General features: G+C 35.6%; 1 long non-coding RNA gene and 2 pseudogenes across 1 annotated transcript; 1 reads left to right on the forward strand and 2 right to left on the reverse strand.

The window, feature by feature from the left end:
- The first annotated feature begins 3,997 nt into the window (after positions 1-3,997).
- On the forward strand, positions 3,998-53,121 carry LOC121410804 (annotated as a pseudogene).
- On the reverse strand, positions 44,259-49,446 carry LOC121410814. Its single transcript, XR_005969379.1, has 4 exons — positions 49,184-49,446; positions 46,764-47,136; positions 45,348-45,447; positions 44,259-44,651 (listed from the first exon to the last, which is right to left on the reverse strand). It is a non-coding gene; the product is annotated as an uncharacterized LOC121410814 (long non-coding RNA).
- A 484-nt stretch (positions 53,122-53,605) lies between the features above and the next one.
- On the reverse strand, positions 53,606-57,560 carry LOC121430211 (annotated as a pseudogene).
- Positions 57,561-58,443: the final 883 nt, after the last annotated feature.

The raw sequence follows: 58,443 nt of genomic DNA on the forward strand, positions 1-58,443 counted from the left end.
GAGAAATCTGCTCCAAAGCGTCGCATATTTTTCGTTACGCCGCTCCGATCGCGTTGAATGATCGAGCTGCAATTTTGGTGAAAAGCGGCCGCAGAGCTCCCCGGCGGAGGCCGCGCTAGCTGCATCATGCACGCATGACCGTTCCGTAGGGATGCATACGCGCTCACACGCTGCATGGCGATCCGTTCCAAGGACCCCCGTTTTCACAAACATTTGTCGTTCCGAAGACCGTTCCGAGGACCCTCCTTCTTACGATAAGCCCACTCCAAGGCCCCCTTTTTTTGTCTCGCCCGCGGCACACCCCACCACTTTTTTGGTCGAGTGCCCCCCCCCCCCCGGGGGCCATAAGTCCCAGGAAAATATTGACAAGCAAAAAAAAACACGTCATCACTGGCCTATTCGGGATATTCCATTAAAAGATTTTTTGTGTCTCTCATAAGGGGGGGGGGGGTACGGGCTAGATTAGACTAAAAGCTTCGGTCTCTGTAAGTTTGGTTGTTCCGCTGAACTCCGTTGGCTCATCAATTGAGGAGATGGAAAAGTTTAAAAAAAATGAAAATTAAAAAAATGTTCTAAAACTCCTCGAAGCATACAGCTCAGCTGTCTAGGGTTGAATGCGCCCCCTCCCTGATTCCGCCATTGCTACTATTTTTGTTCAACATATTGTTATCCATCCAAATCGGATTAAAGTAAAAGATGCATGCATGCCAATATACTTTGATTATCCAAGCTAGACTATCTTGAGTAATTTCACAGTTTGTAAATAGCTAACTTGTCAGAAATATCAATTGATCACTGGGGGATGTCTATCATAGGCGGACCCAGGGGGCGGAGGGGCCCAAACCCATACAGTGGCGGCCGGAGCCAAATTAAAAAAAAAAGAGAGGCAGGGAAAGAAAAAGAAGGAAAAAGAGAGGAGAAAAAAAGAAGGGGAAATATATTAGGAGGAAGACGAGTGAATAAAATAAGATGAGGGAACGACTTGGAAAAAAATGTATCGATGTCATAATAAGAAAATTTCGCTCGCGCTTCGCGCTGCTATTTGCCTTTTAGGTGGTTGGGTGGTTTACATATCTTGCTCAATATGGAGCTTAAATCATCATATTTTGAAGTCAATTTTCAAAACATATTTCAGCTTGGAAATCGCTATACTTCTATGCTTCAAGCATATATTTGCTTATATAGTTTACCTCTGCATTTTACTCATTGTATTTACGTATGTCATTCTCTGCAGTCACTACATATATGATTGTCACTTGGTTATGTACTTTATGCTATATTATGATTATGTCTCAAGCATTGTCATTTTGTTTTGTATATTATTCCAATAAATGCAGACAATTCTGTTAAAAAACTTTCAGTATTTTGTTTGATTTACAAGTTGATTTTCAAAAAGTATGGTAAAAATTTCTGGTTTATCGTCTGGTAGCTGATATACCGTATCAATTATTCTTTGCTGATATCCCTATTTGGCATACCATACTTTTTATTTACATGGTCTAGTCAGATCACTGATCTCTCCCCTAACTGGATATGCGGGGAGGGTCCTTTGTTTGAAGCCCGCGAGTTCTATTGTCCGCCATACCAGTTCCCCCAAAAAGAACGCGATCGCTCATTATGCATTGTGAGCGATACGCTAGCTGTCTGCACACTGAAGCTCTTGCTTTTTATACAAAACTTCATATATTTAAGGTGCCAGAATTCGCAATTTTCTTGAAACCATGGTACTTTCCCAGTACATTTCGGAAACATAATTTTGAAGGGGTTGGTGTTTTTCTCACCTAAGGAAGAATGGATGAAATCTTTGACTTGTCTAGGGGTATTTTGGAGGTTTGCCAAATAACCTCTTGGGATCGATAGGGCGAGGATTTTCTAGGTTATGCAGGCTTATAACACTGGGCTTGAAACCCCCCTTTAATTTAAGTCCACCCATCCCCCCCCAAAAAAAAAAAATCAAACAAGTGTAACACCGAAAAATTCACCGCTCAAGTAAAACTTTAAAAATATAACTTTCATATTTTACTTCTGATTTTGATTGAATTTTGAGCATTATTGTGTGGTTTTTCTCTCTATTCAAATAATCGTTTCCGTGAGGTGGAACTCGCCCTTTAAAGGACAAGTCAACCCCAACAAAAACTTGATTTGAATAAAAAGAGAAAAATTCAAAAAGCAAAACACTGAAAATTTCATCAAAATCGGATGTAATATGAAAGTTATGCCATTTTAAAGTTTCGCTTCATTTCACTTAACAGTTATATGCACATCTCGGTTGGTATTCCATTATTTTAACATTTTGTGCTTCAGGCAAGGAGGTCCTATAATCGTCAAATTCGTAAAATTGAAATATTGTATAGTTCAAACTATAAAAAACAAAAGAAATAGTGAGTGAGTAATATCATCGACTCTCTCAATTTGAATGTAACTGACTTGTTCATATCACAATTTTTTTTTAAATAAGCGAAACTTTGAAATGTCATAACTTTCTTATTTTACATCCGATTTTAATGAAATTTTCAGCATTGTGCTTGTCTGATTTTTCTCTATATTGATTCAAATCAATATTTTTCTGAGTTGGACTTGACCTTCTCTCTCTCTCTCTCCTTCTGTCACATCGATCGACCCTCTTCAATTATCCTCTACCCAGTTTGTTCATATAGGCAGCGGAAGCGGGGGGAGTGGGGGGTCCTGTCCCCCTTTATTTTAGGTGGGGGATAGACCCCTAAAATTTATTTTGACTTTTTTTTGTTCTTTTTGCTTGTAATTTTTTTTCCTGCATCCCCCCTAAATTCAGGTGGACCCCCCTAAAATCATTGTGACGGTCAGCCCTAAAATTCTGGTTGATATCCTTTTTTTGATGCTTGTCAGATTATTTCTTTTGTTTTGCATCCCTCCCTAAATTTTGGGTTGATAACCTTTTTTTTGCTTGTCAGGTTATTTTTCTTGCGTCACCCCCTAAATTTCTGGTTGATAACCCCCCTTTTCTTTGCTCCACCGAGACATTTTTTTCTTTGAAGACATTCGGCATCTCAAAATAATTAAGTTCTGTGAAATTTCTGAAGTCTGTAAATCCGTCTCTGTAGCTTAATGTCTTTTTTACATACTTTTGTTTAAAAAATGAGTTCTTGGAAAAAATAATTCGATCTATTGTTGACAGAGAAATATCACATAAGCCCCCTAAAGTCCTAGTCCTACCGTACATGTACCTCTATAGCTTGTAAATTTTATTATCCTTTCACAAATAAAAGATAAAATAATTTTCAGAATACCTTGTAGATCCAGTCCTTTTCCCCAAAATCAGTCTATTTCGGTCAGGATCTATGCTTCGCCAATTTTTTTTTTAACTCTTCCGAAACGGCAGATTTTCAGTTTTAACTTAAGTCAAATTTCAGAATACAGGCTACACGGTCAGTATTTTCGTGTCTCGTGATATTCTTCTGTCCAAACATGACTGATTACTCATAAAACTTGGTGACATTTGTGAATATTAATAAACTGAATATTTATTTGAATCATGGTTTAAATTCATCACGCTTCCAGAGAAATCACAACAATCGATTACCCCCCCCCCCCCCCTGGAGTTTTAGAGTTTTGGAAACTTGCTCTGGTAATTTAGAATTACCACACATGTATTTGAGCACATGGGACTACATAAAGTCTACAACTATGCAGTTCACCAGCTTGTCTTATCTGTGAAAAGTAATCCCCTTTTCTCTGTTTCCACGGTCGTCACGATAAGTGCAATTATACGTGGCACAGGACGACATCTTAAACTTTGTATTAGGTATAAATTCACATTGAAAAGTGCTGTTATAAGAGTTGATCTGGTAAGTATAATTAAGATTGATACTATTGTCGTGAACCAGACTCTACTCCGATTTTGGCTTTTTTGGGGGAACTCGGCGTGCGGAGGTACCAACTTCCGGTGCTTCAACACGGAATAGGCCAATCAGCGTTATTGTTCCCATCCAGATAAGGGAGAGATCAGTGAGTCAGATGGGCGGTCTAACTGTTGACCGCACTTGAGTTCAGAACTTCAGGGATAGGCCCTACATCTTAATACTCTGAGGCCTAGTTAATTAAACCAAGGATACTGTAGCAATGAATGATACTACTACTTGTTACGCGGTTTTGAAGCTCAGAGACAGAATGTGGCTGAAGTTTTGCCTTTTGATCATGCTCTCTCTATCGCTAGTTTCGGCATCAAATTCCAAGGCATCCACTGAGTCTCAGTCTCGATCCAAGATCAAAGGCCTGGCGAAGTCTCACACTCACACATCCGCGGGACACAGCTCACGTCAGTTTCAAGGCAAGTTATCTGGGGCCGATTGCATGAAAGGGTCTTTGCAAGGCCAAGGACCGTCTTTCGTGTCGCCCATCTTTTATGATGCGCCATGTGAAACGCATTTTAAATAAATCATCTGCAAACATATTTCATTCGTCCGTCAAAATAAACAAAATATTTGTTTAAAAAATGATGTGATATATCATGAAATTGTATAAAATTTCATCTAAAAGCCAGCTAACGAATCTTATTCTTTATCATGAATTTCAGAAACACCCCGCTTATAGCGTATGATAAAAGATGGGCGACATGAAAGACGGTCCTTGGAAAGACCCTTTCGTGCAATCGGCCCCTGAGCAATCCTGCGGCATGGCACACAAGAAATCTAGATAATGTAGGATGGGTTTTTTTGTCATTTTCCTGCTTTGTTCATTTTCTTTAACTTGTGTTTTCTTCAGCTGTTGTATATTTTTGTTCCGTCTAAACTTGAGTTCATTTGCATTTCTTTTCAGCACTGCCAGAGCTACCAAGTCTCACGCATTATGGACTCTTGTTCATCCCCTCAAATCTCTGTCTCACGCAACTATCACAGCCTATCTCCATATACATTGTACACAATGTCTGTGATCTCACTCATATTCTCAGAAAATCTCACGCATAGCTGGTCTTTGAACTTGGCATCTCTGCACTGCCCTTGCAGTCTGAACTTAGGTTATTTGAGTTTGATTATATTCACTTTTTATTCATCCTAGTTCTAGTTTCTCCAGATTCGTTTCTTTTCCTCTGGTTCTCTTTTTTCATCTTCATTCCTTCTCTATTCAGGTGTTCCACTTATTTCATTCCTCACCTGAGTGACCTGACTCCTTAGTTTCTGATGCCATTATATTACATAATAACATCTTTTATCACCTTCATCTTATTCCTCATTGATTTATATAATATGAATTGGATTACTACATTTCAGTCGGGTTCTTCTATTTTCTTTAATTTCATTGGTTAGCTTTAAGATGTTTTAAATAATGTTTACTGTACTGTAGCAGCAATTTTAATGTCGGCCGAGGAAGGCCGAAGGTATAAATAGAGTATTTTAATAAATGCATGAGACACACAGATACAGATGCCCAGTCTCAGATACAAATACGTCACTACATTTGTCCGGCAGCCAAACCCTGATGGGGGGGGGGCAAGATGGCATTGGAATGTCATAGTTTATTTTTTAACTGATTTTGATTGGTGAGACCTTCTATTTGAAGAATCTATATGCTAGAGCTCTGTCAGCATTGAGAAATTTTAGATATACGCGAAAATCCTAAATGGCTGCTGGCGGCGATCTTGGATTTTCTGTTTATTCACTTTAGCATACCTAGAATTTAAAAACTTTGAATATAAAGGTTTTTATTTCATAAAAATATATTTAAGAAGAACTGGACCAAAATGAAGATTATTATTCTGTATTTGTCTGAAGTGCTCCAAAACGGGGTAAAAAAATAAAAGGACAAAAAAAACTGACTTACTTTGGCTTTTGCGCAACTCCCACTTCCCTGGTTTATCCGAGCATATAGCCATTGAGTCCCTGTAGCAGGTGACCAGACATCCTGTATTTCCTTCTTTCTCTTATTTCAATTTCATTTTAATTTTTTTTCATTTCCATCATTCTTTCTTTCCTTAAATAGACAAGACCAATATTGGGAGAATTTGAATTCAAGGAGCATTTGGGGGTAAAAGTTGGGAACCGGTCTATTTCACCTAATTTGAATGTGCTGAATCTGATAAGACCGGTTCCCAAGCCAATTTTAATAATAATAATAATAATAGGCATTTATATAGCGCCATCTATCTAGAAATATTCTATTCCGAGGCGCACAAGAAAAGAAAGAATGAGAAAGTTTGGATGAGTGTCAAAGTGCCAATAACTAATACTGTTAGAAAAGATAAGATTTCAGTTTGGATTTAAAGGTCTCCAGTGATTGTATAATTCTTAAATTTAATGGCAAATTATTCCAGAGAGAAAGTGCTGAGGCAGAGAAAGCTCATGCACCATATGCTACACGTGTCTTGGGAGTCTTAAGAAGTTGCTGGTGTGATGATCTCAGGCTTCTAGCTGGTGCATAAGGCGTGACAAGGTCTTGTAGATATTTTGGTGCCAAACCATTAAACACTTTCCAAGTGAGAAGAAATATTTTAAATTCTATACACTTTCGGATTGGCAACCAATGTAACTTTTGGAGAATTTTTCATGTCTTGACCACCTAATTTGCATAAACAAAATGGCTGCCAAATTGACCATTTAAAACCTATTTCTACAATGTTCTTTTATAATAGTCGCTTTCATCGACATGGATACTGCAAAATCCTGCATACCATTCGGGAAAATTTGTACCATTCGGGAAAATTTGTTATTTCTCTTTTTGGCTCATTAATTATGCAAATTTATGCATATTTTGATATATTATGCTATATTTTGATAATTACACCTAAAAAGTTTATTATTTGGGGTGCAAATAGCATTTGTATCATTATGATAATTGTTTGGCCCTTAAATATAATATTTAAGTCAATTTTTATATGTATTTTATCCTTCTTTGATATTTCTTTATGTTTCTGTATTTTTTGCCATTTGCTTTGACATGAGATCTTTAAAAAACTAATATCAATGGCAGACAAATATTAAGCTTCAATGATTGAATCATTTGATAATTTTCTTTTGCCACAAATGTTAATTGTACTCAGGAACAAATACACACACATGTATGCTCCCACACATACCTGTATATAGAAAGTAATATACTTACAAGGTATAGTAGATATGCCCAATATAAAAACACTTTGATGCCTATCCTATAATCATGCCAATTACCAAATTCAATGAACCGTACGAAAAGAACAGTTTAGGAGTTGGAAAACCTGTAATCATGCTGAAATTAAATTTCTTGAAAAAGAAATATCATAATGTTTTATAACAGATCTAATAATCAAATAAATGTACGACTTAAGCAGTGTAGTTTATCAATCTGATATAAGTATCAGTACATTGTTAACATCCTTGTATAGCAAAATTATATCATTTGATTCAGCTCCGTCAGAATTACAATCATGGCAGTTAACCAAAGAACAATTTGTTATTAATGCAAAGGGTCTGTATTACTGGATCACTTACTAATTTTTTGGTCATTACCGATTTATTAATTTATTTGGCAACGATACATTTTCCCCAAGTCAACCGTCAAAGTGATAACTGAAAACCACAGCGTCTATCCAATCCTTGCCTTGGAAGATTCTTTGACAAACGATACTGAATACAGAAGAGGAAATGATAAAAACATGGAGCTAAACACTGATTAGCTCCATGGTAAAAACATGGGCGAAATGAGGAGGCTTCCAGCCCAGTCACTGCCCAATGCAGAACAAATTTTCACACTGCGTCCTATGGTTAAAAAGTGCTAGGGATGCCTGATGAAGGTAAACCACGGGGTAAACCAGCATGTAGACAGTTGCAGAAGTCCACTCTAGACGTTATCCGGTCATGGATGATATTTTCTGCACCACCTCATGTAAGACAAGGTCTGATCTCAGCAATATTGTGGAGCTGGTAATATGCAGATTGGCAGACATCTGAGGTGCATTTTTCATGCTCATTGTTCTATCAAAGACTACGCCAAGAGTTCTAGCCTTGCATACTGGAGATAGCTTCCTCAACTATTAAGACTGGAGTTGTAGTCATAATAATTACGCGTATACATATGGAGATGACAGAACAAGATACTTCGCTTTTTATCGTTAAGCTCCAGGAAGTTGACCTTCATCCAAAATCGAATCCTCAATGGCAGCACCAACAACAGCAGCTGCACGAACCTCTGTATCTTTAACTTTTGGATCAAAATTGAGGTGTACAGCTGGATGACATCAGCATAGAAGCATATACCAAGAGCATGAAGCCACATTATAGAGCCAAGAGGAGTGATGTACAGCTTGAAGCGTAAGGGACCAAGGACAGACTCGCAAAGAACTCCTTAGCAAAGGGTAGTCACAGGATACTGCACACCAGTGATGAATACAGCTTCATACAGCTCTGTTGGCAAGGTAAGAGGAAAGCCATTGGAGTGCAGAATCATCAGTTCCAAAACAGACTGTCAGTCTTCCAAAAAGAATCACATGTTCAGTGGTATCAAAACCGGTTGACAAGTCAAACATAACTTAGGCAACTGTTTTCCTCATCGAAAGAGATATCCTGGCTCTACAATAGAAGAAAATTCTCGACCTAGACTTTCATGGTGATATATCAGACTCGCATGCCTATCAGAGCTTTGTAAGCTAACTGCATGCTGTCGAGTTTAATACCGATCAAAAGAAGTGGATTAATAATCACCTACAGGAACGCAAAACATGTCAGGTACCCACCATCCTCTGAAAGATATCTTCCTTATCAATTATAAATAGTCTATCTTATGAAGATATGAAGATGTGTGAATATTAGAAGTTTGATGAATGTCCAAAGCCAGGGACATTACATGATTCACTGCGGTATTAAAAAGGTGCACTCCGAGCATTTTAACACCTGAAACAAGATCTGGTCAGACAGCAGATTCTCTCTCAAGACAAAAGTTTATGTTTCTCTGTGGATCTGTGACATGAGAATCGGACATATCTCAAGAACACAAACACGATGACTTCGATACGAACTGCCTCCGCAGAATACTTGTACTAAATTGATTTGATTTCAACAATAAGAGATGACTTTTATAATATGAGGCTGCCCAATGAATGAAATATGGAACAACAAATCGAGCTGACATTGATCATTCAACACCACGAAGGTGAAGGTGTATATCAAGCTGGGGGAAGCTGGATGCCTCTAAGTTGGATGAAGCGACAAACCTTGATAGGACAGGTGCAGTACTGCATTGGAAAAGATATATTATGGAGATGCACAAGTAATCTGTTAATGAAGTCCAATGATCAAAATTTGTTATTGAAAGGATATGCAGAGACTTATTAGTTGTGGAACTTAAGGACATCACAGTCTGGCTTATAAAACATGGAAAACGGTCTAATTGATAGGTAAAATGAGATAATAGATTGTTTATATATGCGGATTCATTTCTGAGATTTTTTTTTAATTGGGACTATTTGACAAGCATAATGGAGAAACACACAGGACATCTCATTTCAGCAGACTGATTTCACTTCATTTTGCTAAAGAAAAACACATTAAATACATATACATGTATGTGTGATCAGATTCTGTCAGTAGGGGAACATAACTACTCCAAAGGATATTAAATGCAACTGATTGACTATTAGGAGTTGAGAATTACAGTACTGTTATGATCCAAATTTTATAATTCATCATCTGAAATGGTAAATATGAAATTGATTGATATCATAATTCAAGATACCATTTTATAATTAAAAAAAATAAGCAATTAATAGTGACACTTGCTTGAATACTAATCGGTTCTTGAAATTCGTTGGATCTCCACCAGTGTGCTTTTAAACGGGAAGGCACTCCCTGCATAAATTTACCTTATGCAGATGTGGGTGTGGGAGTGGGTGCATCTGTTTATGCCCATGGATATATACAAATAAAAAATGTAAAAAAGTGATTACATAATTAAATCATTGAAGCTGATTATTTTCTTCCAGTGATAATCAATACCTTGACAGATCCCATAACAAACATGTACAAAAAAGGTACGAAATACATGAGAAATAAAAAATCATTATTCAATGTGATATTATATTCTTAGGGTCGTACAATTATTTGTAATGATGCAAATGCTATTTGTACCAAAAATATTAACATTTGAGCTGAAATTATCAAATTATAGCATAATGATCCAAAATTTGCATAAATTTGCATAATTTATTAGCCACAAGCAAAAATAAATTTTCCAGAAAGGTACACGTATGTATGCAGGATTTTGCAGTATTTATGTCTGTGAAAGCAAATATAATTAAAGAACATTGTCGAAATAATATTCTGAATTGTCAATTTGGCAGCCATTTTGTTTATGCAAATTAGGTGGTCAAAACATGAGAAATTAGCTTGGGAACCGATCTTATCAGATTCAGCATATTTGAATTGTGTGAAATAGTCCGGTTTCCAACTTTTACCCCTAAATGCTTCTTAAAGTTTATACAGCGCGTATCAAAAAAAGTTTACACTTTGAAAAAGCCCTGGGAATTAAAAAATATACAACATGAGGGTCATTTTTTCACATGTAATCTTGGGTTTGGGTCTCATCTATCCAATGAAAGTAAAAGTTTTGTCGGAATGTTACACTTGAGTGAGCACTGTCCATTTTTGTAAAGCTCGCAGAAGTCTGTTTGCGCAGAAATGCCTGTTTTACGCTGTGTCAAGGGGGAAAGGGCGAAATCTAAGAGGCCGTTCTCATTACGCTTTCTAAAACTAGTTTACTGGAAACCGATTCAGGAAACCACTTTGGAAGATCGCTTTGCTAGCATTCTCACTTGATCACACGAAAGTGGTTTTCAAAATCACTTCACGTAAAGCGCTCTTGTTGCTATGGAAACGCTCTCAGTGGGGTGAGACATTTCGCGCGAAATTCGAAACCGCAGCATAGGCATTCTACACCTGTTGTGTGGAGTAGCGCGCTCAAAATGTGCGAAGATCGCTTCCCGAAGAACGGTTGTGTCCTCACTTACGCTAAAACCACTTTAACGAGGCAAAGCGATCTTGAAAACTACATCGCGAGGTGGTTTTCCAAACTGGTTTGGAAGATCGCTTCCAAGACCGCTTTGACCGTTCCCACTGAACTAGTTTCCAGTAAACTAGTGTTAGGAACGTAGTGAGAACAGCCTCAAACTCACCATGCGAAACATTTCTCATATGCTTCCCATGTACTTTTTATAGTCAATTGAAATAATACGGATACATTCAAGCATTTTGTAACAATTTACCACCCAAATTGAAATTTAAACACTTAGTAAGCACAATGTTTAACAAAAGTTTATATCAGACATCTCCAGCATTTTTTCACTAAGTTTTTATCATTGACAGTGGGTGTACATTTCATTTTTCATTTAATAACTGTTTCTCCACACTTTTCCCAAGCTAAAGGCGCTGTCACACCTTGGCGTTTTAGACAGCGTATGCCCGACGTATGAGGAATTTGGCGAATACGCTGGCGTACGTCGAATACGTTACGGGTAAGTTTTGCATACGTTAAGAGTACGCTAAAACACGCTGGTACGTATGAAGACGTGCTCGGACGACCACAAAACTTACTGAACGTGTTTATAACTTACAGGTACCGTATAATGGCGTATTGACAACGTTTATAGGAATTGGTATATAAAGGTGGGGTTCACAGGAGTTTTCTTCGGCATGGCGGTGGTGTTGATACGGTGATGTATCGTGCGGTTATGATTTGAATAGTCGAGCGGCAGCATTTTTTTAGGCTACGACACATGTTCGTCAGCGATACGCTGCCGCGCGCTATGCGTAAAGGTGGTGTCACACCTTGGCGTTTTAGACAGCGTATGCCCGACGTATCAAAATTTCTCTAAAACGTCGGCATACGCTGAACTTTGATTTTTTTTTTTCAACTCTGGGCGTATACTTAGCGTATTCATAACGAGTTGGACGTATACATAACGTATTAGTAACTTATATCGAACGCTTCGTTAACTTATAAGTAACGTATTCCAACGAATGCTTAGCGTATTGCTGGCGTCCACAACTTATGCCCTACGATAGCCTAACTTACGCATAGCGCGCGGCAGCGTATCGCTGACGAACACGTGTCATAGCCTATAAAAAGGCTGCCCTCGACTATTCAAATCATAACCGCACGATACATCACCGTATCAACACCACCGCCATGCCGAAGAAAACTCCTGTGAACCCCACCTTTATATACCAATTCCTATAAACGTTGTCAATACGCCATTATACGGTAGCTGTAAGTTATAAACACGTTCAGTAAGTTTTGTGATCGCGTAACTTGCCTACAACTTATGGCCCGCGTGTGCGGGACGTATGAGCCATACGCTGGCATACGTCGAAAAATTTTGTGCTTGCACAAAATTTTTCGACGACCTCGCCGTATGACGACGTATACCAGCGTGTTTTAGCGTACTCTTAACGTATGCAAAACTTACCCATAACGTATTCGACGTACGCCAGCGTATTCGCCAAATTCCTCATACGTCGGGCATACGCTGTCTAAAACGCCAAGGTGTGACAGCGCCTTAAGTTAGGCTATCGTAGGGCATAAGTTGTGTACGCCAGCAATACGCTAAGCATTCGTTGGAATACGTTACTTATAAGTTAACGAAGCGTTCGATATAAGTTACTAATACGTTATGTGTACGTCCAACTCGTTATGAATACGCTAAGTATACGCCCAGAGTTGAAAAAAAAAAACAACAAAGTCCAGCGTATGCCGACGTTTTAGAGAAATTTTGATACGTCGGGCATACGCTGTCTAAAACGCCAAGGTGTGACAGCGCCTTTAGCAATGACTAAAAAATAAAAATCAAGCTTAAGCCGGTCCATGTAAATCACAGCTTGGTGTAAAGCAAATATCGTCACGGTAGCCTCGGTGTGTGGGGAAATGGGGTGGGGCCAAATGTAGTCTTTGAAGTGTTTTGGGCAAGGAAACAAGTCAAAAAAGGTAAAAGATATCTTCAAATCAATTTTACTAGCTTTAATTCGCATGAGTATTTCAAAGTTCTGCGCAAATCATTTTTCACTAACTTTTTAAAAAGTAAGTGGTGCTCATTCAAGCGGAAATATTTTTCGATGGTTATATTGTCATTTGCTCAAATGGATCTGTACCAATGTTAAAAAGTGGAAAAAACTTCAGGATATTACAAATGTATAATTTTACAGGATTTTTTCAAAGTGTAAACTTTTTTTTGATACGCACTGTATAGGCCTTTTTTCCCAGAATTGGTCTAGTCTAAAACTTTTCTTTGACCTCCCTTCATCTCCTTTTTCTGTTTGTTTTTTCTCTTCTTCCATTATTTTGTTTTTTTTTTTCATTCTCTCCTCCTGTTTTCCTTCTTACTTTCTTTCAAAGAATTAAGGAAACATTTTTATTTCCTGAATTCATTCGTTTTTTTCTTCCTTTTTCTTTCCCTTTTTTCCTTTCTCTCTTTTCAAAAGTTTGTTCTGTCTTTCATCTTCCCTTCCTTTCTTTCCTTCTGTATTCATTTCAAAGAATGACGGAAACGTTTTTTAATTTTTATTTTTAATTCTTTCATCCGTTTAATTATTCTAACTTTATATTTTCCCCTTCATTTTCCCCTTCATGTTTTTCCTATCCTCTCAAATCATATTTTTTCTTTCATTTCTGTCTTTCCTTCATTCTTTCATTCACCCTCCCTCCCTTTTCTTGACTTTTGTTTTTCACAAGTCTATAAACACATATTGTGTAGCCTTCTTTGTTGATTAATAATACTAAGACCTGGGATGGTCGATTCGCTCGTGCAGTGTGCTTGGTCGATTGTCCCGTATTTCATTTTGTGAAGTCTGGTCACCCTGCCCTGTAGGGCCACAGATCAATACAACTTTGGTCTCTGTAATTGGTGAGTGGAGCCAACAGAGTTCAGTGGAACAACCTATAACCGAAACGGCGAAGCGTATGGTCTATCCATGTGTGGGATAGTGGCTAAAATAGGCATTTTAAAGTCTTTATGCTGACCTACATGTAGGACTGTTTGAGCCGCTGAGAGTAGCCTTGGAAACATGCCACATCCATACTAGATATTCAACTTGGCTGCCAGAAATTGTGAAGATGTTGCTAAGTTTAACTACATGTACATTGTTCACTCAAAATATAGCAAGAAAATTTTAGGCCAACTCCCCTGTTGGCTTTTTTGGCACATAACTTATGTACAGCACAAATCTAGTACCATTGCCTAGCCTATCAATGTATCAGGTTTCATTACAAGATTATGGAAGACGGCAAGTTGTTAGATGGTGGACTAGTGGAAGGTATTGGGGTTACTGAATCTATTTCGCAATCCCTGAAATTGCTGCTTATGTCCCACAGGGTAACTTAAAGTGGAAAAGAAAAACTGTCCCCATAACCATAAACAAGGAAAGTCTCAATTTATCAAGACAGGATTTGTCTTGGTTTATGAGGATATCTTTGTTTTCTGGGACAATTCAATTTTAGACCAGCACCTCTACTAATAAAAAAAAAACTTGACTTCAAGAAAAAAATTGTCATGAACTCATATCTTCTCTTAAATGAAGATATCATTTTTGTCTCACTTGTGAAGCAGAGTGATACCCCTTTCATAGTGCGCTTTTCCGCGGTGAACTTCGCCAGCGAAGGGGAAAGTGCCCAGTATGAAAGGTACACAAGAGAACTTTGCCGGCGGACTTACATGTATCCACCTCTAGAGAACTTCGCTGGAGAAACTGTTTCCCCGGTGAAGTTCGCCAGTGAAACATCCAGTATTAAAGGTGACCGGAGAACTTCTCCTCTTTAATGACGTCAGAGGTCTTTTTTTCTCCCTGAAATGAGATTTTGCAGGGTATTATTTCTGTGGCTAAATGTTGAAGGCCACGCTGTGTTAAATCTCTATGGAATAATTGAATCGCTCATAAAGCGTGGCCTTCAACATTTAGCCACCCTTGAACATACAATTTTTTTGTTCACTAACAATATCTATTATAAAAGCGCTAGTTTACATGCTGAAAATGCGCTTGAAATATTTATCAGAATACTTTGATTTTTTGTTTTGCTTCTAATATTTTTAGAATATGTTAATGTAACAGTGTTGTAGTTCCTTGACACTCGGCCTTGGCCTTGAACTTCCAAGCCTTGGCTTTGAGTTGCTAGCTAGCGCATTGGCCTTGGCCTTGAGGATTTTGAGCCTTGACTACAACACTGTAATGTAATATATTTTTTAACTTTGTAATCGGAAAGAAGCAATGTTTACAATTTTCTTTTCATTCGTTCTAATTCTGAATGCACATGCCGAGTGAGCTTATCAGCAAGGGGTATGAGACTATAGGCGCCACTTTTCCACCAGCGGCGTCAACACCAAATCTTAACCGACGGTCAAGTTTTGGAAATGACAACATAACTTAGACCTAGTTCATGAAACTTGGCCATAAGATTAATCAAGTATTACTGAACATCTTGAATGAGTTTAAGGTCACATGGCCAAGGTCAAAGGTCATGTAGGGTCAATGAACTTAGGCCATGTTGGGGATATCTGTTGAATTACCATCATAACTTTGAAAGTTTATGGATCTGATTCGTGAAATTTGGACATAAGAATAATTAAGTGTCACTGAAGTTGACCTTTTTTTAAGGTCTATGAACTTTGGCCAAGTTGGGGGTATCTGTTGAATTACCATCATAACTTTGAAAGTTTATGGATCTGATTTATGAAACTTGGATATAAGAGTAATCAAGTATCATTGATGTCTCATTTGAGTTTCAGGTCACTTGACCAAAGTCAAAGGTTGTTAACGGTTATTAAACTTTGGGTATTTTGGAGGTAATTATTAGATTGCTGTCATAACTTTCATAGTTTATAAAAAGTGGATATAATTTATAAAATGTGGATATAGGGGTTAAGCCTTAGGGGTAATCGAGTATCACTGACAAGTCTACGGTCGCATGATCAATGTCAAATGTCATTTAATGTCAATGAATGTAGTATTGTATTATATGAATGGTGTTTTTTGTAAATAGTTGTTTTATAGTAGTTTTCAAAGTCAGCACAGTAGAGGTAGCATCTAATGTTTAATATTAAAGGTCAAGCCCATCCCAGCAAAATGATGATTTGAATAAATAGAAAAAAAAAAACTAGCACAGTGCTGAAAATTTCACCAAATTGGATTATGTAAAATAAGAAAGTTATAACGTTTTAAACTTTCACATATTTTAAACAAACAGTGATTTGCTCAACTCGGTGACCAGCAAATTATGAGACAGTCGATGATGTCCCTCACTATCTTTTGTTTTTTATTGTTTGAATTCTACAATATTTCATTTTTTACAGATTTGACAATAAGGACCAACTTGACTGAGCCTTATACTGTAGTATTAAACAGTGCTTATTCCACATGTTCTGAGAGGAATTAATAGTTGTTTCACTTGACCATGAGGTAAAAATGAGAATATTTCATATAAATACAAAAAAATAGTGAGTGGATGATGTCATCAGCCTCCTCATTTGCATTCTGACCAGGATGTGCATAAAACTGATTTGTGAAATTAAGTAAATTTCTAAAATATTCTTAACTTTCTTATTCTAGATCCAATTTTGATGAAATTTGCAGTGTAATGCATGTTGGATTTTTTTCTTTTTATTCAAATCAAGTTTCTGTTTGGGTAGACTTGTCCCTTTAACGGCTCTTCATCTGAGCCTTCAAATTGGGGAAGTGGGCTGTGTAAAATTTTTTTCCCTTGTAAGAATAAACAAGCAAGGTTTGATGACTTTGATCCCTCCTTGAATTAGGGGGGATTGCCATTGTCACTTCCTATTCTGATTAAATTAAACCAATGTCACTTTCTAATTTGTCAAATTCTCAAGGTCAAGGAACATATAGAACTTGTGCCCTTTTCTTTTAAAATACAAAATATCGAAATACATGTAAAGATGAATTCTTGAATATGGAATTTGCAATCTGCAGCTTGTGTATGTAGTCCTATTTATCTTTATTTGTTGGAAATTTGAATAAGGCATTCTTCATGTTTTCTTCACCTTACAGGCAGACCCAATGTCCTGTTCATTGTGGTTGATGATCTCCGACCCTCTCTCAATAGCTATGGTGGTCCTATTCTTTCTCCTAATATTGATGGCCTTGCATCACAATCTGCTGTATTCCAACATGCAATGGCTCAGGTAAGACATTTTAATCAAGGCTAGAATAGTAGAAAGCTGAAATCCATCTGAGGAATTTCAAACATTTTTGTTGGTTTTCTTTACTTTCTCCTTCACAGAAAGCTAGCAAACATGCACACAGTGTGAGGGACCTAGTACCCATAGGTTGTATGTAGTAATTATGCCAAGATGATTTTACTTGCTTTGATATTAATATTGTTGGGTATGGCGATGTTATCTAACATCAAATTCTCACCATTGCTTGGTTGTTTGACAGGCAATTCTGCTCATGGATTCCTCATTTTTGTCTCACCTGCATAGCAGAGTGAGACTAGGCGCCGCTTTTCCGACGGCGGCGGCGTCAACATCAAATCTTAACCTGAGGTTAAGTTTTTGAAATGACATCATAACTTAGAAAGTATATAGACCTAGTTCATGAAACTTGGCCATAAGGTTAATCAAGTATTACTAAACATCCTATCAGAGTTCCATGTCACATGACCAAGGTCAAAATTCATTTAGGGTCAAAGAACTTAGACCATGTTGGGGGAATCAACATCAAAATCTTAACCTGAGGATAAGTTTTTGAAATGTCATCATAACTTAGAAAATATATGGACCTAGTTCATTAAACTTGGACATAAGGTTAAACAAGTATCACCAAACATCGTGCATGAGTTTCACGTCACATGACCAAGGTCAAAGGTCATTTAGGGTCAATGAACTTTGGCAGATTGGGGGTATCTGTTGAATTACAATCAAAACTTTAAAAGTTTTTGGATCTGATTCATGAAACTTGGACATAATAATAATCAAGTATCACTGAACATCCTGTGCAAGTTTCAGGTCACATGATTAAGGTCAGAGGTCATTTTGGCCGAATTGGGGGTATTTGTTGAATTACCATCATAACTTTAAAAGTATGCTGGTCTAGTTCATAAAACTTGGACATAAGAGTAATCAAGTATCACTGAACATCCTGTGCGCATTTTAGGTCACATGACCAAGGTCAAAGGTCAATGAACTTTTGCCATAATGGGGATATCTGTTGAATTACCATCATAACTTCGCAAGTTTATTGATCTGACTTTTGAAACTTGGACATAAGAGTAATCAAGTATCACTGAATATCCTGTGCAAGTTTCAGGTCACATGATCAAGGTCAAAGGTCATGTGAGGTCAATGAACTTTGGCCACATTGGGGTATTTGTTGAATTACCAATCCTATCTCCGTATTGTGTTTTGGTCTAGTTCATGAAACATGGAAATCAGAGTAACCAAGTATCACTGAACATCTTGTGCGAGTTAAAGTAGTTTTCAAAGTCAGCACTGCTGCTATGTTGAATCGCGTGATGCAGGTGAGACTGCCAGAGGCATTCCACTTGTTCATTACATAACAAAAATCCAACCACATTCAGAGTATATATGCATGGGTACAATGTTCATAATTTAATCTGAATAATAATCTTTTGCAGTACCCGGGTAGTAGTGTTTGAAGAAATTGACCTCTCCCTTAAGGCCTCAATGAAACCCGTCAGAATTCCCATAGAATAGTACCGTACAAGCGATGTACAGTAGATCAGATGAATGAAGAAACTAGAAGTGAGTTGTAGATATAAAAATATACACATATATAGCACAGTATAGTTGGTAACTACATGTAGATGACTACAGCAGAAAATACATGTTTCCCATATGAAGGGTAAGAAATCAAACAGAATTGTGTACCAAGACCTATATTTTGATGAAGATGTTATTTTGCTTTTGAAAATTGATATTTAATTTTGCGACGTAGGCTTACTGTACGGAGAGTGGAAGCTTACGGTCTAAGTCAAGGCTTGCTCTGTTTAAGCAGTACCAAATGCTTGAATTATAAAGGCTAGAATTAAAAGTAATTAGAATTTGATTATTTTTTCAATTATGATTGAGGTCATGATCGAGGTCATGATTGAGGTCATGGTTGATCAAGCAAGTACTTAAAGGGGAATGAAGAACAAACAGACTTGTGTAGAAACAGAAAAATCAAAGAAGAAGAATAAAGAAAGTTTGAGAAAAATCGGACAAATAATGAGAAAGTTATGAGCATTTGAATATTGCAATCACTAATGCTATGGAGATCCTCCCATTGGCAATGCAACAAGGATGTGTGATGTCACTGATGAACAACTTTCCCTTTGGTGGACTATAAAATACCCTCAAAATGTCTCTTTTTGCTTTTTCTAATGATGATACAAACTCTTTATCCGTGATGTATTCTTAAAAAATATGTAATACATGCCCTCATGTAGAAAGAACACATGATCTATGGATAGATGTGATAAAAGAGGCAATTCAAGTGAAATATATATACTAAAGTAATGGGGAGAGGTGTTCAGAAGTGACATCACACATCTTTGTCGCATTGCCAATTCGCTATCTCCATAGCATTAGTGATCGCAATATTCAAATGCTCATAACTTTCTCATTATTTGTCCGATTTTTCTCTAACTTTTGGTGATCTGTTTCTTTGATTTTCTGTTTTCGCACAAGCTATCTTGTTCCAATGGTTTCATTGTCCTTTAACATGAAGATTGACGATGAATTACATTACGCAGCTATAGTATGTGCTACAACTGGTGTTCATTCTATACTGTGCAAATGTCAAACACTGTACATACATAGCGCAATATTTCAAAGTCAACCACAGTGTCTTCGGTCAACCGTTGCTGAACTTTGTTAACCCATGCCTGAGGCATCAATTATAAGAGGAAAAGAAGCATATAGTTCAAAGTTGGTTGTAATGGAATCACCCCCCCCCCCCCCCCCCCCCCCCCGAAATAACTCTTTAGAGGCAAATCCTGTTTTACCCTAAATTATTTGGCAGAAATCTACATCGAATGATTTACTTCCACGTGAAGTTTTGATTGACTCATCAAGTTATGGTATGGTCATATATCAAATGCAAAAGCTGTCATTTTTCAAGTTGCAAGTGTCATTTTTCAGTTACTTTATGCAGAGAATTTGATGAATTCCGTTACTGGTTTTAGTCCTAATCATCATTAATCAATACATAATCTGTCTCCTGACACTTAAATATTTTTTTTATATTAAGCTCACTTAAAAAAAGTCTACATTATGAGATGCCTAAATAACAAATCCAGACTTTGAACCATGAAAGATTTGGAACCCATGACAAGACACTTAGACTGCCACTATCCACCTCCTACCTGTGAATTATGGGTACTACTTGCTGAACAAAAATCCTTGTACTTGCTTTGAGCTCTGTAAAAATTCATGCTGTAGCCGAGATAGGGGTGTAGATCTATTGGACACCTTCTTACGGAAACGGTGACACAACAGTGACAATTGCTCCAGGTTTTATTTCATCAAAGATATAGGGTTAGGGTTGCAATAGGGTTTATGTTAGGTTTGGTAATAGGTTTAGGATAGGTTACGATAGGTTTTATAGTGTTACATCCAGGGTTGAAGTTGGTCATTCCTTTAGTGTGTTGAACTTACAGGGGAGCAATTGTCACCAGAGCAAATGTCATGGAACAAGGGAGAAGGGCTGTAATTTTATCGTATGATTGTTGTCTTACAGCAAGCAGTGTGTGGACCAAGCCGAACATCCTTCCTAACCAGTAGGAGACCTGATACAACCAAGCTCTATGATTTCTCTTCTTATTGGAGGGATGCAGCAGGAAACTACACTACTTTACCACAACACTTCAAAGAACATGGATACTTTACTGCTTCCATTGGGAAAGTCTTTCATAATGGTATACAACCCTTGCAGAACATTTGAAACCATTGTACTGTATCTGATCTTGTGCCTGTTGCACAAAGAATAGCATTCAAACACAACATGATTCTCACCTTAGAATCAGAATCATATGGACTTGTGCTTGAGTTTATGGCCAGTATTCTGAACTCAGGTTTAAATCAAACTCTGATTTAAAGTTTTGGTTTAACTATGGTTAGCCAATTGGGGCACAAATCCCTAATTTTACACATCCATAGTATTACAACACCCACATTGTCTGGGAATGATAACTAAAGTATTTTGAAGAATTTTTCTTAAATGTAAAAGCAAAGGGAAGCAAAATAGTAAACATTCGATATAAATGTTTTTTTTTAATCTATTGCTCTCCATGATTTTGGCAGAGATAGACTGTGGTCTCATTTACCAGGTAAACCTGACTTTTTTCCTAGCCTATGGGTTGCTTTTAAATACAACTCTCTCTGCACTGGCCCCAGCTGTTATTCCATTTGGTAGCATGAAAAAGCTTTTATTGTTACCTAATTTTTTTATGATAAATAAAAAAATTAATAGAAATAAACAATATTTCAGTTCAAATGAATGAATATTTGCCTATTTGCATGGATAAGGGACATACAGGGATACCAATTTAAATGTTTTACTGACCTTTTCTTTGAATTACTTTTAAAGAGAAATGCCAGTAGTTGCAGTAAACACTGATTTCATGAGAAAGTCTTTAAAACCAGGCTTAATTGTCAGTATATCATCGAGGATCTAGATCTGGTACAGTTACATAAACTGAACTTTGTGAAATCTTGAAATCTAGGCTGAAAAATGTTCACACTGAAATTAACTAACACAGATAGGCACACGTGGGACAGTGTATTATTATTGCTGGAATAAAGACCCGACGGAAGTGACCGAATCCGCGCTTATTTAGCTTATTTCTCAGCAATTACACAATTTCTTCCAGAATCCTTTGGCACATATTTTATATTCATACAAACAGACACTTGGGTGGTCATGATATCAGATTCTGTAAAAATTCATTTAGAGATCGTTACCAAAACTGGAATTTATCTTTAAGCATGCAAGGAAATATATTGAAATAAAACTGGGCATAGTTGAGTGTAAATTATAATGTAAAACTTTCACTCTTTTTCAGTATTATTTTCTAAATGATGTAAGGGGCCCCCCGTGTTGAAAATATATTCAGCCAATATCCAAACCACAAAATATGTTCTCCTTTAAAATTTGAGATTGTTGGATTAATGTATGAAAATAAGCTTTGCATTGTTTGTAGCCTTTACATGTCTGTATGGTATTTCACATTCACTGTATATAATATTTATGTAATCATGGCTTTATATGTTTAATATGTTATTTTTAAAGTTTATTGGCTTGAAGATGTGAACAAAACAAACTTCTGATATAGATAAATAAAGACAAACTTGAGCTTGAATTTAAAAAAGTTATCATTTTAGATGGCTATGAGTTCAGTTAAGAATTGAAATATTAAAAAAAAAGAGTACATTAATACCAGATTTTTCATTGTATAGTGACACATTACATAAGTATAAAATATATGAAATAGAATTTTTAAGCTGGCATTTAGATCAACATATTCTTTTTATGAATTTATACAGGTAAAGCTTCAAATGGAACTGATGATTACCCATACAGCTGGTCAGTAGAACCATGGCATCCTCCAACACAAAAATATAAGAGAGCAAAGGTACTGTTTTAAGGACAAGTCCACCCCAACAAAAACTTGTTTTGAATAAAAAGAGAAAAATTCAACAAGCATAACACTGAAAATTTCATCAAAATCGGATGTAAAATAAGAAAGTTATAGCATTTTAAAGTTTTGCTTCATTTCACAAAACAGTTACCGGTATATGCACATCTCGGTCGGTATGCAAATGAGGAAGTGATGACATCACTCACTATTTCTTTTGTATTGTATTATATGAAATATGAAATATTTTTATTTTATCATTATTGTCATGTGAAATGAACTTTCATTCCTCCCTAAACACATGGAATTCCATTATTTTAACATTTTGTGCTTCAGGCAAGGAGGTCCTAATCGTCAAATTCGTAAAAATTGAAATATTGTATAATTCAAACAATAAAAAACAAAAGAAATAGTGAGTGACATCATCGACTCTCTCATTTGTATGTAACTGGCTCGGTCATATACTATAACTATTTTGTTAAAAATAAGCGAAACTTTGAAATGTCATAATAGTTTAAATCCGATTTTGATGAAATTTTCAGCATTGTGCTTGTCTGATTTTTCTCTGTTGATTCAAATTGACATTTTTCTAAGGTGGACTTGACCTTTAAATAAACTATATATAATTATACATTGGCACTTGACTGACCAGGGATGGTGGTGATGATGATGCTAATGGTAATGGTGATGATACTAATCATGCTGGTGATAATCATGGTAATGATAACAATGATAAGTGGTCACTGATGATAACAATGATGATGATAAAAACACTGATGATTAGCTTTTGAATTTTTGCCTCACCTGCATAGCAGAGTGAGACTATAGGCGCCGCTTTGCCGACGGCGGCGGCATCGTCAATATCAAATCTTAACTGGAGGTTAAGTTTTTTAATGACAGCATAACTTAGAAAGTATATAGACCTAGTTCATGAAACTGAAAATCCTGCCTGAGTTTAAGGTCACATGACCAAGGTCAAAGGTCATTTAGGGTCAATGAACTTAAACCATAATGGGGGAATCAACATCAAAATCTTAACCTTAGGGTTAAGTTTTTGAAATGTTATAACTTCGTAAGTATATGGAGTCCGACCTAGTTCATGAAACAATGATAATCATAATAATAATAATTGGATTTATGTAGCTCTTTTCCCAGAGGTTACAAAGCGCCCTTGATAGCATAAAATAAGTTAAGGTTTATGGTACCATTATATAAGTGTGATTTAAGATGTTTTTTGAAGAGGTCAAGAGAAGAGAGGTTTTGAAGAGATCGAAGGAGCTTGTTCCAAAGACGGCAGGCAAGAGATTGAAAGGAGTTGAAACTTGCCTGTTTTCTGGATTTTGGAATGACATAGGAAGGAGCAGCTGCAGAACGAAGAGAGTATGTAGATCTTTGTTGCTGAAATAATGAAGAATTGTAAGAAGGTAGTGTGGTTGACAGAGATTTATAGGTTTGAACAAGTATTCGATAGTATATTCTATCAGAAACAGGTAGCCAATGTAGTTCATTTAAAAGAGGAGTAGCATGACACCATTTTGGTTTTTGACAGATTAACTGTGCACATTTGTTCTGAAGGCATTGAAGTCTTCCAAGATCTTGTTTACTAATACCCTGCCTGAGTTTCAAGTCACATGACCAAGGTCATTTAGGGTCAATGAACTTGGCCATGTTGAGGGTATTTGTCGAATTTCCTTCGTAACTTTAAATTTTTTTGGAGCCAGTTCATAAAACTAGGACATATTAAAGAGTAATCAAGTATCACTGAATATCCTGTGTGAGGAAAGTTTAAGGATCTAGTTAATGAAACATAGACATGTACACATAAGGGTAATCAAGTATAAATGATTGTTTTGCACACATCTTGATCACATGATCATGGTCCAAGGTCATTTTTGGTCAATGGACATAGTATTTAATTTTATTATGAATGTTTTCTTTTTTGAATAATAATTCAATAGCTGTTTTCAAAGTCAGCACTGCTGCTGGGCAGGTCCAAGCTATTGTCCACTCTGAAGCCAAAATTAAATCTTTGCTTAAATCTAACATATTGTATGTCATTTTGAAGCTTATACTCTGAAGTTTTTTGCCCTATATTTTTTTCTTCTGAAAACGTTAAGTTAATGAATGCCAAGGTCATGATTCCAAGAAATCATTAATTAGTGTGACGTACGGGACATCACATTTTTTATCTGCAGATAATGCAAATTATATATTTGAAAATATTTCTGTGGGGACTTGTAGTACTAAGTTCATACAAACATTTGAGAAAAAAATAATTTTGAAAATTAATTATTAAGTTAATTATGTGGTGTCCAACAGGCAGTGTCCCGTACGTCACAATTTAGCATATGTTTTTTTAGGTTCTAATTAAGAAAAATTTGAACAGTTTTATTCACATTTTTTAAAGTTTTAATTTATATTACGATTCATCCAAAAATTAAAGTGAATTTACTGAATTAATTTCCTGTTTAATTATATCAGCTAATGAATCTTTGTGACGTACGGGACAAATGTGTGACGTACGGGACACACCATACATTATACATAGGATTTCTATGTAATTCTAATTAGGGTTATTTTTTAATAAGGAGCAAAGATAATGTAAATTGAAATAAATGATATTATATCAGTGGTTGAATATTGGTAAAAGGCTGATAATAAAGTTACTATTTGTAATAAATAACATTAATTATTATTAATTAGTTAATTCATTAATTAAATCTTTCATAATTATAAGGTCATAAAGTTTTTTTGTGTTTTGTTTAATCATATACTATAATAGAAATATATATAAATCATGATAATCCATGTAAAACTTACTTACTTTGGTTTACATCCAGTTAATTATAAATTTTGATGAAATTTCACTTTCCCCATTCGTTTAACACATGGAATTATTTGCAAGGCCTCTTTCATAATATTTATAAGGTCGTAAAGTGTTTGCTGTGTTTTGTTTCAGTGTATGCTATTAAAGAAATATATATCAATCATGATAATCCATGTAAAACTTAACTTACTTTGGTTTGCATCAATTTAATTACAAATTTTGATGAAATTTCACTTTCCCCATTCGTTTTACACATGGACAAATGTCCCGTACATGTACGTCACATGTCCCGTACGTCACAGCGCGGTTGTTTATATTTTGAGCTATTACATAATAACACTAATGAGTTCTATAATTTCATTCATGACTATTGAAACTTGATAAGATACAAGATGAAAACATAATGAGAGATTTCCAGCTAATTCCATTTCACAGAGTTTTAATGACAAACTTTTTTCAAAGAAATCAGCTTATGTCTGGTCCCGTACGTCACAGTGCATATTGATTAAAATATTACATCGTTAATGGAATTGTAGATCACTAATTTTTTTTATGAATAAAGAGGGCACGAATGACCTTCCAAAATCCATAAAAGATTCTCTGTTGTGCATTCATTTCTTATGTTACACAACTTTAAAGTCTTTAAATGTCCTGTACGTCACAAGTCAAATAGCTTGGACCTGCCCTGCTATATTTAATCATGTAATGCAGTGGAGACTGTCAGAGGCGTTCCACTTGTTTTTCTTCTAAACACATGAATACCCTCTTTGTTGATAGGTGCTATTATCCATTAGGTGACATTAGTTTACATTAAGCATAATTCCATTTCATCAAAGTTATGAGATATATTTATTCAAAATTATTCCATTCTCATCTAGATGCCCAACCCTATGAACCCATATATATCTTGAATATTTTACATATTTGCATGAAACTAATGGTTTTGTTATTGCACAATGAAAATTATGATAATGACTTATTTTCATCATCAAATCATTCTCAATGATATGATGATAATGACAGTGATGACAAATAGTTATGATGATGATGATATACAATATGGAATTAATATACTAAAGTAATTATATGAATGAATGAGCTTGAAAAAAATTCTTTTACATTAGATTCTGACAACCTTGGATTTTAGACAATTTTGACTAAGGGTAGCTTGCGCTTTATTCTAGCAGGCAGCATCATTGACATTGTCAACCCTAAAGTTCTAATACACTTTGCAAAGAAGGGAAATCATAAATGTTTTATTAATTAGTTATTATCCCCAATCATTTATTGGTATCCTGCGGTTACAGAACCTCATTTTAAAGTTTGGGAGAAGTCTTATTTCTTTGTTACATATTGTATGATTTAAAAGAAAAAAAGGCAATTGTGTTTATTCAACAAATATTTGAGATGTTGCTGCCCCACTTAATTGCCTTTTCCATTTATGATTAACTGCCGTAGTGTTGAGTTCCTTAAAATAGTTACCATGACTATTTCTCTACAGGTGTGCAAGAACTTGGATGGCACACTACATGAGAACATCATATGCCCTGTCAATGTCACTGAAATGCCCTTGAAGAGCCTTCCTGATATGCAAAGCACCGACTACGCCATTGACCTTCTCAAACAGTTTGCCTCAAGGTCACGAGCTTCACCACCGTCTCGCAAGTCTACCATGAAAGAGAGTGGTTTCCGTATCTCTAAGGACCCTTCCCAGCCATTCTTTTTAGGTGTTGGGTACCATAAACCTCACATACCTTTCAAGTATCCTCAGGAGTACCAGGCTTTGTACCCTCTGGAAGAGGTGGAGATTGCCTCTAACCCTGACCTGCCTCCTAAGCTACCACCCGTGGCGTTTGAGCCTTACTTAAGCCTGATGGAACGGGAAGACATTGCTGCCCTCAATATCAGTTTTCCCTACGGTCCTATACCTAGACCTTATCATGTAAGTATTAAAGTAAAGGACAGATAATACTCCATTTTCATGCTGACTTTAGGTATTCCCATTGGCTTTGTATAGATTTACAGTAGGACACTGATTGACATACAATGTACTAACTGCACAATATAATTATCAAATTTGCCAGTATGAGATGCATTCTGGTGCATTCAGGCAGAGATTTCATTTATGAGAAAGCATGTGAATTGTCATATTCTTTGTCCAGATATTTTGAAATTCTCATTTTCATTCCGAATTTCTGCTTGCATTCAAATTTTGTCATTTATTTTTCTTTTAATCTGTTTTGTACGCTTTTTATTCTATAGTACCTACTGCGACAGAGTTACTACGCAGCTGCCACCTACACGGATTTCCAGATAGGAAGGTTACTTCATGGCTTAGAAGAAAATGGCTTCGCAAATAATACAATAATCGTATTTGTTGGAGATCATGGTATGTAATATTCACTTAGATTACATTTACAAGTGTATTTTTTATTATGTAATTCCATTGTTTGACTTCATATTTTTGTTTTGTTATTTTTTACAATGGATATCAATGACACTTTTTCAATCATAAACAACTTTAAATCAATTCCTTTATTCAATAAAAGGACAAATGGGGATCGATTTTTATTTTCAAAAATGCGTTTCGCATTGAATTTGTATTTGAAATTTTGGACCAAGTTCAGGTCTGACATACACTTCTGTAATTTTTACTAGGAGTGGGCTATACATGGGTCAAAAATACTTTTTGTCATTTTAATATGGCAACAGTTTTTTTTTATTCCTTCTTCTGTGTCTCGTCGTAAAATGACAATATTTTTGTCTCAGGTGTCAGAAAAAAATGTGCCAGGCCAAAATCCGATTTTTTTTTGGTTATTTTGCATCAAAGACTTATTGAAACTGGGGGAAGTTCCATTGACTATGTGAAAAATCAAAAGAAGGAATTTAAAGACTATGCGTTCCTTCAGGGGCAACCAGTGAAGAGATTTCATAATATGGGTGATGTGGCTGCGCTTGCTAGATAGAGTTACAATAGGCGCGTTAAATTTGCTACCTTTGTAATTGCCTGAGTTGAGAATCTGGAAAAATGTGTAGGAGACAATAATAAGATATATATCACAAATATCAATAAAGAGCATGATCGGTTAAGGGTTCGCATTGAGGTGAAATTTTTTTTTAAGGTACTTCTATCAAATTTGCTTTTAAAATGATCTTTGATATCTCAGTTTTCAAAAAACTTAATTTCATGAAGATTGATGATTCCGAAAGTACCGGAATAGTCCATTTTATTCATGGGGGTGCTGCTACCTCTCATCACGGACGGACATTTGTACTCAAATTCACTCTAGTTTTGGGCTATTTCACATTAAGTGTACACTTTTGAAAAAATGGACTTTCCCCTGTTTTAGCTGATTTGTAACATTCAATTGATTGTACTTGCAGTTTGGTTTGATGCACCTGATCTATTCCAATCTACAGTTGCAATATCATGATGGTTCAAGTACTTTTTCTATTAATTTTCAGCATTTTTTGTGCATTTTTAACAGAAAATGGAGTCTCATTCAACATTTTCCAAAAAGTTAATTGATATCTTGGTTAAATTTGAAGAGAGATGTGTTGAATATTAATGTTATGGAAAAGTACAACTAGTAAGCAATACAATAAACTTTATTTGATCGAATTCGACCTATAAATGAGAAACTTATGAATATTCTTGTAAAATGTGTTTTCTCCGTTAAACAAAAAGGACATGTCCTCTCCAGAACAAATATGTCATCAGCAGTGAATAAAATTGATAAATTTGTGCAAAAACTCTGCTAATTCAATCTTCAGAATGCATGTAAGTCAAGACATATGTCAAATCTTGGACTCTATTTTGCTGGATACTTTTTATCTCTTGGCTATTTTGATGTATCATTTCTCCGTTAAAAGTGCGTCCTCTCCAGAACGCAAGACTTTTTCATTTTTTGAAGCACTAAGGAACCTGATACCCATTGTTGTGGTATAGAATTAATAGTATACTCCAGTTCAACACAATGAAATTCATTTTTCCCTCTTAATTCATATAGATGGTGAGTAATTCACACTTATGCAATGTTAAATGGAATGTCCTCTCCAGCACAAAGGTTCATCATTTTTTAACAATGCACAGAAATAATGATTTTAACAAGAAAAGCCCTTCTTTTATGTAAGAAAATAATGATCTGTTGTTGGTCACAAAGATATAATTCATAAAATATCATTTTATTTATGAGAATTTCATTTTCAATTGAATTATATTTTACATTATCAATATAATTGGGCAATATAGGAGGATCAGACGAAAACATCCTCACACCATGTTTGGATATTCAAGAAAATTTAATGTGATACTATTTGTAATTGTGTAAATGACAAAATCTGCTGATCCTGGCACTTATATACTACCCTTACAAGCAGCAAACTGTATGGTTTCATGTTGTTCTGGAGAGGACATTTATTTTAACACGATGGTTGCATTTACTCTTGGGTCACTTGTACACATATCTAGAGCTAACTACTGATTTATTTTTATTTTAAAGTTGTAGGGTGGCTAATTGGCATTAAGGTTCTTACTACAGGGCAATTCAATGTTGCTCAAATGACACATTGTAGGCACCCTAGAATATATTGTAATTGCCACATTTTTTACCATGGAGTTTGACAATCTCTTTTCTGTACAAGGTGTGTGATTTCTTAATACACCTTGGTATATTATTATAATTTGATTCAACAAGATTATCAGAAAATTTGGAAATTATACAAACCTTTGGTACTAATAAGAGCATGTCTTTATTTAAAAAAGTCCTCATACACTGTACAGTATGTACATACTAAGCAGTGGGCAATGGGTATGTGATTTCTGGCAGAGGTTCACAAGTGTACATGTAAAAGTTCAAAATTTTAGAAACATAATGATTGACAATTTTACCAAAATTAGTTTTACTCATCATGTTACACATATATACATAATCATTGTCATGCTTGTGGAGCCGTGATATGTGCAAACGCCGGGATATGTGCAAACAACGGTATATGTGCAAAATTTCGCCGGGATTTGTGCAAACAACGGAATTTGTGCAAACGCCACGCCGGGAAATGTGCAAATCTGTCAAAATTTATCAACGGCATCTGTGCAAACGTGACGACGGGATATGTGCAAATGAACAATTTTCACGGGAAAAGTGCAAACCTCCGGGATATGTGCAAATCACTGCATTTATCCATATAAAGGCTATTTCTAATGAAATGTTTCATAAAATTACTGTTAAAAATGAGAAACATGCCTGCATACGGGAGAAGCTATACAGTGACATCGGCAATGAAAAGCTATTCAGAGAGGCAGGGGGGGGGGGGGAACTGTTGCACCCACAAATGTAATAACGCCCATAAATGTAATAACACTTTACCCACAAATGTAATAATTTTTGATCGCCCACAAATGTAATAATACCCACAAATGTTATAAATTTGAAGGGCTTTTTGGCAAATCCGTTCTTAACTAAAATCCTATAGTAATGCGTTCATATAGCACACAAGTGCAAAGTCTCTTTTCCTGACCCGGTTATTTAACAAATTATAATATAAATCCAAAGTCTTTATTCCAGACCCGGTTGTTTCAAAAATAATGATATAAACCCAAAGTCCCCTTTTCCAGTCCCGATTGTTTAAAAAATAATGGTATAAATCCAAAGTCTTTTTTCCATACCTTGTTGTTTAAAGAATTATGATATAATTCCAAAGTCTTTTTTCCAGACCCGGTTATTTAAAAAATTATAATTTAAGTCCAAACTAAGATACAATAATGATATTCCAGTGGAATAAAAATGAGAATCGAGCTTAGTCTTTTCTTCAGCCGCTAATAGTAAATTGAGAATCAAGCATAGTCTTTGCTCCAGACCCGGTAACTAAAAGCTGAAACCCTATAGTAATGCATCTATATTGCACAAAAATGCGAAAAAAATTTTCCATACCCGCTTAATTCAAATATCATAATATAAGTCCAAAGTCGTTTTTCCAGACCCGGTTATTTCAAAAATTATAATAATTCTAAAAAACAAAGACCCATGATCCTATTTATGCTAAATAACGTTGTTGTTGTTAGCTTGGGTTTTGAGGCGCGTGTCATTCAGATATGAAAATATAGCGTAGTCTTTTTGTCAGACCCAGTTATAGAAATCATTAAAAACACAACAATAACAACAAAAGAACGACCCTGCAAACCATAAAAAATAATTTCTTGTATATTCCTTCCTTTTTTCTATGAAAAAACACAAATAACAGAACTTTTAATACATATGAAAAAACTGAGAAATAAGATATCAGTAACCAATAGGGGGATTACTTCCCGAAAACGATAAGGTTGTTGATCAACGATCTATGATATAGTATATAAAAGAAAAACATTCGATTAAGAGGGGATAACCATTCCATTCCATGTTTTCATTTGGCAATAAGTCATGATTGACTATTTTTGCCACCCACTGTATGAGAAGTAGGGTAACAATTTTAATTAGTGTTATTTTTATTACTTCTTTTTTATCATTATTATTTCTTATATATTCATTCCTTTTTATTCAAACAAAACCTTAAAATATAAAACAAAAAGCTGAGGAATAAGATATCAGCACACAATATGAGGATTACTTCCCAAAAACGATAAGGTTGTTGATCGACGATCTATGAGATATTATATAAAAGAAAATGATTCTAACAATAGGGGATAACGTTTTAACAAGCTCTTCGGTACTTTAAATTTTCAGTGGGCAAGCACCATTTGTAATATATTCAGCATTTTTTTATTAGTTACAATTCCAATAATCTCAGAGGCCTAAGATATATTTTCTGGGGTTATATTGACCCGTAAAGTAAAGAGAGAGACAGAGAGAGAGGATTTATGTGATCAAGAAGTGATAAGATAGGGAAAAATGATTTTAAATGACTGAAAGAGAGACAGGCAAAGAAAGAGGAGCCCCCTCCCACACCCGTACCAGAGTTACGGGGTTAGGCTGTCCCGTCGATGGATTCAGGTCCATCAACATCTTGAGGTTTGATCTTTCCAGGGGACAAACGTCTTTAAATATGGTGTAGTCTTTGCTCTAGACCATGTTATTTCAAAATAGGAAATTATTAGAAAGGATAAAAACAGACAAACAATATTAACAAAGACGCCACAATATCATTAATGTAGAATAACGTTGTTATTTTGGGTTTTTAAGGCGCGTACCATTCAGATCTGAATATTTACGCCTTTTGTTAATTTGTCGTTTTTGTGGTATGCGTTATCACAGGTTTTTTATAGTTTGGGAGAGGCTGGTGTCTAAATTTTCCTGATTACTCTTTTGCTTAATTTGTATTTTTAAGAGAACTGGGTGTGGGGTAGAGACAACTCTCTAAACCCAAGCATTTTAACTGGGTTTAATTCAGAAAGCTTTGTTTTTTTTTTCAATATTTTTTATCTTATAAATAACTGGGTCTAGACGAAGTCTAAGCATAATATCCATGTTATTCAACAGGAATAAGAATATGACAAAGTCTAATGTTTTTAAGAATGTTTAAATTAATTTCTTAATGACTGGGTCTGTAACAGAGACAACGCTCTAAACATGTGCTTTTCTACTTGGTCTTAATTTGGAAGATTGTTTGTTCTTAGATTCGCTGTTGGGGGTTGGGTTTTATTGGGTTTTTTTATTCATGAAATAATTGTGTCTGGAGAAAAGTCTACAATCGATCTCCATGTTATTCCACAGTAGTTAGATTATTGGGTATTCGTTTTAGAATATGGGTAAAAACTATTAAAAAAAATAATAATAACAAAGTCTGGAGAAAGGACGTTTGCTATATCCATGCATAATTACAATGTTTTGTAGGGGTCTTAGTATTATTATATAAAAAAACTGGGTGTGGGGTAAAGACATATTTTTTTAGTGGGTGTAACTTTTGAAAATTGGTTTTAGATTTGATTTTCTTTTTTAATTCATTTTTTTATATGACCTGGTCTGGAGGAAAGAGAACGTTTTAAAACTTGTGTTATTCCAAAAGAATGTGATAGGGTCTTATGTTAGAAGATTCTTTTTCGTAATTTTTGTAATGATTAGGTCTGGAATAAAGACAACGTTCTAAACTTCTTTTTAAAAACAGGTCCTTAGGTTCAAGGATTGCTTGGTCTTAGATTTGGAGTTATTTCTAATTTTACTATTAGCGTTATTTTGAAAAACAAATGACTGAGTCTGGCTGAAAGACTACGCTATATGTCCATGTTATCCAGCATTAATAAGATTATGGAGTCTTTATACAGTTTTTGTTGTTGTTGTTTTGTTATTTACAATTTTTGAATAACAGGGTTTGGAGAAAAGGCTAAGCTCGATTTTGTTTTTTTCCCCACTGGAATATCATTATGGTATCTAAGTTTTGACTTATATTATAATTTTTGAAATAACCGGGTCTTGAAAAAAAACTTTGGACTTATATTATAATTTCTTGAAACTACTGGGTCTGGAAACGAGACTTTGGACTTTTGTGCTATATGAAGGCATTACTAGAGGGTTTCAGTTTCTAGTTTTAAATAACCGGGTCTGGAGAAAAGACTATGCTTGATTCTCAATTTACTCATGGCGAATATATTCACAATACATTCCGTATAATTCAAAACAACAACAAAGACATTGATTCCACCAGTTTTAATTAACTGGGTCTGGAGAGAAGACTAAGCTTGATTCTTATGTTTATTCCACTGGAACATCATTATCGTATCTTAGTTTGGACTTATATCATAATATTTGAAATAACGGGGTCTGGAAAAAAAGACTTTGGACTTATATTATAATTTTTTAAACAATCGGGTTAGGAATAAAGACTTTGGATTTACCTTATAATTTTTTAAACAATCGGGTCTCAAATAAAGACTTTGGGCTTATATTATTATTTTTTAAACAATCGGGTCTGGAAAAAAGACTTTGGACTTATATTAGAATTTTTGAAACAATCGGGTCTGGAAAAAAGACTTTGGACTTATATTAGAATTTTTGAAACAACCGGGTCTGGAAAAAAGACTTTGGACATATATTATAATTTTTGAAACAACCGGGTCTGGAAAAAAGACTTTGGACATATATTATAATTTTTGAAACATCTGGGTCTGGAAAAAAGACTTTGGACATATATTATTATTTTTGAAACATCCGGGTCTGGAATAAAGACTTTGGATTTATATTATAATTTGTTAAATAACCGGGTCAGGAAAAGAGACTTTGCACTTGTGTGCTATATGAACGCATTACTATAGGATTTTAGTTAAGAACGGATTTGCCAAAAAGCCCTTCAAATTTACAACATTTGTGGGCGATCAAAAATTATTACATTTGTGGGTAAAGTGTTATTACATTTGTGGGCGTTATTACATTTGTGGGTGCAACAGTCCCCCCCCCCTGCCTCTCTGAATAGCTTTTCATTTCTCGATGTCACTGTATAGCTTCTCCCTTATGCAGGCATGTTTCTCATTTTTAACAGTAATTTTATGAAACATTTCATTAGAAATAGCCTTTATATGGATAAATGCAGTGATTTGCACATATCCCGGAGGTTTGCACTTTTCCCGTGAAAATTGTTCATTTGCACATATCCCGTCGTCACGTTTGCACAGATGCCGTTGATAAATTTTGACAGATTTGCACATTTCCCGGCGTGGCGTTTGCACAAATTCCGTTGTTTGCACAAATCCCGGCGAAATTTTGCACATATACCGTTGTTTGCACATATCCCGGCGTTTGCACATATCACGGCTCCACAATGCTCCTCACCATGAAACTTTAACAGCTTGAAGCTGAATATTTAGATAAATAATTATTCAATACTTGGGGCGTAAAACTGTTTCTTATAACCTACATGTATTTCGTCAACATTCAAGTAAAATATTTTTGTTACTTATAGTACATTTTATTAAGTGAAGTGGTGCAGAGTGAAAAATATTGTTCTATTATTTTTAAAAATTCAATTACTTGCAAGTTTCCGTGGTTCACTCAGGAGACACTTATATCTTAACTGTAGTTAGTCCTTTAAGATTTTAGTAATTATTATTTTTTTAACAACTAGCAAAATGAGTATTTAAAATCTTATAACTACATGTTCTTGAAGAACAAAATAATCTCGTAGAAGATAATTAAATTACTCTGATCAAAACATTTTCTCTATTGCATTTCTTGGTGAAAGAAAATATACCCCAATAAAAAAAAATATGAGAACAGAAAGTGCTACTCTTTGTCCTCTACCAAACTAAAATCAAATGCAGATGTACATGTATATTGGTTGGTATCCATTTGTAATTCTCACCCAGGTTTAATCATTTAATTTATATTTCTACTTGAAAGCAATGTTCATGTACATGTAGTATCAAAATGGTAGAAATGCAATAATCATATCGACTTGTATAACGAAATATACAGTTTCATTCATCATTATTGATGAAAAGTCTGAGAAAGGTGTGATCAGAAGACCTGAAATGGCTGTGATTTTTGGTTAAATCTGGTTTATTTTACTTGATCTTCAAGCTTTTCTTGCGGTAGAAAATGTTATCTCTAGGATTTGGTCACTATCAATGCACTCGTTCTGTGACTATAACTTGGTAGTCACCCATATTTCCTACTGCAATTACTTCTCCTGGGTAAAGGACCCCTTCATTCTCAACAGCATAGCACTAGTCAGTCTTACCGAAATGGACAGTATCATATGTGGGCATGCTACTTTCATCAAGAGGAGCATCTTCCAGAAGCTGGTATGCAGCCACACTCCCCATACGCCTTGAAAAGATTCTATTTGATAGGCTTTGATTTCTGAAAAAATGACTGCAGAATAAGGCTTCTGTTTCTGTGATCGCTTTGATTCATAAGTGAAACACAGAAATTCATCATACCTGATGCAGCAGCAACAGGAGTGGAAGACATTGAACCATTCGTGACAATTTCCTTTTGTGTTTTACCTGCATTCAGACATCATGCTTTATAAAACCCTGATTCCTTAAAACTGGACCTTTTCCCTGCTAGGTCGCAAGAAATTTTACTTCAGATTGATCTGTTGTCTGGCTTTAAGAACTGGTATTGCTTCTGCAAATATACTGGTTTTTAAACAGCATTGCTGCTAGTCCATCAGATTGCCAACACTTTGTTCTTTGTGTGATTCAAGTTGTCACATACAATCAGGAGTCAAGTTTTCCTGCAGACAACTTTGCCTCTGTCTTTGGTTCCAGTGTGCACTTTGAATATCATCTTGGCAACACATGTATAGTTTTTTGAAAAATCCACAGGCACAAATTATGTGGGAGTTTACTACTTAGTACTAGTAGTAGCCTAGTAGTTTATATCGCATAAATTTTAGCACTGTCAAAAGGAGACCTCTTTGCAGATTTAGCTTCTTTTTTTCTCTCTCTCTACAGTGCAACACTTTTCAGGGTTTCTTCTTAAAGTTGGTTAAAATAAATTAAGTTCCTTCAGCTAAAAAACCAAAGACGGGGGTATTTAGTCACTCTCTGCATTTCCATACTGCCATTTAACTGTTCTATATGAACTCGAATACAATAGCAATAATAATAATCATAATTATAATAATGTTATTAATAATAATAGTAATGATAATGATAACAAAAACAACAAAAATAACATTTTTTTATAATAATAATAAAACACTAATTACAACTACTACTAATATTATAGTAATAATGGTAAATAATTAAAAAATGTTTCATTAATCTTGTTTAACATACTGTAGTCAAAGAAAAGCAGGTGCTAAATGTGCACTTATGTGACGTTATTTTTAATGAAGACCTGTTAACTATGAAAAAAGAAAGGCCTATGCCAGTATCATTAAAGGTAGGCCTACATGTATTTTAATAATTAATAGTACATGTACTTTGTTAATCATTGTCCTATAATACTACAAGACACCTGTGTAAGTTTTCATTTTGGCAAATGGGCTGCATTTTAAGTGTTTTAAGCATTCATCATTTACTTCTGCACCAGCAGTTAAATATACAAGGAACGTTGGTTTGGATAATATCTGCTGATGTTTTAGATAAAATTCCTACACCTGTAAATACTACTTATATTGTTGTATGTAGGGTATATATGTTTACTTTGCATTTCTCTTAAGCAAAGAATGTCAAATGATTTAGTTCCAAGCAAGAAAGTTGCATTCAAATAAACTGTTAAACAAAATGTCCTCTCCAGAACTTATCAATGAGTAACACTTCGAGGGCTCACAATACAAAAGTCTAAATAACATTAATAATGAACACACCAAGAAACTTCAGAGGTATCACTTTAATGATAAAATACTGATTATTTGATATATCAGTGTGTGTTATTAAAAACTTAAACAAATTAGGGCCATATTTTCTGACATGTTATATTTAAGTTGCATTTAAGGTGAAAACTTTGTAGTTTATATTATTCCCAAATGTGTCATTTTGCTATGTAACATTGCAGTAACATTTGACATGTTATATAAAATATAATTGATGCACAGTTATTCACATATTAACTCACATTCTTGGAGTTCATACATGTAGGGAATATTGTTAAACAATTGTCCTCTCCAGTATACTGAGATAAATGAAGGTTTGGAAGCTCATATTTGATTAGGTCTCCCACTTACTTGATAATTATACCCCTAAATAAATAGTTTAGACCTAAATAAAACAGTGTAATTCAAATTTGATGCTATATCAAAAGAAAAAATGGATTCTATGATGTTATTACATAAATTTTACCCCTTTGTCTCTCGTTTTGCCATACCACACACTAATTTCATGGCAGAATACAGAATGCGTGAAGGTGAAATGAGTATATTGACAATTGATAAGCAATACAGATGCCTACAAATGAACACAAAACCATTTGTATAATAGTTACAGGGTTATAAAGTTGATGTGTTTCTTGTTAAACAAAATGTCCTCTCCAGACGCCTATTTTTCTTACCGTATTTCAGTTAACTTTTTAAACATGTAAAAATGGACTTGACGCTCTGTAATTTTAGATATTAAAGGTATATATCCTTAAGTTTCAGAATCTGTGAAGTTTTTCACCCAACAACAACTTTCATTTTTGACCCCCAGTGAGACTAAAAGTGTACACTTAGTGTGAAATGACCCTTTTATAGTTTTTAAAGTTACTGTAATTTGGTTTGAATGTTCTTGCACTCTGAACATTACTCTATTATCAGACATAATATAGTAGAAAAAAAATATTGGGAAGTAATTTTTTTTGGTAGGTGTTAACATTTCCATTTAGAAATTTCCGTCCGTGATGGAAAAAAAGATGAAAAGTTTTTTTATTCTTTATCAGAATAGAAATAAAAAATAAAAAGGTGTAGAGGTACATGTATCTCTCTAAACACAGTACATCATTTTATTTGAACATAGCTGAAATCCATACATTTTATCCATATCATAAAGTCAATCAAAAATGATCACGGACGGACATTAATTTCATCACGGACAGACAAAGTTAATTCACTCAAATTCAATTCACTCTAGTTTTATTGTTTTCAAAGGTACTCCAATTTTTTTTTGATAGTCTTGCACTCTGAACATTACTCTATCATCAAACATAAATTAGTAGGAAAAAAATATGGGAAGTAAACTTTTCTTGTGGAGTTAACATTTCTGTCCGTCCGTGATGAAATTAATGTCCGTCCGTGATCATTTTTATTAGGATAATTTCTATGGATTCAGCTTTTTATTCTTTATCAGAATAGAAACAAAAAAAAGTGTGTAGAAGTATTTCACTGGACACTGTACATCATTTTATTTGAACATAGCTATAAAAATCAATACATTTTATGCATATAATAAATCAATCAAAAATGATCACGGACGGACATTAATTTCATCACGGACAGACGAGTGAAATACTGTGGAAAGATTCATATATGCAAATGAGAAACTTTGCTGAGCAGATTATGAATTTAATTTTAGCTTCTAATTGCTGTGAAAAGTATCTCTGAGAATTATTCAGAACTCAAATGGAATAAACCTACAACTCTTCACAATTTTTTGTGATATCTTTGTTCGGCCGTTATTGGGGCTATATTGTTGTCAGGAAAAATTGTTAAACATTATTGGAATGCAGATAGAGTTGGAAAGCTGCATGTACATGTATATGCCAAAAAGCAGGAAATAAAACATGGGAAGTACAAGTCCAAAGCTGTAGATTTCATCAATTCAAGCTTGCAGAAAGTGATGGAGAAGAAGAAAGTACATTTTTAAGTAGGAAAATCATCAATTTTTCTATAATTCACAAACCTATGGATTCACAATGCATGACATCACAGTCTTGAGGCTCGTGAAAATTACATGAATACCTTTTTTCAAAGTCCATTTTGGAGCTAATTTTAAGCAAATCGCTTATCTGGTAAACTGTGAAAATTAATAAAGCTTGCACTGCAGTGTTTAGAAGTTTTAATAAACTTAGGGTTGGTGTATCAATTTCAATTTTGGATTCGGTCCGGGCCTAAATACATGAGGGCTGTTGATATTATGGGGTGTCTCTACTTTGATATGTGCAAAAGATTCAAAGAGAGCCCCTGACAAGTGTTGATCCAACAAACAAGCATAAGGATCAACGACCTGTTCATCTTTTCGATTTAGTTTTTGGATTAAAAAAAAACATCTTTGCTACTGGAAAATTAATGCCTAAAAATCATCATGATCATAAAAATACTTGTATCAACATGATCAATAGGTGGTTTCAGACCGCCTCGAAGTTCGCCAGTTCCAGGTATTCTCTGATCGGGAAATTTACCCTGATCAGAAAATACCAGGTATTTTAATAATGTGAAAGCAAACGACGCGTAATTTCCCCGAAAGAAAATACCCGCTAAATACATGTAGTAGGTACTTGGCGAAATTACGAGAACTTTCGTGGGGATTTTTCGAAGGTCGCAGGTATTTTGGCAATGTGAAAGCAAATTACAGGAACTTTTATCCCAGCGTGTCGTTGGGCGCGGCGGCGTGGGTGGCTGCTGGGCAAGTGATTTTGAATCTCCCGCCTTGCCTGCTTATCAGACCACACTGCGCATGCTCGTAACTTCGGGAACTTATCCCGAAGGATGTGTTTCGGGGCGGTGTGAATGCAGGAATAATTAACGGGTATTTTTTAGCCTTAAAAAGTTTTCGTCATTTAACAGGGATTCTTGTGATCGAGGCGGTTTGAAACCACCTATTGATCAACTAGCTGTTGATTTTGAACCTACTAGTATTCTACAATTTAAAAAGACAATATTCTTTACATTCGATTTTGACAAGAACTGTGTTTAGAGCAATCATATGTCTAGATTATACTGTGCGTCTTGCATAGAAATCAAGTTGCTACATCTTAAATCAAGTTGCAGCAACTTGATTGAAGTTGTAACAACTTGATTGTGCAACTAATACTGTTTAATAATATTAAAATATGTACAAATCATCAATACAATAGCATTTGTTCCCCCAAAAAAGTATTAAGAACTTGTTACAGGGTACTTCCAATGTATTTTGATTGTGTCCGTCCGTGATGTCCGTCCGAGATGTCCGTCCGTGATGGAAAATATTTGCAATTCTCTCAGAAGTTTGATATTGATTAAGAATTCAATGTGGTGAACATAGAAGCTAACATACCTGAGTGTTAGTTGCATTAACAATTATTGGTCAATGTTAAGCTGTTTAGATAGAAACAATAAAAATGTACAAAAATTCTAAAAACCACATTTCTATCATGTCCGTCCGTGATATGGCACATTTAGTGGATACCTATGTTTGTAGGTAACCATGGGAACAAACTTTTTTCATCATTCAGCATACTTTGTCCTACCCTTCACTATAAAACACAAAGGAACCTTTTTCATCTTATTCCTAATTTGTTACAAGCCTTCAAAACTTTCAAAATCTATCAAATGTCCGTCCGTGATGAACCGATCACGCTCTAAATCCAAATTTAGAGGAATCAAAGTAATATAGCTATATGAAGCTGCTTGCTACTGTTCAACTGGTTTCATCTAATATCCAAGAACTTACAGATGATTAAGGCTGAAAAAGGAACTAAAGATTGTGAAATTTAACTAAATTCACGTTTTTAACTCTACAAATGGTTTAGGAGAACTATTTTTATGAAAAAAAAATTGCCTGCCCCCCAAAACATGAATAGACACCAAAAGAAAGGAAAAGACCACCAAGTAAAGAAGGTGTGGCCAAAACTGTGATTTTGGGGGTGTTTTGGCAGCCATTTTGGATATTGACCTGGCACTCTTTTTTTCTCGGACCTGCGACAAAAAAATGAAGTCATTTCATAAGGTAAAAGGAGACAGAAAGATTGTTACCACAGTAAGACAAAAAAATTCACCCATTTGTAGCCCACTCCTATTTCTAACCGTCATTCATGGGTGTCAGAAATGGTTTACTGACAGTTGCTCTAATATCACTTGGTCTAATCAGCAGATGGGCTAACACCATTCAGGCTCAACCTACTTAGTCCAATTCTCTTTTGGTTTAAAGGTCAAGTCCACCTCAGAAAAATGTTGATTTGAATCAATAGAGAAAAATCAGATAAGCACAATGCTGAAAATTTCATCAAAGTCAGATGTAAAAAAAGAAAGTTATGACATATCAAAGTTTCGCTTATTTTTAACAAAATAGTTATATGAACGAGCCAGTTACATCCAAATGAGAGAGTCGATGATGTCACTCACTCACTATTTCTTTTGTTTTTTATTGTTTGAATTATACAATATTTCAATTTTTACGAATTTGATGATTAGGACCTCCTTGCCTGAAGCACAAAATGTTAGAATAATGGAATTCCATGTGTTCAGGGAGGAATGAAACTTCATTTCACATGACAATGACGAGAAAATCAAAATATTTCATATTTCAAACAATCAAAAACAAAAGAAATAGTGAGTGAGTGACATCATCGACTCTCTCATTTGGATGTAACTGGCTCGTTCATATAACTGTTTTGTTAAAAATAAGCGAAAGTTTAAAATGTCATAACTTCCTTATTTTACATCCGATTTTGATGAAATTTTTAGTGTTATGCTTGTTGAATTTTTTACTCTTTTTATTCAAATCAAGTTTTTGTTGGGTTGGACTTGTCCTTTAATGACCACATGGTCTTATAGCCAATTGGTCTAATGATCACTTGGTCTAATAGCCAATTGGTTGAATGCCCAGTTGGGCATATTGTGACTTGGTCTAATTTTCCTTTGGTGTAATTGCCATTTCGTCTAATGTATTTTATTTTCACTCGGTCTAATTGCATTTGGTCTTATACCAGTTTGTTTAATAGTTGATTGGTCTAATACCAGTTGATCTAATCCTCACTTGGTCCATTATTCAGTTGGTCTAATTTGTAGTTGGTTTAATTTCCATTTCGACTAATTTCCACCATGTCTAATTTCCAGATAGTCTAATATTCATTTTTTTCTACCTGCCACTTTGTCTAATTTGTAAAGTTTGTTCACTTGTTTTCAATTGTCTGGCGAAATTTGTTAATTTACTTTCCACGTGCTGGCTTCGAATCTTCACACGCGCGCCCCTCGATATTGGAGTACAGTGAGAGTGACGAATATTTCCATGTTCAAAATTTGGGGATTTTCAAAAGCTTTTGGGGCATGAAAAAAAAATATTTGAGGATTAAACACAATTTGGGGATATTTTGCCTATTTTTTAAGGGGATTTTTGAAGGTTTTGGTGAGAAACAAAATTTTGAAATTTGCTATTTTTCTGTAAAATAATGCTGATAAATGATCAAACGGGTGAAAAAAGTAAGATTTTTATTCATCCGCCTTTATGTAGGCCTAACGATCTACTGTACACTGTAGATAGTTAATGAATGGCTTAACCCAATCAGGGTGCCCAGTTTTTCAAGAAAACAAAAATCCCTGATTTTTCTCTGCCAAGTTTTAAAATTCCCAGATTATTATTTTAACCCATTCCAGTTTGTCTTGTTTTCTATTTTTGTTGCAGTGAATTACTTGTATTATTTTATTTAAGGCCTATTATTACTTTGCTACACTAAAAAAATTACCACAACATGTCATTCAATGAATGTTGTTTTAATATGTACACAAAATATATCACAGTCTGACTGGCTATTGTGCTTTCAACTTTTATGCCGATCAAAATTCTCTGATTTTGCCCTCATTGAGGCATTTCCCCCTCATTTGAGGTAATTCCCTGATTTTTCCCTGACTGGAAAAAATGTTTAAAAAATCCCTGATTTCCATGATGGACTGGGAACCCTTCCAATCCATTTTATGGAAGAGGCGAAGAAGTAGAACAAAAATAGAATGATAAGATGACTGACAACTGTAGTGATAAATGATAAAGTTCTCCAAGCTCAGATATACTATTATTACACGTTAGACTGAGTCATTGCTTGTTACCAAGTCGGTCGCCGTGATGTCGCAGCTAACCCAATAAACCTGGGGCCCGTTTCATAAAACATTTGCCGCAGCGGCAACTCCCATTTTCAGCGGCAAATCTGTGTTTCTGCGGCAAATCTCAAAACAGCGGCAAGTTTCCGTTTCATAAAACTTTGCCGCAGATACTTTCAGCGGCAAATGACAATTTCTGCGGCAATATTTGACGCAGCTATTTGAGCTGCGTCAAATATTTGCCGCAGATACTTTCAGCGGCAAATGACAATTTCTGCCACAATATTTGACGCAACTATTTGAGTTGCATCAAATATTGCAGCAGAAACAGCTTTTTCATCAAAATATCAACAATTTGGAGGGCCTAACAGCCATATTGCTCAATTTTTTGATGATTTTGATATGATAAATTGCTTTTTGTCATTCTAAATAGAAAATACAGGTATTTTTACTCATTGACAAATAAAAAGTAGATATTTATTGAATCATCATTCTTTTTAAAGTAAAATTTATTTCAATAAATAGATACATAGGAACATCCATTGTGTTCCTGCAAAATTACTCTTTCAAAAAAGCTTTTCTTTATCCTGTAAAAGAATGAATAAATGATGTCTCATTTTGTAAAAGATGTTGCGCCATTGGCTTTTGAGTTTCAATAAGATTCATTTCATAAGTGCTGTTTTTGCTGCTGTTGGTTTCTGCTGATGTGTTTGTTGAATTCCCGAAGTGGTTGTTGAACATCTTGATGTTGTTGAGGTTGCCAGTGTGGTTTTTGCAGATATTGTTGATGCTGCTGTAGTTGTTGGTATTGGTCAATGTAGTCATTACATCTCCTGTGTGTTTGCTGCTGTTTTTGCTCCTGCTACTGTTCATGTGATTGAAGTACCTGAAATAGTGATTAATTTATAATGCATGAAAGCAAGATACTAAAGTTATTCCTAATTTCACTTTCATTGTTAACCCTTAATAGAGTGGGGGGGTGAAGGCACCTTTTGATACTTTGCAAGATTTATCCAAATGGACAAGATCCTCAGGCACCCCCCCCCCCCCCCCCCCCCCCGATGACTTACTAGAATAGCCTCATCTAGTAAGATGTATTAACAGGATTTTGTACTCATTATATTCAGTTGATTTTGTATGAACTCAATTCATCAAATGAATGTAAAGGGTCTACCAGAAAAAAAAAATTCTGTGAGCTTCTTCGGGTAATCTTTCTGAGTCCTTTTACTCCTTTACTGGAATATTAATAATTAAAAACATGAAGTGAGTTTGACAGTAATTTGACATGTTGCATCTTTATAGGTGGTAGTGGTGGGGGTCAATCATTATAGAAATGCAGAATATTCATGTACATGTACCAATTTGGCAAGAGAATGCAAGTCACATTATCTACCAATGATTGATATTGGTTTGTTACTTTTGCAGCTGAAAAAAATTTCATCAACACCTCAAACTTAGAGTTTAATTCTAAAATTTGGATTCTTGACAAAGAGCAAATCAAGAAGACAAAAATCATTCAAATTGTTATGTGACTTACTTCCTATGCCAAAATGAATCAGAATTATAAATAAGTTTAACTTACGGTTAAATCACATTTCTAGGCTCTTTGCCTGGCGCTCCAAACCCTTCAGTCGTTGATTTTGGCATGGCTTGTCTTTCCGGAACTGCGGACAAAGCCTCACCTAAAGGAATAAATTAAATTGAAATTTTCAAAAAGTAGGTTTTTGTCAGGGGGGGGGGGGTAAAGGGGTCAAGATGGGTTAATATGAACAAAAATGCAAACATGCAACAGTAAATAATATATAAGGAATCTCTGGTTGAGAAACGTCACTTCATGCAATTATTCCTCATAATTTATCTTGTACACACATATACACATAGTGAGGATGGGTGAGGGGGAGAGCGAGCATCGTCATCGTACATGCAAAAAGTATTAAATCCTTCACTGGCGTATAGATGGGGGCCATGCCCCCCCCCCCTGTTTCACGACCAAGAAAAAAAAGGAGAATAAGAAAGGGAACGGGAAAGGGTAAAATAGAGAAGTATTTACTGAATATTATTACATCAAAATCTTTCCAAATATTTGATTTCTGTATTAAAAAGTTCAAAAATTTTGCTCTCTCACATCTTTGGAGAACTTTTGTTCCATCCGCCATATTTAGCCCTCTCAAAATATTTGGCTCATTACGCCACTGAAATCCATTGTAGGAATTTTATGTTTGCTTAATGTAAACATAATCTAACCCTAATAAGACTGCAAGGGTATTTTTGAGGCAGGAAAGATTGGCGGAAGGGGGGTGGGGGCCCTCAAGATCGACCGTTAATTGTGCAATTGTGAAGAAATGCAAAATGCCTGCCACAGATGAAAAAATTGTATATTTGATCATTCTAGAATTATTTAAATTTATTTTTAATAAATATATTTTACTAAATCATGCATGAAATTAGAAGTTGGCTGGAAATCTATAAACAAATCCCTTAAAGTTTTTTTTTGTTCAGACACATAAAAATCAAATCCCTTTCATCTGTATTTTTTTTTCCTTTCTGAAGTATTTCTTTGTTTTTTATACTTTTTTATATTGTTGACAAAATTTTCTGATCATAAACACCATGAAATTAATTGATTTTAATCAGTAAAATAAATATTAACCAGTATGATGCAATTATGAATTTTAGCTAGAAACAGATTTTGCATTGGATTTGTTCATGAAATCACATTTTAAAGCAATTCTGACATGTGTACTTACATGATGTTGCGTAATTTCAGAACCGGGTACCCAGGTGTCACAAATTTTGTCTGAAAACTCATGAATCTTTAAAAAAAATCATATAATGACGCGGCACCATCTTTCATGTTGTGGATTTAACATGAAAATTTTTGGGCCCCCACCGCCGTTTTAGGGTTAAATCAGATTGCACATCATGATGGATTTTACTGATATTCATTCTGCAACCCATATTTCAAAGACTATCCACCATATCTAAAATTGATTTTTACCTGTGGCAGTATGTTAGTCTCTGCATTTCTACAACTGTGGCCAAATATTCTACAAGTTCATTAGATGGGCCCTTGGCATTTTTCTTATTGTAGGAGACCAAAAAGCCCTGGCTTTGAAGTTCCTGGTCTATCCTTCTCCAGCTGCAATATCTGGTCAGTTGAGGACTTGGGGGCTTTGTGTCAGGAGTGGCTTGATAGTGGTGGTGGCAATGGTGATGGCAGTGGCAGAAGCAGACTTGGTGGTGGTGGCATCAGCAGCACTGATAGTGGTGGCAGCAGTGGTGGTAGTGACTGCAATTGCAGCATTGTTGATGGTGGTATACGCCTCATCACGGCCAAAATTTGCTCCTGCTGCCACGCTGCTGGTCTCCATCTATTATGTTTTAAGTAGAATAAACATGAAAACATTTGATTATAAACACATCAACTTCAGAACACTAGTATATTGATAATAAAACTTGTAGATATAGCAGTCAAAGCATAAAATGAAATTCCACAGAAGAGTACATGTACCTTCTAATAGAATTTCAGACCACCTTGAGGATGTTATGCTCAAAGCAAGGTTTTTATTTGACAACATTGGTCAAAGAGGAACATGGATTTAAATATCAGAACACAACTCGTATCATTGGTTGATCAATCGTACTGTACAATACCCCATTCAGATATACATTGACCAATTTCTTGTTGAAACACATATATGTCTTTGTTATCAATCTTGTAGGGTATAGAGTGCATGTTGATTCTATATTCAGTGTTGTATACCGAGGCTGGCCTCGGGACCAGAATTTGCATCCTCGAAGCCTGATGTCTTGGTCTCAGTCGCTCTATCTTGATGTCTCAGCTCCGAGGCCTGACAAATGCGGTCATTTCCAGCACATAAATTGTGTCTATCATAAACGCCATGTGCAATTTCTAATGCACACATTATTATTAGATCTAGATTCCACCCCCCCCCCCCCTCTATAGATTATATATACCGGTAATATATATATGCATATTTTGCCTGTTTTTTTTATTTATTCTATTTATTTTTCAATTTTTTTATTTCATTTATTCATTTATTTTTTTTTTCTTGGGGGGGGTCAATGGTCAATTGAATTTAACAAAAAACATGCAAATAATGCTCTAAATAGCCCTTTATTCCCTTCATTTTTGTTACTTTGAGCCCTAAATGTGCATGCGCCTGGTCAAGCTAGTGCTTATCTTGTTGCCCGAGTCGAATTCTACAAGTTAGGCTAGGTGGTTACCCTGGCTAGGCCGTCGGGATATCCCTGGGGGCCCCTTGAAAAAAATACTCTTTTTAATTTAAAAAATGCTCTAAGTAGCCCTTTATTCCCTATAATTTTGTTAATTTGAGCCCCCTAAATGTGCATGCGCCGGGTCAAGTTAGGGCTTATCTTGTTGCCCGAGTCGAGTTCTACAAGTTAGGACACGTGATTACCCAGGCTAGGCTGTCGGAATACCCTTTAGGCCTCTCTCAAAAATTTAAAAAAATTTCATACCTTTTTATTCACTGACTTTTGTCCCCTGAAAGTCCTCGTATTAGGGCAAGCCAGTGATTTTATGGTTGCCCGAGACGTGCTGCACCTTTTAAACCCCCTAGCTAGCTTTCAAAACCCCTCATTTTTAAATATCGAATATTGAATATCCGTCCAACTTCACACGCGTTTGAATATCGAACCTGAATATCAAACCAACTTCACAGTTTGAATATCGAATATCCAACCAACTTCCTGCCGGTCAAATTTTTGCTAACTCACAGCTTTAAAAAAAATTAATTTTGCCTTTTTTTTATTACTGTCTGGCCACCAAACTTTTTATACTCGCAAGCCACCCCCCCCCCCCCTGAAAACTATAAGAAAAACAACCCCTCACAGTTACAGAGCTTGAGTACAATATTTGTGTAAGTTAACCCTCCCCCCCCCCCCTGCCCCCTCAACTTAAAAAAAAACATGCCCAAGCCGAGGCCAAACATGAGCGTGAACATCAATCTAGTATTAACCCATTCATGATTCTCGAGACTTGACTGTATTTTTGTCGCCCACAACAACCCAAGCCACAAAAAAAGGCTCACTCTCACACAGCTGTTCACATATCGCACTGAATTAGGTAATTAAAGACTAAAGTCAGAAAGAAAGACAGATGCAACTCAAGACAGTCGCAACGCCGCTCATTCGAGCTCCACCCCACACACATCAACACTACTGCCGTGTACTACGCCGAAGCTCCGGGATAGCGAGCACTCGGCATCTCGATGATACCTCCACGATATCCCCGGGCAAAATGCATGTTTACCTCGTAGAAAACGATGGAAATATGACATGTATTATCAATGTCATTCTTTCGGAAGTGATTTATTTATTACTTTATCAAATGATGTAATAATTATATAAATACGATAAGTAGAAAGTACTTACATCTCCGATTCAAATTTTCCGTAAATTCTGTCACCATCAAAATTTTCTCGCAGACGACGTGTGTGAAGAAAAAAACCGGCTGTTAGCTGCATATCAGGCTCGTTCACGAACTATTTTTCATTTAATTATTTTTATTTACGATAACAATTTGTCATTGCTTTTATGAAACGGATATTTGCAACTATGACAAGTTGTCATTGCAATAACAAGATTTGCCATAGATATGGGAGATGTTACAGTTGCAAGTCAAAAGTTTTATGAAACGGGCCCAGTGTTATCAAACTATTTCTAATTGGTCTTTTACTTGCCCTCAGATTATTAAAATAACTTAACAAAATATTCATAACAAAATTACATGATCTAATGGCCCTGTGACTTTTGGAATCCCCAATCTGCATAACTGAATATTTTCCACCAAGTTCAAGTATCATCCATAATGGTGCATAACAGTGATTTAATACAGGCATAATCATGTATACCAGATACGTATCCACAATATTATATTGTATTTTTGTTCCTTTCTTCATAATAATGTTACTCAGATGAAACCCCGACATTCGACCATTGTAAGCTACAAGGTCCCCAACTTATTATTCTGTAATGTGCATGCTGTGATGTAATGATTATTAGTAGGGGAAGGCGGGGTAAGTTGAGACACTTTTTGCATTTTGCATGATAGAATTGGTATGATTAATGATTTTGTAGACACAAGTACCTGCCTTAAAATTTGATTATTGGGACATATTTTTCACCTATATATAACTTTCTACCTCCACACTGAAAGTCTCTGTCACCTTTGAAAAAAAGAGATATCAAATGGCTCGACTTTCCCCATCATTGTGGTAAGTTAAGCCACAAAAACTATGTACAAAATGCATGGGTAAGAAGCAGCATGTCTATTTTTTTTATTTAAAATCTTTTCACTTGCTAATTCTCTATAAATAGCAAGATCCTCTGAAAGGAAAAGAACAGTCATGTAAATTTGCTCCTTCCTGCCTGCATATGTTGATTAAATCGATGGCTCAACTTGCCCCATGTTGGTTGGCTCAACCTACCCCAGTCCTAACTTAATGCAATAATTTCACATCTACACATTTCTTATGTATCCATTATGTAAAATACTATAAGAATGAAGATCCATACATGGCCTAACAATGTTGTTCTTATGTCTGTATTATATTTTTATTTGTGCATGTAAAAAGCACTTATATTTTTCACACCTTTTTTACTTTTTTGGCTGAAATTTGTATTTTTCCCTCTAAAAAGTACTTTTGGTTGTAAAGTTGAAAACAATTTGGTGGGGTTAGGGGTTATACAAAGGTTTATCAGTACACCACAATGTCTGACTCATTAATTTTTGGCCTGGGGGTGGTGGTCAACTTGCTCAACTATGCTCAACTTACCCCGCCTTCCCCTATCATCATCTATATAATCAATATATAAGCCTAATTATAAGAATTATACTTGATTCTCCATTTGATGAACAACTATCTCGTCATCGATAGTCCTCCACAGTGAGGGTTTTCCGCCCAGCAGCTCTACTCCCGGGGGGCCACTTACATCAAATTGACAAGTGGATACCATGCGCGACCAAAAAAACACATAAAAAGGATGTCTTTTTCACGATAGGGCACGTTACGTACGTAACGTGATAAGGGTGTCAAAAACACAAAAATAATGAAAAAAAGGGTATCTATTTCACGAGGAAAATTACGTGTTAAGGGTCGAATTTGCGGGATGATAAAACAAAATCAAAATTTTTTATAAAGGATGTCCTTTTTGCCCAAACACTTTGTGTTAAGAGTCTGATTTTCACGAGGTCCAAGATGGGGTCCTACTAAACCAAATAAGGTAAAGCCGACGACCGAAGGACACGTAACAATAAAACATTCCTGTACTTGTTTAGGGGTTCATTTCAAGGAATATTTGCCAAGAACGATTTTCTTTCCAATACTTGTTAAGGGTAGGGTTTCACACGCCAATACTTGTTAAGGGGTGCATTTTCAGAATATGGAAATTACGTGTTTAGAGTGCTTTTCGAGACCTCATGGTCGCGCATGGTATCCACTCGTGAATGGAAGTGCCCCCCCCCCTGGCGACATGAATTAAGTGATACATGGTATTTATCCATTACGTACCATGTTTGTTAATTCTATATCAAATAAATACTAATGAATGATGTTATATTCAAATAAATGGACATTAGACCCATGAAAATTAGACCAAGTGACGATTAGCCCAAGTGGTCATTAGACCATTTGGCTATTTAACCAAGTGGTCATTAGACCATTTGGCTATTTGACCAAGTGGTCATTAGAAACAGATACTAGACCAAGTGGTCATTTGGCTATTAGACCAAGTAGTCATTAGACTAACTGGATATTAGACCAAGTGGAAATTAGACTATATGGAAATTATACCTAGTGGAAATTAGACTAAACGATTATTAGTCCATGTGACAATTAGACCAAGTGGAAATTAGACCAAGTGGTGTTAGACCAACTGAAAAATTAGTTTAAATGGTTTAATAACATCTGCTCATTAGACAAAGTGGATATAAGACCAAGTGGGAATTAGGCCAACTGGTTATTAGCCCAAATGGAAATCAGACAGAGTGATATTAGACCAAGTGGGTATTAGACGAATTGGATATTAGACAAAGTGGTTGTAGACGAAATGAGTTTAGACTATGTGTCGTTGGACGAACTAATAAGTAGACCAAGTGGTATTAGACCATCCAAAATTTGGTCTCAAAAGTTATGCAAGGCACCAGAAAAAAGTAATGAAGCCATGTAGCGATTGCACAAAATGTTGAAATGTTGAAAGAAATTAACATATAACTATTTTGCTTTTCTTCTATCAGGATGGCAGCTGGGTGAGCATTCAGAATGGTGTAAGTTCTCAAACTTTGAATTGGCCACACGGGTCCCGCTTATGGTTCATGTACCAGGAGTTGGAGATAAACAAATGACGAAGAAGTTTCCTCTGAGAAATCTACTCGATAACAAAACGTTACGCGAAACAAGGTATTCTCATGGTCTGAAAGGGGGTAAAGTTGTGAAAGAATTTGTTGAGTTGGTAGATATGTTCCCCTCTCTTGCAGAATTAGCCGGACTTCCAGTGCCAAATACTTGCCCTCCAAATCCATTCAAGGTTGATTTTTGCACAGAAGGGGTAAGCTTTGCACCCCTCATAGTGGGAGATTTGTCTAGGAAAGGGAGTTCTTACACCCGATGGAAGAATGCTACCTTCAGTCAATACCCAAGACCAGGGATGTGCCAACATACCAGTCTGACCTACCCCATCTAGTCAACATCACCATAATGGGTTATTCCATGCGCACTGTGGACTATCATTTCACAGAGTGGATCGGATTTAACCATTCAACTTTTCAGGGGGATTGGGAGGATGTTCACGCCAGGGAGCTTTATGTGTTGGCAACAGATCCACTTGAAAACGACAATGTTGCAGACAATTCAGACTTTTCTGACTTAGTCCAAGATTTACACATGAGGCTCAAACGTGGATGGAGGGATTCCTTACCTGTTTGACCACTTAACCTCATCTTCTATGATGAAAGCATGTTTGGAAAGAATTAAAAAGAGTACAATAGACAACCATACAGGCCTTAATTCTCAAAGGTGGGCTAACTTTGCCAGGGGCTGTACATGTATTTGACCCAGGGGCCAGCAATGATGGGCCAACAAATCCTGAGTGTTAATTTCACCCACAGAGCATTTAACATCTTTTAGCCCCAGCATGCTTATTTGCATTGGTGCGTGGGCTAAATCATAAACTGAAGCTTGCTCCCTATATAGCACTGAACTGAGCATGCTCAGTGTAATATCACAGTATTGGTTCAGTTCAAGTGTGTGTTTCATAAAGCTATTTGTAAAATTAAACAACTTTACACACTACTGGAACATGATCTTAGGTCTTAACTCAATTACATAGTGATATCACTTGGCATGAGAAAGGGTTACCAGTCGTGCGTAAAGTCATTCGTATCTTACAAACAGCTTTATGAAACACCTACCAGGGTTTGGCAATAATAATATGCAACATATGTAAAGCGTTGAATACAAATGTTTTTAAGCACTTCATTTATAGTGCATACTATTACCCTGGCTTTAGCACGGCTGCCCTAATCGGACTCTTGAGCATTCAAGAAATTCTCTCGTGTAGTACATGAGTGCACATGCTTAACAATTATCTCTTCTGACAAACAAAAATACCTGGGCACAAATATTTTCCAGGTAATTGCGCTTCCGTGAATGAGCAGTGAAGCCATCATACATATAATCTAAATATCTGAATACCCAAAATCAAGTAACTTTCAATTTATGGTAAGCGCAGTTTCAAATTGCCAAGTGCGTCTTTTTTCTGTACCATAAAAAGTGAGCTACTTCTGTCTTATTTTTCTGTAGTACATTAGTGCACGTGCTTAACAATTATCTCTTCTGACAAACAAAAATACCTGGGCACAAGAATATTGCTGTAATTATCAAGCTTCTACTGTTCATTGAATCATTAGTATCACTGATTTGTTATGGTGGATATATTTAAAAATCCTAAGAAGTGCAATTATTAAGATTCTTGGTTAGGCAAATACATCAAAAACACCAAAAAGAACAGCATCATTCAGCCAAAGTCCATTTTAGAGACCCACAGCTTAACACTGTATCCCATTCTTGTCGAATTCACTATAGCTTGGGTAAGTGGAGGGAACTTCCAGTGTAGGCCCACAGATGTGAGCTTCTGGCCAAGCCCTCTATTGCTGTAAATTGAATGGTTATTTTCAATACGCTCGTGACTTGTGAACCAGTGATAAAGTGCAGAAGCTTCTCAAGTGTTTTGCGATCCAGAGCTCGGACATAGTGGGTAAGGTATCTTAGTGACTGGCTTTCCTCCCTTGTTGTAACTGCACTGAATAAATTGATTCCCTTTGCTGTAGGAGCCAGCTCCTTGTACAAATCAAGAGCTGCAGGAGGATTTTCAAACTTTGACTGAAGTCCAAATGGAACAACATCCTTCATGCACTGCAATGCATAATTTCCATTTTGGATCATGCACTAGTGTGCCAATTGGTGAATTGTGCCTGCAGCTTCTTCCTCTTGTGGAATGTGGGCCCCTTATCTGGACAGCAAATCTACCAAAGCCTCTTTCTCATCTTCTGTCAAGCTGCCATCGGTTGCTGATTGTACAGCTGATCTGTCTGCATCGCATAGGTACATCATGAAGGAGCTTAACAAAACATCTCGTGTGACTTGCTCTTCTCCGAACAACAAAGCTACAAAAAAGCAGGTGCTAGCTTCATAGGAAACACTTTGTGTTCCCGGTAACCCTTTACTAATATTTGCCCAACTGCATTCCACTCCTCACCGCCTAACTCGGGGCATAATGCTGGAATTCTGACATCTTCCCCATCAGAGTAAGTGCTGAAAAACATTTCCCCAAAACATGTGTAAGCATGTAGTTTTCTCAAGTTATTCAATAAATAAAGCTATAAAGTCCTAAATACCTTTAGGCAAGAATTCCTTCATTAGTTTATTCCTTCAAAAAAAAATTCAACCTGGTTGACTACAGAATTACAGTGCAAGAAATTTCTACTATCTTATCACACCCATGCAGAAGTCATTGTGAAAGATACATACATTTGAAGATCGTCTTATATAAATACTGATTGCATACACTGAACAACCAAACTAAGATTCTTCACATTTCCCCAAATTTGTAAAATACACAGTTCTTATTTATTGGTGAAAAAAGTGTCAGTTACATGCATATTGAATAGATACAGTGCGCTATCGCGCCTTGCGATTTCACCATGATCCGTCCTCTCTGTTACAATGCCCACTGTAGCGTAAATAATTCACTTCAAGAAAATATAAAGATACTGGATGAAACTTTGGAACCTGAACTTTTCAACAAAGACACCGGTAAATAATTTGCTTTCCTTGTAGTTGCACTTATTGCCTGTTTTAAAAAAAGCTTTTCCTTAAATGGGTTTTCTGCCAAAATAACTTTCGCATCAAAGTGCACAGAGAGGACGGTTCGTGGTGCATGCGACGATATGCTCGGATAAGGTGGCAAATATACAGAGATGACCAACATCACTAAGTACTGCAGAACAAACAGCTTGGTTTAAGCCATTGCCTTGTGGTAGCTTTCAAGATGTGGTCACAAGCAGCCGCTGGATGCAGCGCTCTGTTGCCTCGCAAACTTTGATGACATCACATGATGCTCTGACAAGTCCATCCCGATTCTTCTCCAGCAAGCTACACTCCATTACCTCACCGGTCGTTAGAGCATCTTTGGCCTCATTCACTTTCAGGGCAAGGCTGCGAAAGCCTCATCGGTGAATCCTAGCTGGCCATCTGAAGGATGGGGTAGTTGCAAATCAAATGTCTTCCGAAGCCTATAAGCCTTGGCAGAATGGCAAATGCAAGAAGAGCAGGTGGATATTTCTCCCCTGATGGCTTGTCACACCTCCTCACAATTCTCTTCATAAGTTCACTAGGAATGTCTCAAGTCTTGTCCAATACCTCAATTCCATTTTCTGAAAGAAAATTCTTCCCTTTCATTGTTGAAACTACGTCTATGAGTGTGCTAACATTTTTTTCTAGATGCCTCGATTTTGCTTGAGAATTTTTCAAACGCTTTTGAAGATTGGAATGATGGCAGGCAATTTGTCAAGCTTTCGCTTTACACTGCTTGGACTGTCACTGATGGAATATGTTTGGTCTTGGTGGGTCATGCCTGTCTTCTTCTTGATAGGAGTTAGTGGATGTGTCTTTGAGCCTTCAGAGCTACTGAGAAGTTTTTGAGGAGTTGAAATCTCTTCGGTTCCATGATCTGATTAATGACAAACGTCGATGGGTTGCTGTGGTGCTACAACAGGAACTACATGTATGTTGTCAGATAGGACTGGTTCAGCAGACTCTGAAACTTCCGGGGAACAATTCTCTTTGTTGACCCTTGGGTATGGGGCTTTCCTTGTTTTTGTTGACTGCAAGAAACAATAACAGACAAATATTGGAAAAAGGGTTTCACTAAATATAGTTGTATTAGTTTTCGCAACTCACAATGTCATATTACTTTACATTTAATTTTTGAGCAAAGAAATACCCTGAAAGAAAATGAAACTTTGAAATATTTGAGCTATATGTACATGAGATTCCCAATCAATATCTGGATGATTAAAGTCTCCAGCAATTATAATATTGGGAAGCTGCCTATGATGTTTAGACATCAGCTTCGACAGTGAATCATGAAGACCCGCTAGACTTGTAGACCGGTTACTTGGAGGACAGTGATATCTGCACAAGGAGAGGGATTTGCTGTTTTCAAGTTTAATGTTGCACCACTGTAGTTCACTGTCCACATCAAAATCAGGACATAGTAATCCATCCCCTCAGTCATTAATGAAAGTTGGTTCATCATACTCTCAGAAGAACAAAAATGAGTAAATCATCTGATTGGTTTTGGATTGCTAATAATTCTTTTAGTTACAATTTCTTTTTGATAACAAATATTTTTCCGAGAATTTCTGCATTTAAAGATCAAATGAATAACAAAATTCACTAGTTAACAAACTATTTCAATCAATTAAATCAGATTTTCTTATTCAAAAAAAAAATTTGCCAACGCGCTCACTTTGATAAACATGATGTGATTCGTCCATGGCAAACTGTTGATTACATCTGTGTTTTAGAGTTGCTGTTGCTCATTAGATAACTAAGTCTTCAGACTTTGAACCATAAGGTCTGGGGTTTGAATCCCACCCCAAAAGACCTTGATCTACATTTGGTACTCTCTGCCTAGGTGTAGTTAAATGTGTACCCTGTAGAAAGGAATTCCTTGAATGCTCAAGCACCCAATCAGGATAGCCATGCTAAAGCTGAGGTAATGTGGTAGTATATGCTGTTCTTAAATCACTATGTTAAAATGTTGCATATTATTATTGTTATCACTTTACAGATAACACAATATATTTATGGAGTGTCAATTAAGGCTGATATTTATGTGCAGACAATACACTCTATCTTTTATGTAAAAGCAAGAAAAAGAAATTTCTATAGTCTAGACAAGTGAAGTAGCTAGCATGCTATTTTATTATGTATTTCTTCATAATAAGATGTGTGAGCTGGTTTTGCTTAACCTTCCTACAAGACACAGTTGACCACTGATTTAGAAAATTACGGTACTGTGATTGGTGCAATTAAAGCCTGTCTAAAGCTTTAAATAGTCATATTTAAAAAAACGTAATAGTCATTGAATTCATTTTGTTAAACCCATCAGAATTTTGATATAGCATTTATTTCTGGCTGTTACAGAAATTCAAGTAAAAAAAGAGAAAAATCCAACAAGCATAACACTGAAAATTTCATCAAAATCAGATGACATCTGATTTTGATGAAATTTTCAGTGTATAATAAGAAAGTTATGACGTTTCAATATTCGCTTGATTTCACATGATAGTTATATGCACATCCTTGTCGGTGTGTGAATGAGGGAACTGATGACATCAATCACTCACTATTTCTTCTGTATTTTATTAAATTGAATATGAAAAATTCTAATTTTCTACTAATTGTCCTGTGAAACAAAGTTTATTTCTCCCTAAAACTGTAGGATTACCATTGTTTATCATTTTATGGGTCAATAAAGTTGGTCCTTATTGTTAAATCTGTAGAAATTGATATATTGTCTAATTCAAACAACGAAAAACATGAACTTTCCTATTCTACAGTGTGTATCAAAAAAAAGTTTACACTTTGAAAAAATCCTGTTAAATTATACATTTGTAATATCCTGAAGATTTTTCCACATTTTAACATTGATACAGATCCACTCAAGCAAATGACGATATAACTGTCGAAAAATATTTCCGCTTGAGTGAGCACCACTTACTTTTGAAAAGTTAGTGAAAAAAATTATTTGCGCAGAACTTTGAAATAGTTATGCGAATAAAAGTAGACCTTAATCACAAAGAACACGTGGAATTTAGCAAGTAAAATTAATTTGAAGATATATTGAACCTTTTTTACTTGTTTCCTTGCTCAAAACACTTCGAAGAGTGTATTTCGCCCCACCCCCTCCCCCACACATCGAGGCCTTCCTGACGATATTTGCTTTACACTGCTTTACACTGAGCTGTGATTTACATGGAATGGCTTAAGCTTGATTTTCATTTTGTTGATCATTGCCAAGCTTCAGAAAAAAGTGGAGAAACAAGTATTAAAAGAAAAATGAAATGT

The sequence above is a fragment of the Lytechinus variegatus genome, chromosome 1 (assembly GCF_018143015.1).
Source record: "Lytechinus variegatus isolate NC3 chromosome 1, Lvar_3.0, whole genome shotgun sequence".
Lineage (NCBI taxonomy): Eukaryota > Metazoa > Echinodermata > Echinoidea > Temnopleuroida > Toxopneustidae > Lytechinus > Lytechinus variegatus.